The sequence below is a fragment of the Coregonus lavaretus genome (assembly GCF_964263955.1).
Source record: "Coregonus lavaretus genome assembly, chromosome: 24".
NCBI lineage: Eukaryota > Metazoa > Chordata > Actinopteri > Salmoniformes > Salmonidae > Coregonus > Coregonus lavaretus.
The window spans coordinates 44,358,271-44,429,667 of NC_140011.1; the positions used below are offsets into that span (position 1 = coordinate 44,358,271).

General features: G+C 46.4%; 2 protein-coding genes and 1 long non-coding RNA gene across 9 annotated transcripts in view; 1 reads left to right on the forward strand and 2 right to left on the reverse strand.

The window, feature by feature from the left end:
- The window catches only part of LOC311100265, a 35,507-nt gene extending 20,355 nt beyond the window's left edge, over positions 1-15,152 (forward strand). Inside the window, exon 2 of the long non-coding RNA XR_014609819.1 lies at positions 14,216-15,152. This is a non-coding gene — a long non-coding RNA (uncharacterized lncRNA). The remainder of the gene's footprint in view (positions 1-14,215) is intronic.
- An 11,115-nt stretch (positions 15,153-26,267) lies between these two features.
- On the reverse strand, positions 26,268-51,148 carry LOC311100291 (NLR family CARD domain-containing protein 3-like). 7 transcript variants are annotated; one of them, XM_084141149.1, is made up of 13 exons: positions 51,008-51,148; positions 50,736-50,870; positions 49,124-49,336; positions 48,853-48,956; positions 48,641-48,667; positions 48,235-48,489; positions 32,364-32,433; positions 31,994-32,201; positions 30,000-31,812; positions 29,619-29,792; positions 29,320-29,493; positions 28,940-28,986; positions 26,268-27,232 (listed from the first exon to the last, which is right to left on the reverse strand). In XM_084141149.1, the coding sequence occupies exons 4-13, from the start codon at positions 48,933-48,935 to the stop codon at positions 26,691-26,693; spliced, it is 3,393 nt and encodes a 1,130-aa protein (XP_083997275.1). In that variant the 5' UTR covers positions 48,936-48,956; positions 49,124-49,336; positions 50,736-50,870; positions 51,008-51,148; the 3' UTR covers positions 26,268-26,690. The 7 variants fall into 7 exon arrangements, 6 of the variants coding, with proteins under 6 accessions (XP_083997275.1, XP_083997274.1, XP_083997276.1 ...); XR_014609821.1 differs by lacking the exon at positions 49,124-49,336 and having other exon boundaries at positions 29,320-29,443; XM_084141148.1 differs by lacking the exon at positions 49,124-49,336.
- An 11,361-nt stretch (positions 51,149-62,509) lies between these two features.
- Positions 62,510-71,397, reverse strand: part of LOC311099902 (PAX3- and PAX7-binding protein 1-like) — a gene marked incomplete at its 5' end in the record, with an annotated part of 31,056 nt that continues 22,168 nt past the window's right edge. Inside the window, 5 exons of the mRNA XM_084140621.1 lie at positions 62,510-63,435; positions 66,290-66,444; positions 67,020-67,166; positions 71,015-71,081; positions 71,380-71,397. The exon at positions 71,380-71,397 is cut by the window's right edge and continues 59 nt beyond it. Coding sequence (XP_083996747.1) covers positions 63,318-63,435; positions 66,290-66,444; positions 67,020-67,166; positions 71,015-71,081; positions 71,380-71,397 — 505 coding nt within the window. The 3' untranslated portion in view covers positions 62,510-63,317. The remainder of the gene's footprint in view (positions 63,436-66,289; positions 66,445-67,019; positions 67,167-71,014; positions 71,082-71,379) is intronic.

Sequence of the window (71,397 nt, forward strand, 5' to 3'; positions counted from 1 at the left end):
ATAATCATTTAGACAGGTTACCTTGGCGTTCTTGGGCACAGGGACTATGGTGGTCTGCTTGAAACATGTAGGTATTACAGACAGGGACAGGTTGAAAATGTCAGTGAAGACACTTGCCAACTGGTTAGCGCATGCTTTCAGTATGTGTCCTGGTAATCCATCTGGCCCTGCGGCCTTGTGAATGCTAACCTATTTCAAGGTCTTACTCACAGAGTGTCATCACAGTCATCCGGAACAGATGGTGCGCTCATGTCGAAGCAAACATAAAAGGCATTTAGCTCGTCTGGTAGGCTTGTGTCACTGGGTAGCTCGCGACTGGTTTTCCCTTTGTAATCCATGATAGTTTGCAAGCCCTGCCACATCAGACGATCTTAGTTCTGTATTGACTCTTTGCCTGTTTGATACCTCGTCGGTGGTTGCAGCGGGATTTTCTTATAAGTGTCGATTAGTGTCCCGCTCCTTAAAAGCAGCAGCTTTAGCTCAGTGGGGATGTTTCCTGTAGTCCATGGCTTCTGGTTAGGATATGTACGTACGGTCACTGTGGAGACGACATCATCGATGCACTTATTAATGAAGCCGGTGACTAATGTGGTAAACTCCTCAATGCCATTGGATGAATCCCGGAACATATTCCAGTCTGTGCTAGCGAAACAGTCCTGTAGCTTAGCATTCGCTTCATCGGACCACTTCCGTATTGAGCGCGTCACTGGTACTTCCTGTTTGAGGTTTTGCTTGAAAGCAGGAAGCAGGAGGACAGAGTTCTGGTCTGATTTGCCAAAGGGAGGATGAGGGAGAGCTTTGTATGTGTTTCTGTGTGTGGAGTAAAGGTGATCTAGAGTTTTGTCTCCTCTAGTTGCACAGGAGACATGCTGGTAAAAATGAGGTAAAAACAGATTTCAGTTTCCCTACATTCAAATCACCGGCCACTAGGAGCGCCGCCTCTGGATGTTAATTTTCTTGTTTGCTTATGGCCCTTAAACAGCTCGTTGAGTGAGGTCTTAGTGCCAGCATCGGTTTGTCGTGGTAAATAGACAGCTACAAAAAATATAGATTTAAAAAACTATCTTGGTAAATAGTATGGTCTGCAGCTTTATCGTGAGCTATTCGAACTCTTGAGACTTCCTTAACATTAGAGACCAGCTGTTGTTAACAAAGAGAGACGCCCCTTCCCCTTTAGTCTTACCCGAGGCCCCTTCCCCTTTAGTCTTACCCGAGGCCCCTTCCCCTTTAGTCTTACCCGAGGCCCCTTCCCCTTTAGTCTTACCCGACGCCCCTTCCCCTTTAGTCTTACCCGACGCCCCTTCCCCTTTAGTCTTACCCGACGCCCCTTCCCCTTTAGTCTTACCCGAGGCTGCTGTCCGGTTAGTCTTACCCGAGGCCCCTTCCCCTTTAGTCTTACCCGAGGCCCCTTCCCCTTTAGTCTTACCCGACGCCCCTTCCCCTTTAGTCTTACCCGACGCCCCTTCCCCTTTAGTCTTACCCGACGCCCCTTCCCCTTTAGTCTTACCCGAGGCTGCTGTCCGGTTAGTCTTACCCGACGCCCCTTCCCCTTTAGTCTTACCCGACGCCCCTTCCCCTTTAGTCTTACCCGAGGCCCCTTCCCCTTTAGTCTTACCCGACGCCCCTTCCCCTTTAGTCTTACCCGACGCCCCTTCCCCTTTAGTCTTACCCGACGCCCCTTCCCCTTTAGTCTTACCCGAGGCTGCTGTCCGGTTAGTCTTACCCGACGCCCCTTCCCCTTTAGTCTTACCCGACGCCCCTTCCCCTTTAGTCTTACCCGACGCCCCTTCCCCTTTAGTCTTACCCGACGCCCCTTCCCCTTTAGTCTTACCCGACGCCCCTTCCCCTTTAGTCTTACCCGACGCCCCTTCCCCTTTAGTCTTACCCGACGCCCCTTCCCCTTTAGTCTTACCCGACGCCCCTTCCCCTTTAGTCTTACCCGACGCCCCTTCCCCTTTAGTCTTACCCGAGGCCCCTTCCCCTTTAGTCTTACCCGACGCCCCTTCCCCTTTAGTCTTACCCGACGCCCCTTCCCCTTTAGTCTTACCCGACGCCCCTTCCCCTTTAGTCTTACCCGACGCCCCTTCCCCTTTAGTCTTACCCGAGGCCCCTTCCCCTTTAGTCTTACCCGACGCCCCTTCCCCTTTAGTCTTACCCGACGCCCCTTCCCCTTTAGTCTTACCCGACGCCCCTTCCCCTTTAGTCTTACCCGAGGCTGCTGTCCGGTTAGTCTTACCCGACGCCCCTTCCCCTTTAGTCTTACCCGACGCCCCTTCCCCTTTAGTCTTACCCGACGCCCCTTCCCCTTTAGTCTTACCCGACGCCCCTTCCCCTTTAGTCTTACCCGACGCCCCTTCCCCTTTAGTCTTACCCGACGCCCCTTCCCCTTTAGTCTTACCCGACGCCCCTTCCCCTTTAGTCTTACCCGACGCCCCTTCCCCTTTAGTCTTACCCGAGGCCCCTTCCCCTTTAGTCTTACCCGACGCCCCTTCCCCTTTAGTCTTACCCGAGGCTGCTTCCCCTTTAGTCTTACCCGACGCCCCTTCCCCTTTAGTCTTACCCGACGCCCCTTCCCCTTTAGTCTTACCCGAGGCTGCTGTCCCGTTAGTCTTACCCGACGCCCCTTCCCCTTTAGTCTTACCCGAGGCTGCTGTCCGGTTAGTCTTACCCGACGCCCCTTCCCCTTTAGTCTTACCCGAGGCTGCTGTCCGGTTAGTCTTACCCGACGCCCCTTCCCCTTTAGTCTTACCCGAGGCTGCTGTCCGGTTAGTCTTACCCGACGCCCCTTCCCCTTTAGTCTTACCCGAGGCTGCTGTCCGTTAGTCTTACCCGACGCCCCTTCCCCGTTAGTCTTACCCGAGGCTGCTGTCCGTTAGTCTTACCCGACGCCCCTTCCCCTTTAGTCTTACCCGAGGCTGCTGTCCGTTAGTCTTACCCGACGCCCCTTCCCCTTTAGTCTTACCCGACGCCCCTTCCCCGTTAGTCTTACCCGAGGCTGCTGTCCGTTAGTCTTACCCGACGCCCCTTCCCCTTTAGTCTTACCCGAGGCTGCTGTCCGTTAGTCTTACCCGACGCCCCTTCCCCTTTAGTCTTACCCGAGGCTGCTGTCCGTTAGTCTTACCCGACGCCCCTTCCCCTTTAGTCTTACCCGACGCCCCTTCCCCTTTAGTCTTACCCGACGCCCCTTCCCCTTTAGTCTTACCCGACGCCCCTTCCCCTTTAGTCTTACCCGACGCCCCTTCCCCGTTAGTCTTACCCGACGCCCCTTCCCCGTTAGTCTTACCCGAGGCTGCTGTCCGTTAGTCTTACCCGACGCCCCTTCCCCTTTAGTCTTACCCGAGGCTGCTGTCCGTTAGTCTTACCCGACGCCCCTTCCCCTTTAGTCTTACCCGAGGCTGCTGTCCGTTAGTCTTACCCGACGCCCCTTCCCCTTTAGTCTTACCCGAGGCTGCTGTCCGTTAGTCTTACCCGACGCCCCTTCCCCTTTAGTCTTACCCGAGGCTGCTGTCCGGTTAGTCTTACCCGACGCCCCTTCCCCTTTAGTCTTACCCGAGGCTGCTGTCCCGTTAGTCTTACCCGACGCCCCTTCCCCTTTAGTCTTACCCGAGGCTGCTGTCCCGTTAGTCTTACCCGACGCCCCTTCCCCGTTAGTCTTACCCGACGCCCCTTCCCCTTTAGTCTTACCCGACGCCCCTTCCCCTTTAGTCTTACCCGACGCCCCTTCCCCGTTAGTCTTACCCGACGCCCCTTCCCCTTTAGTCTTACCCGACGCCCCTTCCCCTTTAGTCTTACCCGACGCCCCTTCCCCTTTAGTCTTACCCGACGCCCCTTCCCCGTTAGTCTTACCCGACGCCCCTTCCCCGTTAGTCTTACCCGACGCCCCTTCCCCGTTAGTCTTACCCGACGCCCCTTCCCCGTTAGTCTTACCCGACGCCCCTTCCCCTTTAGTCTTACCCGACGCCCCTTCCCCTTTAGTCTTACCCGACGCCCCTTCCCCTTTAGTCTTACCCGACGCCCCTTCCCCGTTAGTCTTACCCGACGCCCCTTCCCCGTTAGTCTTACCCGACGCCCCTTCCCCGTTAGTCTTACCCGACGCCCCTTCCCCTTTAGTCTTACCCGACGCCCCTTCCCCTTTAGTCTTACCCGACGCCCCTTCCCCTTTAGTCTTACCCGACGCCCCTTCCCCGTTAGTCTTACCCGACGCCCCTTCCCCGTTAGTCTTACCCGACGCCCCTTCCCCGTTAGTCTTACCTGACGCCCCTTCCCCTTTAGTCTTACCCGACGCCCCTTCCCCTTTAGTCTTACCCGACGCCCCTTCCCCGTTAGTCTTACCCGACGCCCCTTCCCCGTTAGTCTTACCCGACGCCCCTTCCCCGTTAGTCTTACCCGAGGCTGCTGTCCGTTAGTCTTACCCGACGCCCCTTCCCCTTTAGTCTTACCCGAGGCTGCTGTCCGTTAGTCTTACCCGACGCCCCTTCCCCTTTAGTCTTACCCGAGGCTGCTGTCCGTTAGTCTTACCCGACGCCCCTTCCCCTTTAGTCTTACCCGAGGCTGCTGTCCGTTAGTCTTACCCGACGCCCCTTCCCCTTTAGTCTTACCCGAGGCTGCTGTCCGGTTAGTCTTACCCGACGCCCCTTCCCCTTTAGTCTTACCCGAGGCTGCTGTCCCGTTAGTCTTACCCGACGCCCCTTCCCCTTTAGTCTTACCCGAGGCTGCTGTCCCGTTAGTCTTACCCGACGCCCCTTCCCCGTTAGTCTTACCCGACGCCCCTTCCCCTTTAGTCTTACCCGACGCCCCTTCCCCTTTAGTCTTACCCGACGCCCCTTCCCCGTTAGTCTTACCCGACGCCCCTTCCCCGTTAGTCTTACCCGACGCCCCTTCCCCTTTAGTCTTACCCGACGCCCCTTCCCCTTTAGTCTTACCCGACGCCCCTTCCCCTTTAGTCTTACCCGACGCCCCTTCCCCTTTAGTCTTACCCGACGCCCCTTCCCCGTTAGTCTTACCCGACGCCCCTTCCCCTTTAGTCTTACCCGACGCCCCTTCCCCTTTAGTCTTACCCGACGCCCCTTCCCCTTTAGTCTTACCCGACGCCCCTTCCCCGTTAGTCTTACCCGACGCCCCTTCCCCTTTAGTCTTACCCGACGCCCCTTCCCCTTTAGTCTTACCCGACGCCCCTTCCCCTTTAGTCTTACCCGACGCCCCTTCCCCTTTAGTCTTACCCGACGCCCCTTCCCCTTTAGTCTTACCCGACGCCCCTTCCCCTTTAGTCTTACCCGACGCCCCTTCCCCTTTAGTCTTACCCGACGCCCCTTCCCCTTTAGTCTTACCCGACGCCCCTTCCCCTTTAGTCTTACCCGACGCCCCTTCCCCTTTAGTCTTACCCGACGCCCCTTCCCCTTTAGTCTTACCCGACGCCCCTTCCCCTTTAGTCTTACCCGAGGCCGCTGTCCCGTTAGTCTTACCCGACGCCCCTTCCCCTTTAGTCTTACCCGACGCCCCTTCCCCGTTAGTCTTACCCGAGGCTGCTGTCCCGTTAGTCTTACCCGACGCCCCTTCCCCTTTAGTCTTACCCGACGCCCCTTCCCCTTTAGTCTTACCCGACGCCCCTTCCCCGTTAGTCTTACCCGAGGCTGCTGTCCCGTTAGTCTTACCCGACGCCCCTTCCCCTTTAGTCTTACCCGACGCCCCTTCCCCTTTAGTCTTACCCGACGCCCCTTCCCCGTTAGTCTTACCCGAGGCTGCTGTCCCGTTAGTCTTACCCGACGCCCCTTCCCCTTTAGTCTTACCCGACGCCCCTTCCCCTTTAGTCTTACCCGACGCCCCTTCCCCGTTAGTCTTACCCGAGGCTGCTGTCCCGTTAGTCTTACCCGACGCCCCTTCCCCTTTAGTCTTACCCGACGCCCCTTCCCCTTTAGTCTTACCCGACGCCCCTTCCCCGTTAGTCTTACCCGAGGCTGCTGTCCGTTAGTCTTACCCGACGCCCCTTCCCCGTTAGTCTTACCCGAGGCTGCTGTCCGTTAGTCTTACCCGACGCCCCTTCCCCTTTAGTCTTACCCGAGGCTGCTGTCCGTTAGTCTTACCCGACGCCCCTTCCCCTTTAGTCTTACCCGACGCCCCTTCCCCGTTAGTCTTACCCGAGGCTGCTGTCCGTTAGTCTTACCCGACGCCCCTTCCCCTTTAGTCTTACCCGAGGCTGCTGTCCGTTAGTCTTACCCGACGCCCCTTCCCCTTTAGTCTTACCCGAGGCTGCTGTCCGTTAGTCTTACCCGACGCCCCTTCCCCTTTAGTCTTACCCGACGCCCCTTCCCCTTTAGTCTTACCCGACGCCCCTTCCCCTTTAGTCTTACCCGACGCCCCTTCCCCTTTAGTCTTACCCGACGCCCCTTCCCCGTTAGTCTTACCCGACGCCCCTTCCCCGTTAGTCTTACCCGAGGCTGCTGTCCGTTAGTCTTACCCGACGCCCCTTCCCCTTTAGTCTTACCCGAGGCTGCTGTCCGTTAGTCTTACCCGACGCCCCTTCCCCTTTAGTCTTACCCGAGGCTGCTGTCCATTAGTCTTACCCGACGCCCCTTCCCCTTTAGTCTTACCCGAGGCTGCTGTCCGTTAGTCTTACCCGACGCCCCTTCCCCTTTAGTCTTACCCGAGGCTGCTGTCCGGTTAGTCTTACCCGACGCCCCTTCCCCTTTAGTCTTACCCGAGGCTGCTGTCCCGTTAGTCTTACCCGACGCCCCTTCCCCTTTAGTCTTACCCGAGGCTGCTGTCCCGTTAGTCTTACCCGACGCCCCTTCCCCGTTAGTCTTACCCGACGCCCCTTCCCCTTTAGTCTTACCCGACGCCCCTTCCCCTTTAGTCTTACCCGACGCCCCTTCCCCGTTAGTCTTACCCGACGCCCCTTCCCCGTTAGTCTTACCCGACGCCCCTTCCCCTTTAGTCTTACCCGACGCCCCTTCCCCTTTAGTCTTACCCGACGCCCCTTCCCCTTTAGTCTTACCCGACGCCCCTTCCCCGTTAGTCTTACCCGACGCCCCTTCCCCGTTAGTCTTACCCGACGCCCCTTCCCCGTTAGTCTTACCCGACGCCCCTTCCCCGTTAGTCTTACCCGACGCCCCTTCCCCTTTAGTCTTACCCGACGCCCCTTCCCCTTTAGTCTTACCCGACGCCCCTTCCCCGTTAGTCTTACCCGACGCCCCTTCCCCGTTAGTCTTACCCGAGGCTGCTGTCCGTTAGTCTTACCCGACGCCCCTTCCCCTTTAGTCTTACCCGAGGCTGCTGTCCGTTAGTCTTACCCGACGCCCCTTCCCCTTTAGTCTTACCCGAGGCTGCTGTCCGTTAGTCTTACCCGACGCCCCTTCCCCTTTAGTCTTACCCGAGGCTGCTGTCCGTTAGTCTTACCCGACGCCCCTTCCCCTTTAGTCTTACCCGAGGCTGCTGTCCGGTTAGTCTTACCCGACGCCCCTTCCCCTTTAGTCTTACCCGAGGCTGCTGTCCCGTTAGTCTTACCCGACGCCCCTTCCCCTTTAGTCTTACCCGAGGCTGCTGTCCCGTTAGTCTTACCCGATGCCCCTTCCCCGTTAGTCTTACCCGACGCCCCTTCCCCTTTAGTCTTACCCGACGCCCCTTCCCCTTTAGTCTTACCCGACGCCCCTTCCCCGTTAGTCTTACCCGACGCCCCTTCCCCGTTAGTCTTACCCGACGCCCCTTCCCCTTTAGTCTTACCCGACGCCCCTTCCCCTTTAGTCTTACCCGAGGCTGCTGTCCGTTAGTCTTACCCGACGCCCCTTCCCCTTTAGTCTTACCCGACGCCCCTTCCCCGTTAGTCTTACCCGACGCCCCTTCCCCTTTAGTCTTACCCGACGCCCCTTCCCCTTTAGTCTTACCCGACGCCCCTTCCCCTTTAGTCTTACCCGACGCCCCTTCCCCTTTAGTCTTACCCGACGCCCCTTCCCCGTTAGTCTTACCCGACGCCCCTTCCCCTTTAGTCTTACCCGACGCCCCTTCCCCTTTAGTCTTACCCGACGCCCCTTCCCCTTTAGTCTTACCCGACGCCCCTTCCCCTTTAGTCTTACCCGACGCCCCTTCCCCTTTAGTCTTACCCGACGCCCCTTCCCCTTTAGTCTTACCCGACGCCCCTTCCCCTTTAGTCTTACCCGACCCCCCTTCCCCTTTAGTCTTACCCGACGCCCCTTCCCCTTTAGTCTTACCCGACGCCCCTTCCCCTTTAGTCTTACCCGACGCCCCTTCCCCTTTAGTCTTACCCGACGCCCCTTCCCCTTTAGTCTTACCCGACGCCCCTTCCCCTTTAGTCTTACCCGACGCCCCTTCCCCTTTAGTCTTACCCGACGCCCCTTCCCCTTTAGTCTTACCCGACGCCCCTTCCCCTTTAGTCTTACCCGAGGCCGCTGTCCCGTTAGTCTTACCCGACGCCCCTTCCCCTTTAGTCTTACCCGACGCCCCTTCCCCGTTAGTCTTACCCGAGGCTGCTGTCCCGTTAGTCTTACCCGACGCCCCTTCCCCTTTAGTCTTACCCGACGCCCCTTCCCCTTTAGTCTTACCCGACGCCCCTTCCCCGTTAGTCTTACCCGAGGCTGCTGTCCCGTTAGTCTTACCCGACGCCCCTTCCCCTTTAGTCTTACCCGACGCCCCTTCCCCTTTAGTCTTACCCGACGCCCCTTCCCCGTTAGTCTTACCCGAGGCTGCTGTCCCGTTAGTCTTACCCGACGCCCCTTCCCCTTTAGTCTTACCCGACGCCCCTTCCCCTTTAGTCTTACCCGACGCCCCTTCCCCGTTAGTCTTACCCGAGGCTGCTGTCCCGTTAGTCTTACCCGACGCCCCTTCCCCGTTAGTCTTACCCGACGCCCCTTCCCCTTTAGTCTTACCCGACGCCCCTTCCCCGTTAGTCTTACCCGACGCCCCTTCCCCGTTAGTCTTACCCGACGCCCCTTCCCCTTTAGTCTTACCCGACGCCCCTTCCCCGTTAGTCTTACCCGAGGCTGCTGTCCCGTTAGTCTTACCCGACGCCCCTTCCCCTTTAGTCTTACCCGACGCCCCTTCCCCTTTAGTCTTACCCGACGCCCCTTCCCCGTTAGTCTTACCCGAGGCTGCTGTCCCGTTAGTCTTACCCGACGCCCCTTCCCCTTTAGTCTTACCCGACGCCCCTTCCCCTTTAGTCTTACCCGACGCCCCTTCCCCGTTAGTCTTACCCGAGGCTGCTGTCCCGTTAGTCTTACCCGACGCCCCTTCCCCTTTAGTCTTACCCGACGCCCCTTCCCCTTTAGTCTTACCCGACGCCCCTTCCCCGTTAGTCTTACCCGAGGCTGCTGTCCCGTTAGTCTTACCCGACGCCCCTTCCCCTTTAGTCTTACCCGACGCCCCTTCCCCTTTAGTCTTACCCGACGCCCCTTCCCCTTTAGTCTTACCCGACGCCCCTTCCCCTTTAGTCTTACCCGAGGCCCCTTCCCCTTTAGTCTTACCCGACGCCCCTTCCCCTTTAGTCTTACCCGACGCCCCTTCCCCTTTAGTCTTACCCGACGCCCCTTCCCCTTTAGTCTTACCCGACGCCCCTTCCCCGTTAGTCTTACCCGAGGCTGCTGTCCCGTTAGTCTTACCCGACGCCCCTTCCCCGTTAGTCTTACCCGACGCCCCTTCCCCTTTAGTCTTACCCGACGCCCCTTCCCCGTTAGTCTTACCCGACGCCCCTTCCCCTTTAGTCTTACCCGAGGCCCCTTCCCCTTTAGTCTTACCCGACGCCCCTTCCCCTTTAGTCTTACCCGACGCCCCTTCCCCTTTAGTCTTACCCGACGCCCCTTCCCCTTTAGTCTTACCCGACGCCCCTTCCCCGTTAGTCTTACCCGAGGCTGCTGTCCCGTTAGTCTTACCCGACGCCCCTTCCCCGTTAGTCTTACCCGACGCCCCTTCCCCTTTAGTCTTACCCGACGCCCCTTCCCCGTTAGTCTTACCCGACGCCCCTTCCCCGTTAGTCTTACCCGACGCCCCTTCCCCTTTAGTCTTACCCGACGCCCCTTCCCCATTAGTCTTACCCGAGGCTGCTGTCCCGTTAGTCTTACCCGACGCCCCTTCCCCTTTAGTCTTACCCGACGCCCCTTCCCCTTTAGTCTTACCCGACGCCCCTTCCCCGTTAGTCTTACCCGAGGCTGCTGTCCCGTTAGTCTTACCCGACGCCCCTTCCCCTTTAGTCTTACCCGACGCCCCTTCCCCTTTAGTCTTACCCGACGCCCCTTCCCCGTTAGTCTTACCCGAGGCTGCTGTCCCGTTAGTCTTACCCGACGCCCCTTCCCCTTTAGTCTTACCCGACGCCCCTTCCCCTTTAGTCTTACCCGACGCCCCTTCCCCGTTAGTCTTACCCGACGCCCCTTCCCCTTTAGTCTTACCCGACGCCCCTTCCCCGTTAGTCTTACCCGATGCCCCTTCCCCGTTAGTCTTACCCGACGCCCCTTCCCCGTTAGTCTTACCCGACGCCCCTTCCCCTTTAGTCTTACCCGACGCCCCTTCCCCGTTAGTCTTACCCGACGCCCCTTCCCCGTTAGTCTTACCCGACGCCCCTTCCCCTTTAGTCTTACCCGACGCCCCCTCCCCTTTAGTCTTACCCGACGCCCCTTCCCCGTTAGTCTTACCCGACGCCCCTTCCCCTTTAGTCTTACCCGACGCCCCTTCCCCTTTAGTCTTACCCGACGCCCCTTCCCCGTTAGTCTTACCCGACGCCCCTTCCCCTTTAGTCTTACCCGACGCCCCTTCCCCTTTAGTCTTACCCGACGCCCCTTCCCCTTTAGTCTTACCCGAGGCTGCTGTCCGGTCTTGACGATGGAAAAGCCAGCGAGATGTATTTTATTAATGTCCTTGTTCAGCCATGACTCTGAGAAACATAGTATATTACAGTTCTTCAGGTCCCGTTGATAGGATAGTCTGGAACGGAGCTCGTCCAGTTTGTTCTCTTTTGACTGTATACATGCCGGAGGGTGGAGGCGGCGTTGCCACGGTGCCGGAGGGTGGAGGCGGCGTTGCCAAGGTGCCGGAGGGTGGGAGGCGGCGTTGCCAAGGTGCCGGAGGGTGGGAGGCGGCGTTGCCAAGGTGCCGGCTCGCCTCTTTTGCTTCCTCTTTCAGTCCTGGTGATTAGGGCGTGGTCCGGAGTAAGCGGAACGTGTAGAGCTGCCGACTCGTTGAAGTAGAAACATCCAAATGGAGGTTGGTGATCGCTGTTCTCATGTCCAGATGCAGTTTTAGGAAACGATGGCGGAAACATTATGTACAAAAATAGTTAAGATCAGCGAAAAAATAAAAAAGAATTGTCAGGAGCCGTAAAACAGCTGCTATCCACTGCACTGTACTGCACTGTACTCACTCCACCGTACTCACTCCACTGTACTCACTCCACTGTACTCACTCCACTGTACTCACTCCACTGTACTCACTGCACTGTACTCACTGCACTGTACTCACTGCACTGTACTCACTCCACCGTACTCACTCCACTGTACTCACTCCACCGTACTCACTCCACCGTACTCACTCCACTGTACTCACTCCACTCACTCCACTGTACTCACTCCACTGTACTCACTCCACTGTACTCACTCCACCATACTCACTCCACTGTACTCACTCCACCGTACTCACTCCACTGTACTCACTCCACCGTACTCACTCCACTGTACTCACTCCACTGTACTCACTCCACTGTACTCACTCCACTGTACTCACTGCACTGTACTCACTGCACTGTACTCACTCCACTGCACTCACTCCACTGCACTCACTCCACTGTACTCACTCCACTGTACTCACTCCACTGCACTCACTCCACTGCACTCACTCCACTGTACTCACTCCACTGTACTCACTCCACTGCACTCACTCCACTGTACTCACTCCACTGCACTGTACTCACTCCACTGTACTCACTCCACTGTACTCACTGCACTGTACTCACTCCACTGCACTCACTCCACTGCACTCACTCCACTGTACTCACTCCACTGTACTCACTCCACTGTACTCACTCCACTGTACTCACTGCACTGTACTCACTCCACTGTACTCACTCCACTGTACTCACTGCACTGCACTCACTCCACTGCACTCACTCCACTGTACTCACTGCACTGTACTCACTCCACTGTACTCACTCCACTGTACTCACTGCACTGTACTCACTCCACTGTACCCACTCCACTGTACTCACTCCACTGTACTCACTCCACTGTACTCACTGCACTGTACTCACTCCACCGTACTCACTCCACTGCACTGTACTCCACTGTACCCTCCTCTAGAGTTAGTCCTCTATTGACGCTTTGCCTGTTTGATGGCTCGTGTGTGTGTGGCAGGCAGGCAGACAGAGAGACACAGGTGTGCCTTGCCAACGGCATCATTCCAGCAGTCTTACTAAATCATGATGAGGTTAGGGGTTAGGGTTGGGGTTAGGGGTTGGGGGTTGGGGGTTAGGGGTTAGCGCTCTCCTCTCCTTTATCATTTTAATCTCTCCCTCCTTCCCTCCCTCCCTCCCTCCTTCCCTCCCTCCCTCCTTCCCTCCTTCCCTGGCAGGCGTAAAGGATCAACTTTCATTTAGGTTGTGAAAAGTATCTCTGTGTAGTTCTGTAGAGGTTGAATCATGTTGGGTTAGAGGACAGTAGTCTCTAAACCCTTAGGGGTGGTTTTAGCTAATCCTAACCCCTTAGAGACGCTTTACCAGACACAGGTTAGACATAGTGCTGGACTAAAAAGCATTTTGAATGGAGATTATTAACCTGTGTCCGGGAAACCTTTAGAGCGTTTAGCTTAACCCTAAACCTTAAACCCTAAACCCTGAGGAACAGACACAGGCTGATGCATTTACAGGCTCCCAGTGAAGAGATGAGATGTTTGGCAGGAACATGATGGAGGAAGGGAAAGAAAGCGAAAGATGGAAGAAATGTAGGAGTTTGAAAGGGACATGTACTAAAGAGAATGTGAAGATTTGAGAAAAACGTAGAATGAGAGAGAAAGAGAAGTTAGATAAAACTCTGATTAAGATAGAAAGTGACAGATTTTATCTTTGACTAGAGAGAGGGGTGAAAGGAGAGGGGTGAAAGGTGAGGGGTGAAAGGAGAGGGGTGAAAGGTGAGGGGTGAGGGATGTGGATAAGAGAGTAGAGAACAGGGGATGAGGAGAAAGAAGGGAGGGGGAGGGTGGTGATGAGGAGAGGGGGATGAGGAGGTCTAGTCCCAGTCGGAGAGGGAAGTGTTCAGTCCCAGTTGGAGAGGGAGGTGTTCAGTCCCAGTTGTAGAGGGGGGTGTTCAGTCCCAGTTGGAGAGGGAGGTGTTCAGTTGGAGAGGGAAGTGTTCAGTCCCAGTTGGAGAGGGAGGTGTTCAGTCCCAGTTGGAGAGGGAGGTGTTCAGTCCCAGTTGGAGAGGGAGGTGTTCAGTTGGAGAGGGAGGTGTTCAGTCCCAGTTGTAGAGGGAGGTGTTCAGTCCCAGTTGTAGAGGGAGGTGTTCAGTCCCAGTTGGAGAGGGAGGTGTTCAGTCCCAGTTGGAGAGGGAGGTGTTCAGTCGGAGAGGGAAGTGTTCAGTCCCAGTTGTAGAGGGAGGTGTTCAGTCCCAGTTGTAAAGTGGTTATCCCACTGGCTATAGGGTGAACGCACCAATTTGTGAGTCGCTCTGGCTAAGAGCGTCTGCTAAATGACGTTAATGTGCCCTTGAGCAAGGCACTTAACCCTAATTGCTCCTGTAAGTCGCTCTGGATAAGAGCGTCTGCTAAATGACTAAAATGTAATGTAAATGTAAATGTAGAGGGAGGTGTTCAGTCCCAGTTGGAGAGGGAGGTGTTCAGTTGGAGAGGGAGGTGTTCAGTTGGAGAGGGAGGTGTTCAGTTGGAGAGGGAGGTGTTCAGTCCCAGTTGGAGAGGGAGGTGTTCAGTCCCAGTTGGAGAGGGAGGTGTTCAGTCCCAGTTGGAGAGGGAGGTGTTCAGTCCCAGTTGGAGAGGGGGGTGTTCAGTCCCAGACAGTGGGCTATTCCCCTTCCCTGCATGGAATTGTGTGCGTGTGTGTGTGCGCGTGCGCGTGCGCGCGTGTGAGTGAGTGAATTGGTTGTTTAATGGCTGGAGTAGCTAGGCCTTTAGCCTCTGGTGATCCCCAGGAACGGGACACACACACACACTCTGTGGAATCTTGGATTAGTGATCAACAATCTGTCGCTCTCTCTCCCTCTCTCTCTCTCTCTCCCAGGTCTACATTCCCTGCCGGACAGCGCTGGTTCTGGCCAATGAGGAGCTAGATTACTGTTACTAAGGAAGTGGGCTGGGGGTTACTAAGGAAGTGGGCTGAGGGCTCCTGGTGGCTGGATGTTGGATGTGCCCCACAATAACCCGCTCTTCTTTCCTGTAAACGATGATGCCACCAGAGGGGAGAGGATGTATCCCAGTCGATCGGAAAGACTCCCGTACCTACTGCACCCCACCATTTAAACTGATCTGTATCACACACACATAAACACGCACGCACACACACACACACACACGCACAGACACGCTAAAACATTGTGTTGCATGTTCAGCCGTAGCCCCAACTGGTCTAGAACGGAGTAGTTTTGCAGTGGTACCGGCTGACTTTTCATTAGTTACTACAGTCTAAAAAACCTTGTCTTACACCTACAGAAAGGGGACATGTTCAAGGCCATTTTTAGTCATATTTCAGTACATTTCTGATATTAATTTGACACATACACAAGGGGACTTCAGTCTTATAAGTGAAGGAACGGGACACGGTGTTAATCAGATTGATTGTTACAGGCTTCCATGCTTTGGTTAATAATAAGTGCCTTTTTTAAATGTGTGTTTGATCTACCAACCCCAGAACACTGTGTGTGCAGTAGAAAGACTAGGGCTCTGTCTCAATGGCACCCTTCTAATAGGGCTCTGGTCAATGTAGAGCACTATATAGGGAATAGGGTGTTATTTGGACCCTTTACTGTGTGTTGGAGGACACAGAAACGCAGGTTACAAAACAGATGACATTGTCGAACAGTGTTAAGGGTAATCATCTGTTACTGAGTTGTGAATGTCTGCCATAATGTATTTTTTAGACATTCAGATTGGGAACTTAAAATAAAATACAACTTATACTCTGATGTCAGATGGATAAATAAAATTAATAAGGACACTCATTCTCTCTTTGTGATTCTTTTTCACGCTTCAATACTGGTGATAATATCAGAACAGATGAAGGGTACCGTGAAGTACACTCTTGATTTAAACTGGTGATATTATCAGAACAGGTGAAGAGTACCGTGAAATACACTATTCATTTAAACTGGTGATTAATATCAGAACAGGTGAAGGGTACCGTGAAGTACACTATTGATTTAAACTGGTGATTTAATATCAGAACTGAGGTATACTACAAAGCAAGCTAGATCTACTCAGGATTTTTCTAAAGCTAACCAGCTTTCGTGGTTTCATCCGTACTACGACGGTGGATATTGCTCCTCCGCCTGACGCTAACTCTAGCAGGCTTGTAACTGTGCAATGTCGCACGTGGCTAGTCGAACTCCTAACGCTTCATTTAAGACAAAGCTGAAACGTCAATCCGTGAGTGAGTCAGGGCGACATTTTCATGTGTGCCGCAATCAAAATGAAAGAAAAGTTATCTTACAAATTCAGCTTGTGGTGTGAAATGTGTTTTGTTTTTTTTAGAAGTGCCGTCGTAATTTTATTACTTGTCGTTAATGCCGACTTTTGGTGCTTATCAATGCACAACCACAACCACCTTTGTTCCCACACCTATCAATAAAATAATTGTATTCAGTCATAAAAAAAAGTGTTACTGTGTGTGAAGTTTCAAATGCATTCTGTCATTTTCTAAATGTGTAATATGATATATTTTTAACATTACACTGCCGGTCAAAAGTTTTAGAACACCTACTCATTCAAGGGTTTTTCTTTATTTGTACTATTTTCTATATTGTAGAATAATAGTGAAGACATCAAAACGATGAAATAACACAAATGGAATCATGTTTTAACCAGGAAAGTCTTAAACAAATCAAAAAATATATTTTATATTTGAGATTATTCAAATAGCCACCCTTTGCCTTGATGACAGCATTGCACAATCTTGGCATTCTCTCTACCAGCTCCCCATTCAACCTGACAGAGCTTGAGAGGATCTGCAGAGAAGAATGGGAGAAACACCCAAATACAGGTGTGCCAAGCTTGTAGCGTCATACCCAAGAAGACACGAGGCTGTAATTGCTGCCAAAGGTGCTTCAACAAAGTACTGAGTAAAGGGTAGCACCTTTGGCAGTGATTACAGCCTCAAGTCTTCTTGGGTACAAGCTTGGCACACCTGTATTTGGGAAGTTTCTCCCATTCTTCTCTGCAGATCCTCTCAAGCTCTGTCAGGTTGAATGGGGAGCGTCGCTGCACAGCTATTTTCAGATTTTCAATCGGGTTCATGTCCAGGCTCTGGCTGGGCCACTCAAGGATATTCAGAGACTTGTCCCATAGCCACTCCTGTGTTGTCTTGGCTGTGTACTTAGGGTCGTTGTCCTGTTGGAAGGTGAACCTTCGCCCCAGTCTGAGGTCCTGAGCACTCTGGAGCAGGTTTTCATCAAGGATCTCTCTGTACTTTGCTCCGTTCATCTTTCCCTCGATCCTGATTAGTCTCCCAGTCCCTGCCGCTGAAAAACATCCACACAGCATGATGCTGCCACCACCATGCTTCACCATAGGGATGGTGCCAGGTTTCCTCCAGACGTCACGCTTGGCATTCCGGCCAAAGAGTTCAATCTTGGTTTCATCAGACTAGAGAATCTTGTTTCTCATGGTCTGAGATTCCGTTGGGTGCCTTTTGGCAAACTCCAAGAGGGCTGTCGTGCCTTTTACTGAAGAGTGGCTTCCGTCTGGCCGCTCTACCATAAAGGCCTGATTTGGTGGAGTGCTGCAGAGATGGTTCTCCTTCTGGAAGGTTCTCCCATCTCCACAGAAGAACTCTGGAGCTCTGTCAGTGACCATCGGGTTCTTGGTCACCTCCCTGACCAAGGCCCTTCTCCCCCGATTGCTCAGTTTGGCCGGGTTTTTGGTTCTACCTGGGACCAAAAAGGGTTCTCCTATGGGGACAGCTGAAGAACCCTTTTTGAACTATATTTTTCTAAGAGTGCACAAACGATACCAAGGATGAAGAAACCTGCCCTGGACCTGCTCCTCGTCATCGGAGACCTTAATGCAAAGGTTGGCTCCGACAACACCAGCTGTGAAAGAGCAATGGGGAAACACGGATGTGGAGAGATTTAGTGTTTTAGTATTTATTATTATTATTATTATTATTATTATCATTAGCTGCTGTAAAAGCGTCAGCTACTCTTCCTGGGGTCCACACAAAACATGACATAATACATAGTACAGAACATTATTAGTCAAGGACTGAAATACATACATTTAAAACGTCACACATAGCTTACATGTCAGTATATACACACAATATCTAGATCTAATACATAATACAGTGCAAATTGCAATACGATATACATAAAATGTGTGTGTCTCTTCACAGTCCCCGTCGTGCCGTAAGATGTTATTTTATCTGGTTTTTGAATCTGGTTTTATTGCTAGCTTGAGTTACCTAGGGTGGCAGAGAGTTCCATGTAGTCATGGCTCTATTAAATACTGCGTTTCCCAGCCTCTGTTCTGGACCTGGGGACTGTGAAGAGACCTCTGGTTGCATGTCTTGTGTTGTACAGTTTATTATTATATTATTATTATTGTACTGATGAGTGTCCGACTTGCTTGAACAGACAGTTCGGTATCTTCAACCCATCAACACCTCACACAAAGACCAACAGCGATGCAATCAATCTCTCCTCAACTTTGAGCCAGGATAGATTGACATGCATGTTACTGACACTTGCCCTTCGTGTACAGTGAGGGGGAAAAAGTATTTGATCCCCTGCTGATTTTGTTTGCCCACTGACAAAGACATGATCAGTCTATAATTTTAATGGTAGGTTTATTTGAACAGTGAGAGACAGAATAACAACAAAAAATCCAGAAAAACGCATGTCAAAAATGTTATAAATTGATTTGCATTTGCAAAATGCACAACAAATCACAAGGCTGAAACAAAATGTGAGGAACAGTACAGAAAGATTTATCCACAAGTCAAAAGGAGAAGGGACAAAAGGGCCTACCTGGAAAATCATCTATCAAGGAACAGTCTACAAAAGCACTAACCTAATCTGTGGCAAAAGATTCAAGGCAAACACCTTAATCAAAGACGAGCAAGGCAATCGTCTGACTACAGAAAAGGAACAGGAGGCAAGATGGACAGCACTTCAGAGAGGATCTTTCCTGCGGATCCAATCACCACACCAGAAGCTGCTCCAGAAGATCTTGACACCAACACTGACCCACCAACTAGAGAGAAGATCACTGTAATCAAGAATGGAAAAGCTTCAGGTCCTGATAACCTAAATTCAGAGCTGTTCAAAATGTATCCAGTATTGGCTGCAAACATCCTTTTTCCTTTGGAGCACCTTAAATTAAATTTTGGGGAAAAAGGCAAACTCAGCTCCATCATTCATTGAATCAGATGGATCATTCATCACAAAACCAACTGATATTGCCAATTACTTTATAGATTTTTTCATTGGCAAGATTAGCAAACTTAGGCATAACATGCCAGCAACAAACACTGACACTACACATCCAAGCATAACTGATCAAATTATGAAAGACAAGTATTGTAATTTTGAATTCCGTGAAGTGATTGTGGAAAAGGTGAAACAATTATTGTTGTCTATCAACAAAGACAAGCCACCGGTATCTGACAACTTGGAATGAAAATGACTGAGGACAATAGCGGACGATATTGCCACTCCTATTTGCCATATCTTCAATCTAAGCCTACTAGAAAGTGGGTGCCCTCAGGCCTGGAGGGAAGCAAAAATAATTCTGCTACCCAAGAATAGTAAAGCCCCCTTTACTGGCTCAAATAGCAGACCAATAAGCCTGTTACCAACCCTTTGTAAACTTTTAGAATTTTTTTTGTTTATTTTACTGTAAACAAATTGACAACAGACTTTTAGCACGCTTTTAGGGAAGGACATTCAACAAACACGGCACTTTCACAAATGACTAATGATTGGCTGAGAGAAATGTATAATAAAAAGATTGTGGGAGCTTCAGCGCGGCTTTTGACATTATCGATCATAGTCTGCTGATGGAAAAATGTGTGTTACGGCTTTACACCCCCTGCTATATTGTGGATAAAGAGTTACCTGTCTAACAGAACACAGAGGGTGTTCTTTAATGGAAGTCTCTCCAACATAATCCAGGTAGAATCAGGAATTCCCCAGGGCAGCTGTCTAGGCCCCTTACTTTTTCATTCTTTACTAATGACATGCCACTGTCTTTGAGTAAAGCCAGTGTGTCTATATATGCGGATTACTTAACACTATACACGTCAGCTACTACACCGAGCTACAGTTATTTTCATTTTCATCAGCAGACTAACAAAAAGCTACAATTGCTTTCAGAATGGGTGGCAAGGAATAAGTTAGTCCTAAATATTTGTATTTGGGACAAATCATTCACTAAACCCTAAACCTCAACTAAATATTGTAATAAATCATGTGGAGATTGAGCAAGTTGAGGTGACTAAACTGCTTGGAGTTACCTTGGATTGTAAATTGTCATGGTCAAAACATGTTGATACAACAGTAGCTAAGATGAGGAGAAGTCTGTCCATAATAAAGCACTGCTCTGCCACTATCAACAAGGCAGGTCCTACAGGCCCTAGTTTTGTCGCACCTGGACTACTGTTCAGCCGTGTGGTCAGGTGCCACAAAGGGGGACCTCGGAAAATTACAATTGGCTCAGAACAGGGCAGCACGGCTGGCCCTTAAATGTACACGTCCGTGGCCGACGTGAGTAAAACATTTAAACGTGTTAACCCTCGCAAGACTGCCGGCCCAGACGGCATCCCTAGCCGCGTCCTCAGAGCATGCGCAGACCAGCTGGCTGGAGTGTTTATGGACATATTCAATCTCTCCCTATCCCAGTCTGCTGTCCCCACATGCTTCAAGATGGCCACCATTGTTCCTGTACCCAAGAAAGCGAAGGTAACTGAACTAAATGACTATCGCCCCGTAGCACTCACCTCTGTCATCATGAAGTGCTTTGAGAGACTAGTCAAGGATCATATCACCTCAACCTTACCTGACACCCTAGACCCACTTCAATTTGCTTACCGCCCCAATAGATCCACAGACGATACAATCGCCATCACACTGCACACTGCCCTATCCCATCTGGACAAGAGGAATACCTATGTAAGAATGCTGTTCATTGACTATTGCTCAGCATTCAACACCATAGTACCCTCCAAGCTCATCATTAAGCTTGAGGCCCTGGGTCTGAACCCCGCCCTGTGCATCTGGTTCCTTGACTTCCTGACGGGCCGCCCCCAGGTTGTGAAGGTAGAAAACAACACCACCACTTCGCTGATCCTCAACACTGGGGCCCCACAAGGGTGCGTGCTCAGCCCACTCCTGTACTCCCTGTTCACCCATGACTGCGTGGCCAAGCACGCCTCCAACTCAATAATCAAGTTTGCAGACGACACAACAGTAGTAGGCTTGATTACCAACAATGACGAGACAGCCTACAGGGAGGAGGTGAGGGCTTTGGGAGTGTGGTGCCAGGAAAATAACCTCTCACTCAGCGTCAACAAAACAAAGGAGATGATCGTGGACTTCAGGAAACAGCAGAGGGTGCACCCCCCTATCCACATCGACGGGACCGCAGTGGAGAAGGTGGAAAGCTTAAAGTTCCTTGGCGTACACATCACTGACAAACTGAAATGGACCACCCACACAGACAGTGTGGTGAAGAAGGCGCAACAGAGCCTCTTCAACCTCAGGAGTCTAAAGAAATTTGGCTTGGCACCTAAAACCATCCCAAACTTTTACAGATGCACAATTGAGAGTATCCTGTCGGGCTGTATCACCGCCTGATACGGCAACTGCACCGCCCGCAACCCCAAGGCTCTCCAGAGGGTGGTGCGGTCATTACCGCCCTCCAGGACACCTACAGAACTCAATGTCACAGGAAGGCCAAAAAGATCATCAAGGACATCAACCACCCAAGCCACTGCCTGTTCACCCCACTATCATCCAGAAGGCGAGGTCAGTACAGGTGCATCAAAGCTGGGACCGAGAGACTGAAAAACAGCTTCTATCTCAAGGCCAACAGACTGTTAAATAGCCATCACTAGCACATTAGAGGCTGCTGCCTATAGACATAGACTAGAAATCACTGGCCACTTTAAGAAATGGAACAATAGCCACTTTAATAATGTTTACATATCTTGCATTACTCAACTCATATGTATATACTATATTCTATAATATTCTACTGTATCTTAGTCCATGCCGCTCTGACATCGCTCGTCCATATATGTATATATTCTTAAATTCCATTCCTTACTAGATTTGTGTGTATTGGGTATATGTTGTGAAATTGTTAGATATTACTGCACTGTCGGAGCTAGAAGCACAAGCATTTCGCTACACCCGCTATAACATCTGCTAAGCACGTGTATGTGAACAATAAAATTGATTTGATTTGAATAATATGCATGTCAATCTCTCATGGCTCAAGAGGATGAGAGATTGACTTCATCACTACTTGTTTTTGTAAGAAATGTTGACATGTTGAAAGCACCGAGCTGTCTGTTTAAACTACTATCACACAGCTCAGACACCCATGCATACCCCACAAGACATGCCACCAGAGGTCTCTTCACAGTCCCCAAGTCCAGAACAGACTATGGGAGGCGCACAGTACTACATAGAGCCATGACTACATGGAACTCTATTCCACATCAGGTAACTGATGCAAGCAGTAGAATCAGATTTTTTTTTAACAGATAAAAATACATCTTATGGAACAGCGGGGACTGTGAACAGACACACACAGGCACAGACACATACACACACATGATAACACTCTACACACACGTACACATCGATTTTGTGTTGTAGATATGTGGTAGTTGAGTAGCGGCCTGAGGGAACACACTTAATGTGTTGTGGAAAGTGTTTTGAAATGTGATGTCATGTAATATTGTAAATTGTATATAACTGCCTTAATGTTGGCATCAGCTAATGGGGATCCTTAATAAATACAAATAATGTAACACTGACATCTGGGTGAAGGGAAGATTGGACCATAGGGCTCACCATACAGGTACCTGAGAAGCAGCAACTGCAACAACTGGAGGGGCATCACACTTTTATCCGTTCCCAGCTAGATTTTTTTTTGCGAGATAATTGTACAACGAACGTCTTCTGCTGTAGACAAAATACTTAGGAACAAACAAGCAGGTTTTAGGGAAGGAAGAAGCTTCCAGATCTTTGTGAGGTAGGAAGCTAAATGAACAAAGACCAGACTGAATCAAGACGTTACAAAATGTTTAATACAATACAACAAACTCACGACATTTTTTGAAATTATGAATAGCAGTGAAATCACTTTTATATCAATTGGAAATGCTGCTAAAACACCTGTGTAGTTTAACTGATTACCTATGATTAAAGGGTTCGGTGGGCTATGTAGATAACTCTGTAAAGGTATGTGTTAGAGAATGGAGCTCTTACCTCGGTGAGTGCCGGCCTGTTGCCTCCATCAGAACAGGTAGTCCCGTGTAGCTCAGTTGGTAGAGCGTGGCGTTTGCAACGCCAGGGTTGTGGGTTCGATTCCCACAGGGGGGGGGGGCCAGTATGAAAATGTATGCACTAACTGTAAGTCGCTCTGGATAAGAGCGTCTGCTAAATGACTAAAATGTAATGTGACAGTTCATCAGCTGAGGCATGACGTGTGCGAATGAAGACTGCATCTGTAGAAGACGAGCTGTCAATCATTAGCATGAGCTGTCACTGACAGGGATTCTGAACACTCCCAGTTTTGTAACGAAGAACCAAGTCTCAGTACACAGAGATCCTACAACATTTTATCCTGTTACATTTAAAGCTAAACTTTATGCAAATGCTCAGCGCTATCGTGGCCCGATTGACCAATCGAAGCTCAGTATAGCTTCCAGACCCTGCTGGATTGGCTGTTGATACCTAGCACCACCAGATGATGTACACTGAACAAAAATATAAATGCAACACGTACTGTGCTGGTCCCATGTTTCATGAGCCACTCTAAAAATGTACAGTTTTGTAACACAACACAATGCCACAGATGTCTTATGTTTTCAGGGAGCGTGCAATTAACATGCTGACTGCAGGAACGTCCATCAGAGCTGTTGCCAGAATGTTCATTTCTCTACCATAAGCTGCCCCCAACGTCGTTTTAGAGAATTTGGCAGTACGTCCAACCGACCGGCCTCACAACCACGGACCACGTGTAACCACGCCAGCCCAAGACCTCCACATCCGGCTTCTTCACTTGTGGGATCGTCTGAGGGGAGGGGGGGGGGGGGGAGGGGAGGGGGGGGGGTTGTGCTGAGGAGTATTTCTGTCTGTAATAAAAGGCCTTTTGTAGGGAAAACCTCATTCTGATTGGCTGGGCCTGGCTCCCCAGTGGGTGGGCCTATGCCCTCCCAGGCCCAACCACGGCTGCGCCCCTGCCCAGTCATGCGAAATCCCATAGATTTATTGAATTTATTTCAATTGACTGATTTCCTTTTATGAACTGTAACTCAGCTAAATCTTTTGACCTGTATTGCTGATGCTATGTATTGGCCATTGAGAGACCTTGACGCCATATTGGCATTGCACAGTAGGAACTCATTCTACAGTATTTCAATTAAATGTTTCAAGGACAAAATTAAATGTATTTAATATTGTTGTTGTAGTGGGGACAGTAACATTAGTAGTCTGTAAAAAACGATACTTTAAGGAAAAAGTTTTTATATGTGGAAAATAAGTATTTGGTCACCTACAAACAAGCAAGATTTCTGGCTCTCACAGACCTGTAACTTCTTCTTTAAGAGGCTCCTCTGTCCTCCACTCGTTACCTGTATTAATGGCACCTGTTTGAACTTGTTATCAGTATAAAAGACACCTGTCCACAACCTCAAATAGTCACACTCCAAACTCCACTATGGCCAAGACCAAAGAGCTGTCAAAGGACACCAGAAACAAAATTGTAGACCTGCACCAGGCTGGGAAGACTGAATCTGCAATCGGTAAGCAGCTTGGTAACAGTAACATTAGTAGTCTGTAAAAAAACGATACTACATTTTTATAATGTATTTTTATGTTTAGCTCACATAATATAATTTGAAAGTGTGCATTAATGTGTAGAATAAACGTGTCAAAAACAAATGTAGACATTTAATAAATGCATTTCTATCGTTTCCAAGATGGCTTTAACACAGCGCCCCCTGTCAGTCATCCAGGGTTTATACACATAATTTGCACTACTGTCGGCTTCCTAGCAACCACATGATGAGCCACTGGCTGTATTTGCATTTATATTTATTATGGATCCCCATTGCCAAAGCAGCAGCTACTCTTCCTGCTGTCCAGCAAAATGAAGGCAGTTATACATTTTTAAAAACATTACAATACATTCAGAACAGATTTCACAACGTATTAAGTGTGTGCCCTCAGGCCTCTACTCTACTACCACATATCTATAACACTAAATCCATGTGTGTATAGTGTGTATGTTATCTCTGTAAGGTTCAATATCATCGTCGAGTCAGCAAGATATTCACAGTAAAGTTTTTTATGTTGTCACGTAAACTAAAGTACTGTACATAAGACACACCCCTAGAGTGCACAGTCTATATAAGACACACCCCTAGTCTATATAAGACACACCCCTAGAGTATATAAGACACACCCCTAGCACCTATTTAAGACACACCCCTAGAGCCTATTTAAGACACACCCCTAGAGCCTATTTAAGACACACCCCTGGAGTCTATATAAGACACACCCCTAGTCTATATAAGACACACCCCTAGAGTCGATATAAGACACACCCCTAGTCTATATAAGACACACCCCTAGAGTATATAAGACACACCCCTAGAGCCTATTTAAGACACACCCCTAGAGTCTATATAAGACACACCCCTAGAGCCTATTTAAGACACACCCCTAGTCTATATAAGACACACCCCTAGAGTATATAAGACACACCCCTAGAGTATATTTAAGACACACCCCTAGAGCCTATTTAAGACACACCCCTAGAGTCTATATAAGACACACCCCTAGAGCCTATTTAAGACACACCCCTAGAGCCTATTTAAGACACACCCCTAGAGCCTATTTAAGACACACCCCTAGAGTCTATATAAGACACACCCCTAGAGCCTATTTAAGACACACCCCTAGAGCCTATTTAAGACACACCCCTAGAGTCTATATAAGACACACCCCTAGAGCCTATTTAAGACACACCCCTAGAGCCTATTTAAGACACACCCCTAGAGTCTATATAAGACACACCCCTAGAGCCTATTTAAGACACACCCCTAGAGTCTATATAAGACACACCCCTAGAGCCTATTTAAGACACACCCCTAGAGCCTATTTAAGACACACCCCTAGAGCCTATTTAAGACACACCCCCTAGAGCCTATTTAAGACACACCCCTGGAGTGCACAGTTCTGCAGTAACAAACATTGATGGTTTTAACATTAAAAGGGGTTTTAAACCCTACCTTAGTTCGATGGAATGCGTGCCAGCTACTACGTCAGGTAATGTGCAGTTTCACTTTCCAGATGACTGTGTTTCTATGGGCGCATCATCAAGCATAAGCACTAGTGGAACAAAACATGTGGTCGGTCCTAGTGGAACAAAACATGTGGTCGGTCCTAGTGGAACAAAACATGTGGTCGGTCCTATACCCTGTGGGGTCTGAGTACATTTTGACAGTTACTTTTCTGAGTAAAAAAGGATTAACCTGGAACCAGAAAATGACTTGTTTGTTTATTAGATAGGAAACAAACCAAAACACGCTTTCATTTTCTTTGGCATATAAAATCAAAAAATAATTCAATGGAATGTAAATGTACTGTACATGTTCAATGGAAAAACGAATTCACTCGCAAACATCACTACATTACTCCCCAACCCCTCCTGCATCTCTCTTTCTCCCTGATTGAGTGAATGTGTTTTTCTTTTTTTAAGGAATCTTCCTTTGTGGTGTAGTTTTACATTGATACAACACATAACATTCATTGTATTTTAAATCCACAGCTAAATTAATTAATTGACTTTGCTGTGCAGGCAGGCAGGAATGAGCGAATCAGCAATCCAAGAATAAAACTCAGGTTTAATGTCAGAATCTTCACACACAAAATTGTTATTGTATCATCAAAGTTTGCACTACAAAACAAGGCTCTTTTAAATAACTTAAATATCTAGAACTCAAAATGTCAAATCCCAGGACAACAATTTTTACATACTCCTACAGTGCAACATATAACTGAACTCAAAATACTGATACAAAGTGATGACAGTTCGATACTTTAATAACTAATACAAATACTCCTGATAAGTGCACAACGGATACACGCAAACTACATCTAAGCTTTTAAAGTGCATTACAGTTCAATTAAACTTGTGACAGATGGAAACATTCAAAATGTTACTGGCCGGAGGCCAGAGCTCCCGCAAGATTCGGTTTGGGTTGTCAAACATACAATTAATTTGTCATTTAAATACTGGCTTTATTTTTATTCACATACCTGACACAGGGACAGAGAGGCGCCACAGTACCAGATCCTAAACGCCGGATAGAGGGGCTCAGTGAATGTGGAGTGGAATGTGTGCAGGTGGGTCATTGTGTCAGAGGAAACGCTGTAGAAGGACAGAGTGCCGGCCGGCCAGTCCAGATACACTCCTACTCTGTGGGAGCGGAAGGCGTGGTCAGGTACGGTTATGGGCTTCTTATTGTACCTGGCAGTGTAAATATCATTATTACAACTAAGAGTCCAGGACTTGTTATTGTATCCGAGCCCACAGTCATGACCCCTTCCTTCCCTTCCTATTCTGCTGTATGTTACACCAACATGGACCTCGTGCCCCGTCCACTCCACCTCCCAGTAACAGCGTCCAGTCAGACCCTCTCTACACAGCAGCTGATCCCAGTTCTCAAATCTATCTGGGTGGTCAGGATACGTCTGCTCCTCTTCCACCCGTGTCACCTTTCTGTTCTCCTCAGACAGAGAGAGGTTTTTGAATGCTGTGTTTGGATCCAGTGTCAATTCACAGGCATCTGACAGAAAAACAAAAAAAATTATCAATTCAATTTCACCTCAAATCTGGGAGAGCTATGTTAAAAGGTCAGAACAAGTAATTCTGAATCCCAGACTTTTGAGTGACTAAAACATCAGCCATAATATTTAAAAAGTACTTTTTCCCTGTCATGTCAAACTACCAGGAAGTCTGGAAAGACAGACTGAGTGGGCGGGGTTGCTCACCTTGACTGGCGGTTCTTTGTAAACGCCCGTGTCAAGCAACATGGACACAGTCAGATTATCTCAAGCCAATTTTTCCGAATACACAAATCAACTAAAAACTAAACATTACAGGGTGAGTTCTGGATACTAAGGGTGGGCCGGAGTATTCGGACAAATCAGAATCCGTAGTCAGCTAGTCATTGTTGTTCTGGCTATCAATCTAGTTAATAAAAGTCGACAGAAAATATCACTGAGGGCCATATCGCTGTTTTTTGTCGGTCTATGTCGAGCTGTAGCTAGGGCTGTCATGTCATTTTGTTGGTTATTGTCATGCAAAAAAGACTGCCGGTCTCACGGTAATTGACCGTCAATTGACATATCTCCAGGCCCCCCAGACACACAAGCCGCTGATGTCAATAAATCAATTGAATATACACCATCACAATAAGTCCATTATTTATTTTAGGCAGGTCTAAACACCAGACACAGATGAAGACCTAGCTAGCCAGCTAACACCAGACAGATGAAGACCTAGCTAGCCAGCTAACACCAGACACAGATGAAGACCTAGCTAGCCAGCTAACACCAGACACAGATGAAGACCTAGCTAGCCAGCTAACACCAGACACATATGAAGACCTAGCTAGCCAGCTAACACCAGACACATATGAAGACCTAGCTAGCCAGCTAACACCAGACACAGATGAAGACCTAGCTAGCCAGCTAACACCAGACACAGATGAAGACCTAGCTAGCCAGCTAACACCAGACACAGATGAAGACCTAGCTAGCCAGCTAACACCAGACACAGATGAAGACCTAGCTAGCCAGCTAACACCAGACACAGATGAAGACCTAGCTAGCCAGCTAACACCAGACACAGATGAAGACCTAGCTAGCCAGCTAACACCAGACACAGATGAAGACCTAGCTAGCCAGCTAACACCAGACACAGATGAAGACCTAGCTAGCCAGCTAACACCAGACACAGATGAAGACCTAGCTAGCCAGCTAACACCAGACACAGATGAAGACCTGTAAGTACTGTATCATTGCCATAGATGAATAGGGGAAACCTCTCATTATATTTGCTGACACCATACAGTCAAATTTTGGCCCTAGTAGACTAGATATTTAGGGTGTGTAAACCACGCCCCTCTGCGATGTTGGTTACCAGGCGGTACTTATTTAAATTAGGTAAGAGAATAAGACGTTACCATTGGTGTATTCAAATGAGAGGCTTTACGGTATGTCAAAAAAAAAACACCCTTAATAATCCCACCTTCTGAATCCAAGTGTTTGACACGGGGAAGGAACCAGTGACTTTATGATCAAACTTTATCAATGTAGAAGAAACAGTAATTGTTCATACTTTAGTCATCCCACTTTGATCTTGTTTTCATCCAAATATCATCCAATTGAATGAAGAACATGATTTTGACTGTTCAAGTAGGTTGAAGTAGGCATGAAGTCTTGTCATAAAGCAGTGTTCCAAACCACCTCCCATTACACCCATTACTTACATTTCTTAAGTGATGATTTTAACCAACACTCGAAATTATGATCCACACTGAGGAATCAGAAGAAGAAACACAATTTTTTGGATTTTAGAGAAGTGAAATCATAGGCCTTATTTTGACAACATTTTAAATAAACCAGACCTCATTTGATGCAAAACAATTTATATAAATAATTGTCTCCTTGTGGACATGGCGAAAAAACAAAGGTATTCAAGATACATTCTGCTGCAAGTGTAAATAATATAACGTTTTAATTTAATAATACAACTTAATAATATAAGGTTTTCTTTTTGAGCACAGAGAGGGTTGGCTGTTGCCTTATTATATCTAATGTCTAAAAAAAAAGTCAGTATATTTAGTTGTATAGGACTTCTAGTGTTTACCTGAGTTTCTCCAGTTTACATTGTGGATCTTCCACGACAGCAGAGAGCAGCTCCACTCCTGAGGCTCCTGGGTAATTGTGGGTGAGGTACAGCTCTCTCAGGTGTGAGGGGTTTGACCTCAGAGCTGAAGCCAGAGAAGCACAGCCTTCCTCTGTGACTAAACAGAATGACATCCTACAGAAAGGAAAATTTAATTCTCAAAATGACTTATTTGTGCTCACCCTTTCAAAGTATTACCTGCTATCTAAGACACTTTTTTTTTTACTCCAAGATCACTACACAAAGAGGAAAATACTGACCTCAGTGTCTCCAGTTTACAGTGTGGACTCCCCAGTCCAGCAGAGAGCAGCTCCACTCCTGAATCCTGCAGGTCGTTGTCACTCAGGTCCAGTTCTCTCAGCTTGGAGGAGTTTGAACTGAGAGCAGAGGCTAACGCTTCACAGCATCTCTCTGTGAGGTTACATCCATTCAGCCTAGATAATGGGAAAACAGTTCAACATTCTTCTTAAAAGGATATAAAACAAATCATAATCAGTAAATGTTCAATAATGGGATGTTTGTTGTTATTATCAATTATGGGTGTAACCTGAATATTGAAGTCAACTTTAGATTTTAGTATTTAAATTCCTTTATGGAAGCTGCATCTACTTCAAAATAGAATATTATTAATCTACACTTACATGGCTGTCCTGGAGGCTTTGACCACTGGCAGCAGCCTCAGAAGACATTCTTCTGATCTGGAGTATTTCTTCAGGTCAAACACATCCAGCTCCTCTTCGGAAGTCAGCAACACAAAGACCAGAGCTGACCACTGTGCAGGGGAGAGTTTGGCTTCTGAGAGACTTCCTGATCTCAGGTAGCTTTGGATCTCCTCCACAAGAGAATGGTCATTTAGCTCATTCAGACAGTGGAACAGATTGATGCACCTCTCTGGAGAAGGATTCTCCCTGATCTTCTCCTTGATGTACTTGACTGTTTCCTCATTGGTCTGTGAGCTGATTCTTGTCTGTGTCAGTAGGCCTCGTAGGAATGTCTGATTGGACTCCAGCGAGAGACCCAGAAGGAAGCGGAGAAACAGGTCCAGGTGTCCCGTCTCACTCTGTAAGGCCTTGTCCACTGCGCTCTTGTGGAGGATGGTTGTAGGTTTGTCTTCAGACATCTGAAGTTTTCTGTCGGTGGTTTCAGGTTCTGCCATTAGATTTAAACTGTCGTTGTGGAACGTGACAAACACGTACACAGCACCCAGAAACTCCTGGATAGTCAGATGAACAAAGCAGTACAGCTTCTCCTGGTACAGCCCACTCTCCTCTCTGAAGATCTGTGTGCACACTCCTGAGTACACGGAAGCTTCTGTGACATCAATGCCACACTCTCTCAGGTCTTCCTCGTAGAATATTAGATTCCCTTTTTCCAGCTGTCTGAAAGCCAGTTTTCCCAGTTTCCGGATGATCTCCTCATCTGTTTTCATCTGTGAATCTGACTCAACTTTCTCCGGTACCTTTGGATATTTTCGTTTTTTGTGCAGTGTGGTAAAGAACAGGAAGTGTTTGTACATTTGAGTCAGAGTCTTGGGCATCTCTCCACTCTGTGCGTCACCCAACAGTGTCTCTAGAACAGTGGCAGAGATCCAACAGAAGACTGGTATGTGGCACATGATGTAGAGGCTTCTTGATGTCTTTATGTGTGAGATGATTCTGCTGGCCATGTCCTCATCACTGAATCTCTTCCTAAAGAACTCCTCCTTCTGTTGGTCATTGAACCCTCGTATCTCTGTCACCTGGTCAACACACTCAGGAGGGATCTGATTGGCTGCTGCTGGTCGGGAGGTTATCCAGAGACGAGCAGAAGGAAGAAGATTCCCCTTGATGAGGTTTGTCATCAGCACATCCACTGACGTCGACTTTGTGACATCACAACAGCTCTCGTTGTTCTCGAATTCAAGAGGAAGTCGACACTCATCCAGACCATCAAACACAAACAGAACCTTGTACTTGTCAAAGTTGGAGATTCCTGATTCTTTGGTTTCCATGAAGAAGTGATGAAGAAGTTCCATCAGGCTGTATTTCTTCTCCTTCATCATATTCAGATCTCTAAAAGGAAGTGGAAATATCAATTGGATATCGTGATTTGCTTTTCCTTCAGCCCAGTCCAGAATTAACTTCTGCACAGAGATTGTTTTTCCAATGCCAGCGACACCCTTTGTCAGCACAGATCTGATTTCTTTGTCTTGTCCAGGTAAAAGTTCAAAGATGTCACTGCATTTTATTGGCGTCTCTTGTGTTGCTGGTCTCCTGGTTGCTGCCTCGATCTGTCTCACCTCATGTTCATTATTGACCTCCCCACTTCCACCCTCTGTGATGAAGAGCTCTGTGTAGATCTTATTGAGAAGGGTTGGATTTCCTTGCTTGGCTATTCCCTCAAACACATTCTTAAAGTTCCTCTTCAGATTGCATTTGAGTTTTTGTTGACATGCAACAAGGTTACCCAGAAGACCTGACAATGCAGATCATCCATGTTAACGTGTTACAACAAAGTCAAAGTTTCAATGGAGAATATATTATAACTTATTCTACTGTTTTTTTTCCTGTGGACATGTAAATTGCTTGTGAATGACAGGAAAATTGTAGAGGTCTTGGTATGTTACACCTTTGTAGACATGAATGGTCGGTCTTACTGTTCTCCAGTGTGTCAGCGAGCTCCTTCTGGTTCATTTTCCTCAGGACGTGCAGCGTGATCTTCAGAGCCCCCTCTCTGGCACTGCTCTCCTGCTTCTCATCTTCAGCATCCACCACTTTCTCATCTTCCCTCTGACCTTCATTCAGAATCCTCTTGAACTTCTTCAACTCACGTTTGACCAAAACAATGACACGACCTTGAAGCACCTGAAATGGACCAAAATAAAAAAATGGACAGCAAATACAGTATTTATATGAAGACAAAACACACAAAATACTGAGAATGAGTTCATCAAAAACTAAATGTACGCTGGTGTGTTAATTTATATGTATGTTTTTATTTTAAAAAACGGTGATTAGCCAGCCCACCCTAAATATGGAGTTCAGATCCGTTTGTTGATTCTGGGTAGACTCAACCTCTAGTTTCTCATATTGGACTCTGTGGACAAAATAAGAGGTTACTTAGGTTAATTAAGAGGTTAAGTCTTGTTTTCTTGTTATAGGGAGCCATCCATGGGCCAACCACTGATGGCCATTTAAATTATTGCCAGCTGATCTCTCGTTAAAAACATCAATACGCGCTAAAGTCACTCGCACAGCTGATCGTAAATTGCAACCGTCATCACCCTCCGGTGAGTATTATCAGCGTTGTGTTTAATCTTGCTTCTTGAGCAGACTAAGGGTGATTTATGTATTTGACGAGCATGCCGTACAACTGAAATCCTCGTTTACCACGTCAAATCTACTATAGAAATTAGTTTTCAACACACTTTTTACTAATGGAAGAAATCATGGTGTAGGATACGTTTTTATTTTACAATTTATGTAATTCATTAATGAGTTTACTTGTCCTAATAAAACATATTGGCTGTTGAGCAAGTAGAAGAGACCAGTGGCGTGTAATAATAATAATAATAATAATAATAATAATAATAATAATATGCCATTTAGCAGACGCTTTTATCCAAAGCGACTTACAGTCATGCGTGCATATGTTTTTTTATATGGTATATGGTGGTGTATTCATGGGAGCCTGGCTTCCCCAAATATTTCACCAAAATACAAATGATTAAATAATTTTTTTTATCTTTCGTCTCTCTGTGTTTTCATACTTTTCATACTTTTCTGTCTATTCTCAAGCGGCTGAATCTCACAGGAGAAATCATCAGAGCGAAGGGAAACAGCGCCCCCTCTGTCTCAGTATGTGTGTCCCATGTATCTGATTCTGTCTGGAACAAAAGAGTATGACGCGTTGCCGCCGTAGCATTTCATCGATTGGCCTCCCTTGATAAAAAATAAAAATAAAATAATTAGCCAATCAGCGTTGAGCTGAGCTCAACTGTGGGTTGTCCTGGCGCAGAAAAACGTTCCCCCCAAGGGAGGCCAGTTTGGATTTGGCTTCACACCAGTCAAATCATCATCCTAAGCAAAACGGCATCATTGTCAGAAAAACATGTCTGTTTCTGGTCTGCTTGTGTTGACGTCCTGCAGTAGCTATCTTGCTTAAATCGTCCCTTTCCTAAGATGGGGATTTGGACTTGCGGTTTTGACTTCATTCTCTGTACCTGATTATGACGGTGATTCTCATCTAACCATAAATGAATATGTTGTGCCACTGGCCTGAGACGATTGAAGTTCAATATGTAGCCTAGATGTAACTGTCGTAGAATGACAACATTATGTCAATCACATTACTTTTAAATTAGAATGTATTCCTATATTAGTACAGTCTTGTTCTTCTGAGAGGCGACATAGTAGGGTTTATATAGCTGTCACGTGTCTGTGTGGAACTGGGATGAGCCTCTGAGATTGAACTCTGACAGTCGATTTACGATGGCTTGGTGATAAGATAACATTCCATTCCATGATTAGTGTCTGTGTGCCTGTCTGTCGGTGCCAGGGAGACCCAATCTCCAGTTTATTTATCCCATATGGCAGATGAATACTGGACTCCATAATTCTGAGTAAAGGGCTTAGTGTCCTATGTTGCATTAGTATTTTTGTATAAACAAGCAGTAAATGAACTAGAGACAGATATTTGGCGGCATGTAAATCTTGATGTCTGTTGCATGAGAGCACAGTGGACCTTTTGTATAATTTCACGTATCTGTTTTTTCGTCACAAGGACTCAGGAAGACTATACAGAGTTGTAACCGAATGCTGTTTATTTGGGCTTTTAACTCGACACCATTGGGTGACCTTTAACGCTCCATTACTGCAGTAATTAATAAAGTTCAATTGTTTTGAGGAAATCTTAAAAGTCTCTCCTTCGATTAGAATAATTACCACGACATAACCTAGTAGGTTCACATTAACTAGCTTAGTGGTTCATTGTTGCCCATGCGAGGACGTCAGGCTAGCTAGCTAACTTAGTGGTTCATTCCGGTAATTTTGCCATTATTATGTGCCAAATGTTCAGACAACAAACCATTATAATTGGGTTATTTGCGGGATTTCTTTGTCATTTCAATAGAATTGGGTCTATGGTATTGACTAAAATTGGGGTTTCTGATTGTAATTCAACTATTGGTATGTTTTGCTTAGACGGATACCGCTGCCAGTGTTTGCTTTACGATGTAAACTGGACGATTTAGCAGCTTGTTTGGTTCAAATTGAAAGACTCACTTATTCAACAAGAATGGGGGACCGTACTAAGAATGGGGTCGTAATTTCAATCACTAAATTGAATAGTAATGCTACGGATATAAATTGAATATATGCTTGTCCAAAAACAACAAGTGTTTGTTTTATTGCCTGTAGCCTAATCAGAAGAGACAGTTACCTAAATCTGTAGGTGATTGATCACAAGTGTTAGACTAAACATGGGTATTCATTATTGAACAGCAATCTAGTATTGTGAAAGTTGTCAAGTTAGTTTTTTTTTTACCTATTAATTTAACCTATTAATTCTATGATTCGTAGTCTCCAGCTACGAATCATTCGTGGGTGATTTTTTAGTCTTTCTCAAACAACAGAACGTTGTTTGAGAAAGGTTATTTATTTATTTTTCCTTTGGAACGAATAGAAGAGTTTCCATGTTTTAGTCTGCGAGTGAAAGTGAGTAGTACTGAACTCAAACAGGCTGTAAGACACCAGTCTCAACGTCAACAGTGAAACAGACGCCTCACAGGTCCTCAACTGGCAGCTTCATTAAATAGTACCCGCAAAACACCAGTCTCAACGTCAACAATGAAGAGGCGACGCCGGGATGCTGACCTTCTAGGCAGAGTTGCAAAGAAAAAGTCCAGTGTCTGTGTTCTTTTCCCCATCTTAATCTTTTATTTTTATTGGCCAGTCTGAGATATGGCTTTTTCTTTGCAACTCTGCCTAGAAGGTCAGCATCCCGGCGTCGCCTCTTCACTGTTGACGTTGAGACTGGTGTTTTTTGTGGGTACTATTTAATGAAGCTGCCAGTTGAGGACCTGTGAGGCGTCTGTTTCTCAAACTAGACACTCCAATGTATTTGTCCTCTTGCTCGGTTGTGCACCGGGGCCTCCCACTCCTCTTTCTATTCTGGTTAGAGCCAGTTTGCGCTGTTCTGTGAAGGGAGTAGTACACAGCATTGTACGAGATCTTCAGTTTCTTGGCAATTTCTCGCATGGAATAGCCTTGATTTCTCCAAACAAGAATAGACTGTTTAGTTTCAGAAGAAAGTTATTTGTTTCTGCCCATTTTGAGCCTGTAATCTAACCCACAATTGCTGATGCTCCAGATACTCAACTAGTCTCAAGAAGGCCAGTTCTATTGCTTCTTTAATCAGCACAACAGTTTTCAGCTGTGCTAACATAATTGCAAAAGGGTTTTCTAATGAGCAATTAGCCTTTTAAAATGATAAACTTGGATTAGCAAACACAACGTGCCATTGGAACACAGGACTGATGGTTGCTGATAATGGGCCTCTGTACGCCTATGTAGATATTCCATAAAAAATCTGCAGTTTCCAGCTACAATAGCCATTTACAACATTAACAATGTCTACACTGTATTTCTGATCAATTTGATGTTATTTTAATGGACAAAAAAATTGCTTTTCTTTCGAAAACAAGGACATTTCTAGGTGACCCAAAACTTTTGAACGGTAGTGTATGTCGTTGGACATGGGTCCGGTAACGATACCGGGATAATTTTACATGGTTATTGAAAAGGGAGACCAGTCATATACGGGAGTGATTTGTTACTCGTAATCAAGGATACGTGAAACGATGGGGTAGTTTAAAACACACGATGTCTGATTAGAGGGAGTGCAGTGGAATGATCTTCATCATGTTTTGTTTGTAATTAAAACGTTTGGGTTTCTGATTCAGATGTAGTATAGTTAATATTGACGACATGTACACTTTCTCTTCCAGGAGAATGGGGGTTTCATTATCTCTCTTTGGAATTTTTCCCCGAGTCTGTGGTCTTGGGGAGAGCAGTTAGTGAAATTCGGTAGTTTTATAAGTGTACAAGTATCCAGATTAGTCCGTAGAAGGGGCTCCCAGATAAGTAAGGCCTGTTTATGTGTGTGTTTTTGACCTACGGTTTCCCACACACACACACCAGTGCGCGCACACACAACTACTGGGACTCTATATGTTGAGCCAGGGTGTGTTCATTCTATGTGTTCTGTTTCTATGTTGGGAGTTCTAGTTAGTTTATTTCTATGTTGGCCTGAGTGACTCCCAATCAGAGGCAACGAGTGTCAGCTGTGGCTGGTTGTCTCTGATTGGGAGCCATATTTAAACTGTCTGTTTTTCCCTTTGTGTTTGTGGGTTCTTGTTCCGTGTTGGTCTAAGTTACCTAGGACGTTACGAGTCGTTTGTTGTTTTTGTTTACTGTCCGTGTTTATCGCTAATGATAAATAAACATGTTCGTTCATCACGCTGCGCCTTGGTCTACTTCCTACGACGATCGTGACAGCCGAAGTATCTTAAAGGGGAACAACGTGGCATTTTCTGAAGTTTTTATTTTCGGAGTTATCTTAAACACGTGAAATCTTTTGATAAGAAATGTACTGAAGAAACTTACTGTAACCCTGGGATATGAAATGTGTGAAATGTTTGACTGTTTTTCAAATTCTTAGTCTAATACAGAAAGCAACACTTCTTTGAAGGGATTGAATGACCTCTGACCTCTGTCCTGACATTCTAGTGTGGTTTGATCGCCCTCACTGGAAAGCCAATAGACATTGGGTGATGATTTAAGGGTCATATGTGATACTGATTTGAGGGTCATTTGTAATACTGATAATTAGGATGAAGTTTATAGTTCATAGTCCTATTTGTGTTTCGGACCACGGGAAGAAGGAGAGGGCGATGCCTTTCATTAAGGGTAGGCTGTCTTAAGTCTATTTTCCAATGACTGTTTGGCGTTATTAAGGGTAGTGATTCTTATTCGATTTGTTTTTTAAACCAGTAGTAGTGTTGTTTTTTTCACATTACTCACATTGTGAGTTGTGTCAAAATGGGGGAATTACCAGTCCTTTTAAGTTTTTAGATTTAAGTTTACACACCTTGAGTGATAGGGGGAGTGTATCGAGTGATATAGGAAGGAGTGTATTGTTGTGTTGTTTGTTCTGTTTTGTTTCGATACAAATCTCACCAGATTGGGTCTGCTGGAAAATCAAGATGACTCCCTAAGGATTAGTGGTCTAACTTCCTGATCCTGTGACTCTGCGGTGAAGTTGACAGTGTGATAAGGGGAGTATAAGCCAATTTGAGAAAAAAAATTCAACAGAATGTGTTGTTATTTTCTTTGACATTTGTCTTAGAAATTGGTATTAAGAATATTGGTAAAAGTAATAATTTGTCATACAGTCTATGCTTGTCTATTTCTTGAATCAGAAATGAACTGAACTAAACTGTTGTTCTGATCTGTCCTCTCTCTCTCTCTCTCTCTCTCTCTCTCTCTCTCTCTCTCTCTCTCTCTCTCTCTCTCGAGGTTATGGTGAAGGTGACTAGAAATGGTGTCTTGATGCATGGCAGGGATAATTCAGCAGAGAACGGTGTGGACCTCAAAAAGAAATGGCGTTCAATACCGTCCTGTCCTGCACCACTTCTACCGAGAGACCAGCAACCTGTACACAGCATCCAATCGAAGCTATCAACTGCTTTTTCTCTATCAGGAGTATGTAATGTAACGTTGCTGGTATACTGGTTGGCAATGGACGAGACATAATAGGCATTGTGGTGAGACATTAGTCTGTCTGGGAAAAATCAAATTATTCCTGAGCCGTCCACTTTGAAGCTATCTTTTTATTTTTATTTTTTTATTTTATTATACATTTAGTAGACGCTCTTATCCAGAGCGACTTACAGGAGCAATTAGGGTTAAGTGCCTTGCTTAAGGGCACATCGACAGATTTTTCACCTAGTCGGCTCGGGGATTAGAACCAGCGACCTTTCGGTTACTGGCACAACGCTCTTACCCACTAAGCTACCTGCCGCTATCTGAAGAACACAATGAAGAGACGCCAGAAGATTGAGTGCCGGGGGAAGAAAGGGGTTGGTCAACTGTGCCCATAATTGATTTTGGATTGTAATTTGTGGTATCAGGTTGATTGAGGAGGTCAACACACTGCTACATTTATAGTAATTTAGACTAAGAATGCATTGTGATACTGATCTGAAATTATAATCGTGATGAGGGAGTTTATACTAGAATTATGGATAATTATACTGTATGTTAATATAAATGTGCATTCTGCCAGTGTCGATGTGTTGAAGGTTTTAACTTTGAGTGATAGGACCAATGTGAATCACTAAGAATTAATTAATTTGGTTTTGATTATGATTTGGAAACTGACTGATTGATTTGAGTAAGTTGTTAGTATGTTAATAACTATATGAGTGAAGCAATTAATGTATTAGGGATTGATTGTTTTGACTGTTGTTATGCTAATTGTGACATGGGTAGAGAAGTTGTGTGAACTAAAGATGTTGACACTATTCTCAGCATGCCCTGGTGAATGGAGAGGGTGATCTCTGATCCTGAGAGTGAAACTGATCCTAATCTATTTGACCTACAGTTGAAGTCGGAAGTTTACATACACTTAGGTTGGAGCCATTAAAACTCGTTTTTCAACCACTCCACAAATGTCTTGTTAACAAACTATAGTTTTGGCAAGTCGGTTAGGACATCTACTTTGTGCATGACACAAGTAATTTTTCCAACAATTGTTTACAGACAGATTATTTCACTTATAATTCACTGTATCACAATTCCAGTGGGTCAGAAGTTTACATACACTAAGTTGACTGTGCCTTTAAACTGCTTGGAAAATTCCAGAAAAGGATGTCATGGCTTTAGAAGCTTCTGATAGGCTAATTGACATAATTTGAGTCAATTGGAGGTGTACCTGTGGATGTATTTTAAGGCCTACCTTCAAACTCAGTGCCTCTTTGCTTGACATCATCGGAAAATCAAAAGAAATCAGCCAAAAAAAATTGTAGACCTCCACAAGTCTGGTTCATCCTTGGGGGCAATTTCCAAACGCCTGAAGGTACCACGTTCATCTGTACAAACAATAGTACGCAAGTATAAACACCATGGGACCATGCAGCCGTCATACCGCTCAGGAAGGAGACGCGTTCTGTCTCCTAGAGATGAACGTACTTTGGTGGGAAAAGTGCAAATCAATCCCAGAACAACAGCAAAGGACCTTGTGAAGATGCTGGAGGAAACAGGTACAAAAGTATCTCTATCTACAGTAAAACGAGTCCTATATCGACATAACCTGAAAGGCCGCTCAGCAAGGAAGAAGCCATTGCTCCAAAACTGCCATAAAAAAGCCAGACTACAGTTTGCAACTGCACATGGGGACAAAGATCGTACTTTTTGGAGAAATGTCCTCTGGTCTGATTAAACAAAAATAGAACTGTTTGGCAAAAATGACCATCGTTATGTTTGGAGGAAAAGGGGGTGGCTTGCAAGCTGAAGAACACCATCCCAACCGTGAAGGACGGGGGTGGCAGCATCATGCTGTGGGGGTGCTTTGCTGCAGGAGGGACTGGTGCACTTCACAAAATAGATGGCATCATGAGGAAGGAAAATTATGTGGATATATTGAAGCAACATCTCAAGACATCAGTCAGGAAGTTAAAGCTTGGTCGCAAATGGGTCTTCCAAATGGACAATGACCCCAAGCATACTTCCAAAGTTGTGGCAAAATGGCTTAAGGACAACAAAGTCTAGGTATTGGAGTGGCCATCACAAAGCCCTGACCTCAATCCTATAGAACATTTGTGGGCAGAACTGAAAAAGTGTGTGCGAGAAAGGAGGCCTACAAACCTGACTCAGTTACACCAGCTCTGTCAGGAGGAATGGGCCAAAATTCACCCAACTTATTGTGGGAAGTTTGTGGAAGGCTACCCGAAACGTTTGACCCAAGTTAAACAATTTAAAGGCAATGCTACCAAATACTAATTGAGTGTATGTAAACTTCTGACCCACTGGGAATGTGATGAAATAAATAAAAGCAGAAATAAATAATTCTCTCTACTATTATTCTGACATTTCACATTCTTAAAATAAAGTGGTGATCCTAACTGACCTAAGACAGGGAATTTTTACTAGGATTAAATGTCAGGAATTGTGAAAAACTGAGTTTAAATGTATTTGGCTAAGGTGTATGTAAACTTCAGACTTCAACTGTGTATCCATTACCAAATTAAATTTTTGATTATAGTGTTAATACTGGGTCATGTTCATTAGGCACCAAACGGAATACATTTTACTTAAACTGGGAATCACTACCTTGATTTGTCCAACAAGATATGCTAATTTTAGTTTCTACAGATGGTGTTATGGAAATAGTTATTGACCAATGGGAGGGTGCTCAGTATCAACATAATGATTTTGCTTCGTACTGATAAAATGTACTCCGACTTAGATTGCTGAGAATTTCTTAACGATATTTTAATGTGTATATCATTTACAATTAAGGATATTTTATGTTGAGGTAAACAATTCAATGACCCAACGGATGGTAATATATTAGTTTTTTCCGATATGTTTGAGTTAGACGTTTTTTTGATGTTTTATTTTTATTAATGTTTTTTTTCAAGTTGTAATTATCTTTTAAGTTGAGACTAAGTCTCAAAATGGGGGAATGTCGTAGAATTACAACATTATGTCAATCACATTACTTTTAAATTAGAATGTATTCCTATATTAGTACAGTCTTGTTCTTCTGAGAGGCGACATAGTAGGGTTTATATACAGTGGGGGAAAAAAGTATTTAGTCAGCCACCAATTGTGCAAGTTCTCCCACTTAAAAAGATGAGAGAGGCCTGTAATTTTCATCATAGGTACACGTCAACTATGACAGACAAAATGAGAAAAAAAAATCCAGTAAATCACATTCTAGGATTTTTAATGAATTTATTTGCAAATTATGGTGGAAAATAAGTATTTGGTCACCTACAAACAAGCAAGATTTCTGGCTCTCACAGACCTGTAACTTCTTCTTTAAGAGGCTCCTCTGTCCTCCACTCGTTACCTGTATTAATGGCACCTGTTTGAACTTGTTATCAGTATAAAAGACACCTGTCCACAACCTCAAAGAGTCACACTCCAAACTCCACTATGGCCAAGACCAAAGAGCTGTCAAAGGACACCAGAAACAAAATTGTAGACCTGCACCAGGCTGGGAAGACTGAATCTGCAATAGGTAAGCAGCTTGGTTTGAAGAAATCAACTGTGGGAGCAATTATTAGGAAATGGAAGACATACAAGACCACTGATAATCTCCCTCGATCTGGGGCTCCACGCAAGATCTCACCCCGTGGGGTCAAAATGATCACAAGAACAGTGAGCAAAAATCCCAGAACCACACGGGGGGACCTAGTGAATGACCTGCAGAGAGCTGGGACCAAAGTAACAAAGCCTACCATCAGTAACATACTACGCCGCCAGGGACTCAAATCCTGCAGTGCCAGACGTGTCCCCCTGCTTAAGCCAGTACATGTCCAGGCCCATCTGAAGTTTGCTAGAGTGCATTTGGATGATCCAGAAGAGGATTGGGAGAATGTCATATGGTCAGATGAAACCAAAATAGAACTTTTTGGTAAAAACTCAACTCGTCGTGTTTGGAGGACAAAGAATGCTGAGTTGCATCCAAAGAACACCATACCTACTGTGAAGCATGGGGGTGGAAACATCATGCTTTGGGGCTGTTTTTCTGCAAAGGGACCAGGACGACTGATCCGTGTAAAGGAAAGAATGAATGGGGCCATGTATCGTGAGATTTTGAGTGAAAACCTCCTTCCATCAGCAAGGGCATTGAAGATGAAACGTGGCTGGGTCTTTCAGCATGACAATGATCCCAAATACACCGCCTGGGCAAAGAAGGAGTGGCTTCGTAAGAAGCATTTCAAGGTCCTGGAGTGGCCTAGCCAGTCTCCAGATCTCAACCCCATAGAAAATCTTTGGAGGGAGTTGAAAGTCCGTGTTGCCCAGCGACAGCCCCAAAACATCACTGCTCTAGAGGAGATCTGCATGGAGGAATGGGCCAAAATACCAGCAACAGTGTGTGAAAACCTTGTGAAGACTTACAGAAAACGTTTGACCTGTGTCATTGCCAACAAAGGGTATACAACAAAGTATTGAGAAACTTTTGTTATTGACCAAATACTTATTTTCCACCATAATTTGCAAATAAATTCATTAAAAATCCTACAATGTGATTTTCTGGATTTTTTTCCCTCATTTTGTCTGTCATAGTTGACGTGTACCTATGATGAAAATTACAGGCCTCTCTCATCTTTTTAAGTGGGAGAACTTGCACAATTGGTGGCTGACTAAATACTTTTTTTCCCCACTGTAGCTGTCACGTGTCTGTGTGGAACTGGGATGAGCCTCTGAGATTGAACTCTAACAGTCGATTTACGATGGCTTGGTGATAAGATAACATTCCATTCCATGATTAGTGTCTGTGTGCCGGTCTGTCGGTGCCAGGGAGACCCAATCTCCAGTTGATTTATCCCATATGGCAGATGAATACTGGACTCCATAATTCTGAGAAAAGGGCTTAGTGTCCTATGTTGCATTAGTATTTTTGTATAAACAAGCAGTAAATGAACTAGAGACAGATATTTGGCTCCATGTAAATCTTGATGTCTGTTGCATGAGAGCACAGTGGACCTTTTGTATAATTTCACGTATCTGTTTTTTCGTCACAAGGACTCAGGAAGACTATACAGAGTTGTAACCGAATGCTGTTTATTTGGGCTTTTAACTCGACACCATTGGGTGACCTTTAACGCTCCATTACTGCAGTAATTAATAAAGTTCAATTGTTTTGAGGAAATCTAAAAGTCTCTCCTTCGATTAGAATAATTACCACGACATAACCTAGTAGGTTCACATTAACTAGCTTAGTGGTTCATTGTTGCCCATGCGAGGACGTCAGGCTAGCTAGCTAACTTAGTGGTTCATTCCGGTAATTGTGCCATTATTATGTGCCAAATGTTCAGACAACAAATGTATTTATTTTTGTGGGATTTCTTGGTCATTTGTGTCCGGCACGAAGCTCGCGTTAGCAAACTTGCAACGTTGTATAAAATATTCTTGGCCCTCAGAGTTTCCCAGTGAGCTCGGGACAGACACAGCTGTAGGCTATTTGCGCAAGGGATAAGAAATAATCAGGTATTTTATGACGTTTCCACTGGATCAGAGCATTACATTTTTCCCTTTCATGCCAAGTGGTTATCGAAAGGGAGAGCGCTGGAAATATGTTTCAATTACGTTGAGGAACTATTGTCATTCTCAATAGATTCTAAAAAAAAAAACAGACTTTGTTTACTTGCTGTTTGAGGTGAAGAAAAAATGACTTTGAGAAGCTCCACAGCTCATTAGTGGTGATGAGTTAAGGCCTACATTTGCGTGGGTAGGTAACCTAGGCCTACTTCTACATGCATAATCAGGTGCGCGTCCTTACTCAACATTGACAGAAGCACTCCACACAAAATACAATTAATAAATGGACAAAACTCGTAAAACGGAATGAAATAAATCAAAACTTGTTTCTCACAAGTGTAGCATAGGTTGTAAGCTTTGAAAACAACGTGTCCACTCCGACAACGAGAAACGGTAAACGTAATAATAATATATTGAATGCATTAACAGAAAATGACCTTAACCAAACAAACATTGTAGATTAGAAATGATGCGAATTAAAGGAAATGTAGGCTACTACTGGTGATATATGTAATGGGGAATTGATGGACCCCAACAATCAAAAGGGCAAACAATTCACACAATGAAGTTATAAAACAACGTAGGCGCACGAGAGCGTATTCTGGAGAGAGCCTTGTGCATTTTAGCCATTACTCCTCTTCTTGGACTGTGGCATCCCCGCGGCCTCCTCGGTGGATTAGTAACACTGAGTCAGGCGTGCAATAGACAGGTGTCTTGTGTGCCATGAAATAAATTTGCGGCTAAATAATCTCGGCCGACCAAGAACCTATCAACCAAACAATCATCCAACAACCAAATGACTAAATGGGGTCAGGCCTAATTTAGACAACTATTTAAAAAAGCTTGATGTTTCAGCCTTCCTCAATGGCCTTTATGACAATGAAGAGTTAACACACAAATAAGGTGCCTTCAGAAAGTATTTATACCCCTTGACTTATTCCACATTCTGTTGTGTTACAGCCTGGATTCAACATTTATTAAATTTATATTTTTTCTCACCCATCTACACACAATACCCCATAATGACAAAGTGAAAACATGTTTTTAGAAATGTTTGCAAATGTATTGAAAATGAAATACAGAAATCTCTAATTTACCTAAGTATTCACACCCCTGAGTCAATACATGTTACAATCACCTTTGGCAGTGATTACAGCTGTGAGTCTTTCTGGGTAAGTCTCTAAGAGTTTTCCACACCTGGATTGTACAATATTTGCCCATTATTATTTTCAAAATTCTTCAAGCTCTGTCAAATTGGTTGTTGATCAGTGCTAGACAACCAGTTTAAAGTCTTGCCATAGATTTTCAAGCAGATTTAAGTCAAAACTGTAATTTGTCCACTCAGGAACATTCACTGTCTTCTTGGTAAGCAACCCCAGTGTATATTTGGCCTTGAGTTTTAGGTTATTGTCCTGCTGAAAGGTGAATTCATTTCTCGGTGTCTGGTGGAAAGCAGACTGAACCAGGTTTTCCTCAAGGATTTTGCCTGTGCTTAGCTACATTCAGTACATTTTTTATCCTGAAAAACTCCCCAGTCCTTAACGATTACAAGCATATCCATAACATGTTGCAGCTACCACTATGCTTGAAAATAATGGAGAGTGGTACTTAGTAATGTGTTGTATAGGATTTGCCCCAAACATAACACTTTGTATTCAGGACAAAAAGTTAGTTGTTTTGCCACATTTTTTGCAGTATTACTTTAGTGCCTTGTTGCAAACAAAATGCGTGTTTTGGAATATTTCACTCTGTCAATTAGGTTAGTATTGTGGAGTAACTACAATGTTGTTGATCCATCCTAGTGGTTAAGAGCGTTGTGCCAGTAACCGAAAGGTCGCTGGTTCTAATCTCCGAGCCGACTAGGTGAAAAATCTGTCGATATGCCCTTGAGCAAGGCACTTAACCCTAATTGCTCCTGTAAGTCGCTCTGGATAAGAGCGTCTGCTAAATGATTAATTAATAATAATTAATAATAATCCTCAGTTTCAGCCATTAAACTCTAACTGTTTTAAAGTAACCATTGGCCTCATGGTGAAATCCCTGAGTGGTTTCCTTCCTCTCCGGCAACTGAGTTTGGAATCTTTGTAGTGATTGGGTGTATTGATACACCATCCAACTTGTGATTAATAACTTCAACATGCTCAAAGAGATTTTCAATTTTTTTACCCATCTACCAATAGGGGCCCTTCTTTGAGAGGCATTGGAAAACCTCCCTGGTCTTTGTGGTTGAATTTTTGTTTGAAATTCTCTGCTCGACTGAGGGACCTTACAAAGATCTGTATGTGTGGGGTACATGTTAAATACTATTATTGCACACAGATGCAATAATATGCAACTTATGTGACTTGTTAAGCACATTTTTACTCCTGAACTTATTTAGGCTTGTCATAACAAAGGGGTTGAATACTTATTGACTCAAAACATTACAGCTTTTCATTTTTAATTAATCTGTACAGATTTCAAAAAACATAATTACACTTTGACATTATGGGGTATTGTGTGTAGGTCAGCGACCAAAAATCTTAATTTTAATCAATTTTAAAATTCAGTCTAACACAACAAAATGTGGAAAAAGTCAACTGGTGTGAATACTTTTCTGAAGGCACCGAAAAGCACGGCCAGTCACACACAGCAAAAGAATAAAGCATCTCATTCACTCTGACTTAATAAGGCACCAGGCCCCAATCATGACAACAGAAATCATGATTGGATCTTTTTTTATCTTCAACGTTAACCCTTTCCTTTCCAACAAACTGAAGACATTAAATCTGAATATCATTCAAAATAATAAAATAATCAGAATACCATTGAAATGTAATTGAAAAGATTTACATTAAATAGAAATTAAAAACTAAGTGTATATTTTAAAAATACTACAATTATTTGATCAATTTTTAGGCCTTCTCTTACGGTTCCCCACTGATATAGTCAAGTTATCGTCGTGTATTTATTCCTTGTGTTATCATTTTTCAGTTTTTCTCTCTGCATTGTTTGGAAGGGCCCATAAGGAAGCATTTCACCGTTAGTCTACACCTGTTGTTTACAAAGCATGTGACAAATAAGATTTGATTGATTGATTGATAGATTTATTGATTGATTATAGGCAGCATGCATGTTTAGCTTGAAAAAGCCAATACAAAATATCAAAACATTCTGCCCACTCCTCTGTAGAAATGTGATCAGATTTGCCATTGCTGATCTTTATAGAAACTGCCACGGTGTAATTCCAATAGTTCCTAATCATACAGCAAATAAAGGGTCTTATTGTCACCGCCAAGTTGATAAATATCCATATTTTTTTAATGTACGTATTCTTTTCAGAAATAGCGCACGCAGATATTTAGTGTGAAATTTACGCAACAGTTATAAATGAGGCCCTTGGAGTTTACTAAACAGCCCTTGGATTGGAACCGGTGCTATGGAGTTGACTAAACAGCCCTTGGATTGGAACCGGTGCTATGGAGTTGACTAAACAGCCCTTGGATTGGAACCGGTGCTATGGAGTTTACTAAACAGCCCTTGGATTGGAACCGGTGCTATGGAGTTGACTAAACAGCCCTTGGATTGGAACCGGTGCTATGGAGTTGACTAAACAGCCCTTGGATTGGAACCGGTGCTATGGAGTTGACTAAACAGCCCTTGGATTGGAACCGGTGCTATGGAGTTTACTAAACAGCCCTTGGATTGGAACCGGTGCTATGGAGTTTACTAAACAGCCCTTGGATTGGAACCGGTGCTATGGAGTTGACTAAACAGCCCTTGGATTGGAACCGGTGCTATGGAGTTGACTAAACAGCCCTTGGATTGGAACCGGTGCTATGGAGTTGACTAAACAGCCCTTGGATTGGAACCGGTGCTATGGAGTTTACTAAACAGCCCTTGGATTGGAACCGGTGCTATGGAGTTGACTAAACAGCCCTTGGATTGGAACCGGTGCTATGGTCAGATTACATAAAAATAGAGCTCTTTGGCCATCCACACCAGTGGTGGGTTTGGCCTCAAAAGAAGTATGTGATAAAACATCTCATAAAACATTTTAGAAAAAGGTTCAGGGCCATTATCCTCGCAACGGGAGGGTGCCGGAGTATTCAAAACCGTGGTGCCAATAACTTTGACCCCTATATTTTTTAGAGAAAAAATATTACTTGTTAAAGAAAATCTCTTTCTCTGAACAATTGTATTAGTATAAAATAATATAATTTTCCAATGTTTTTTTTGTATACAATGCAGCTCAGTATTTGTATAATCTATTTTATACACTCTTTATCAAGGTTGCCAATCATTTCTGTCATGACTCTTGTTGGAGCAGGGGGCTGCTACACTGGGCGCCCCTGGAAGCAGTTGTAAAGTGCCTTGCTCAAGGACACAATGGCAGGCAATGTGGCATCTAGGATTTGATACCAGCAACCCTCCAGTTTCCAGCTCACTTCCCGCCAGATTTTTACCGTCACACCCAGGATTCAAACTGGCAATCGTCCAGTTGCTGGCTCGCCTCTCTAACCGTTAGGCCACCTGCCAACCCCGCTAACATTGTTGCCGCCCTGGAAACATTTATACAGCTTACTTTGGTTCTGTTATTACAGGTGCATCCATAGACCAGTCACTCTTCATGGACAGACACCTGGGGACAGGGGAGACTGGTCTCTCTGGCCGGAACAAGAGAGGATCATCCATAGACCAGTCACTCTTCATGGACAGACAGCTGGGGACAGGGGAGACTGGTCTCTCTGGCCGGAACAAGAGAGGATCATCCATAGACCAGTCACTCTTCATGGACACACAGCTGGGGACAGGGGAGACTGGTCTCTCCTGATGGGCCCTGTAAGATAAACACATACCAGAACACTCAGGCCAACAGGGGTGTAGAATACCGAGTCTGTGCTTCTATAGCTGAACTATCAATGGAGGAACTAGTTCAGTGGGAAAGTCTAAGGAGGAGTATCAATTAACCAGTCAATTCATGTTCTGACCTGTGTTCAGTAGAAATGTCTTGGTCTCTGAAGTTGTAAGGTGGATCCATAGACATGGCACAACAGAGACTTTAATTTAATGATTATAATATGAATATAAACAAGTTATTAAAGAATAGCGTCATTCAATAAAGTTAGACACATTAACAATGTAACTTGTTGCAGCGAGGCATTTTGGGAAAGTAGCATTTTAAAGTCTCTTTTGCACTCACCTTTCAGCTTCGCTTACAGCGCCATTGTCCTCAAAGATACACCTTTTTGCGTCAGCGCCCTCATTCACCCCTGAGAGACTCATTTTAGAGGCAGTGCTGTTTTACTGTGGAAAAGTAAAAGTACAGATTCCAAAACAGAAATAACATCTATTTAAAGTCAGATATCTGAACGTCACCTCTAGCACAATGCTGTTTTCTTCTTTTTTTTAAACTTAATATTGAAGTAAAATAAGTTTTGTTGTAAGTGTAAGGTCATAAATACTTGATTAACCTTAAACACACCATCCACAACCTGGTTTCCAAACCAGGGAGGAAGTTCCTCAAAAGGAAAGTGTCACCAGGGAGGAAGTTCCTCAAAAGGAAAGTGTCACCAGGGAGGAAGTTCCTCAAAAGGAAAGTGTCACTTTGATATCTCTCAAGCCATATCAGAGAAAGTTGAAGGTAACGGGAATGTGACTGGAGTGGTGGAAGCTAGGCACAACACCTAAACCGGTTACAAACACTTCGGATTATTTACAACAACAAATATTAAAGAATTATTATTATTCACACAAACAAAGTGAATTCACATCAGTTGTTTAAAAATCTATTTAAATATGTGTAAAATTTGCCTCAGTGCCTGTAAATATAATGATATTTCTGTGGCTACACTGTTAACATGTATAAATATACTATACTGCACCTACTGTCTACCTTCATCCTGAAATTCACCTAAAAGCTGACAGACTATATTTGCCCGGATAAAAATAAAGTCTAGAGAGGGTCATGAAGAATAAACTAGGAAACACATATCCACAGAACGATTGGGAGCTGTAGAATAGTGAACTGGTCCATATCTGTGATTTACTGAAATGGCACAGCACAGGCTCAAATACATCATCATAATAATAATTTTGTCATGTAATAATGTATATATCCAATGGAGGGCAATATATAATGCTTTTCAACCCTTCTAATCCTTTACAAATATTCTTTCAAACAGAGGGTTCATGATTTTATATCAAGGATTATTTGTCTTATACTGTTCAAATGTATTATGAAGTTACGAGTAATTATTCAATTCAAATGTCACATTTTGAGGCACTAGTTCCATGAATTTCACTGTAGTGTCAGCCCTCTCTGCCGACACGGTCACAACACTCACAGGTCCCAGACACTTCGTTTGGTACAGCTTGTGTCCATATAAGACAAACACACGCACATTTATTGATAACGTTTTTTTGTATTTGACCTTTTAATAGGTCTGGGAGGCTGATGTCCTAGAAAAGAAATAATAATAATAATAATAATAATAATAATAATAATAATAATAATAATAATATGCCATTTAGCAGACGCTTTTATCCAAAGCGACTTACAGTCATGCGTGCATACATTTTTGTGTATGGGTGGTACCGGGGATCGAACCCACTACCTTGGCGTTACAAGCGCTGTGCTCTACCAGCTGAGCTACAGAGGACCACATACATATTTTTGGATTCTCCCCGGGAACAGATGAGTTAAACGGTATCTTCCAGTTCACTCTACCTCACACGGAACTCCGTGTATAGCGGTTGACATGACAACACCCTCTCTGAGCCAATAAATACTTAGCATGGACTGTTATCACACTGTCATGTAATACTGTATATATCCACTGGAGGGCAATATCGCGATCATCGTACAGTAGTATAAACGCACAGCATTTGAATCACAGCAACCAGTCATACTTGTAGTTTTTGTTTTATTCGAGAGGTTTAAACAGCCTCTAGCCTGCCGATTCATTTTTTTTGTCAGCTCAAGAGTTTTTAAAGGTAAAGTGTTACATTCAATAGATTTGTCATAACAGTTGTTCCAACGGATATCACAATAGTTGAGCGGTAAGTACATATTTTGGTACAAACCTGTGTCGTGAAGCCTACACCCTCATTGAATGTGATTGGGCAACTATTTACATCACATGACAGGTGATCTTCTAAGGCCACAAGTCAACCTTATCCATGAAAACGTTTGACTTTGATGAGCACAAGTTGGTTCTGCTGTAAATGAAACTGAAAAAATGTTAATTGTCGTCCGTTGTTCAACCTGAGTGTATATTTCAATAACCAGGTTATTATTGAAAAAATATATCATAATAATAAAATATTACTTGTTAAATTATTATTGAATGACTTACCTGACTAAATACAACGTAGATTGCTGAAAAGGGACAAGACGGAATCAGTTTCCTACTAACTTGCACAATAAGAGAACAGAGCATACTTCCTGAGCGCCGTCTAACCAGTACAAGCAGTTGTGTTGTGACTTACAGTCATGTGGTGTCATGCCCATTGAACTGGGGAAGGGGGAGGGGCAGGGGGAGGGGCAGGGGGAGGGGCAGGGGGAGCCAAGAGCTGTCAATCATTAGCATGTTCGGTCACAGACAGGGATTCTGAACACTCCAGCACAGAGATCCTATTCAATTATTTACAATGTGTAATTCTATGCCTTTCAGTTTAATAAAAACCCTGCAGTGTTACTATGGTAGAATTAGAGTAATTATATTCATTATATTTCTATGGTTACTATTATGACTGAGGCATCAGATAAAAACTCAGTGGAGTCAGAATCCTGAAAAAGCTTGTTTTATTTACAGCAGCAGATACTGTACACGACTACAGCACTTATCATGACAGACAGGATATAGAATTAACCTTTACAGAGGGACCACACACACACACACACACACACACACACACACACACACGGAAATGGCACAAGATAACGGAGGAATAGGGGCAGGACCTGGTTGGGGCAGCATGGGGGCAGGACCTGGTTGGGGCAGCATGGGGACAGGCCCTGTTTGGGGCAGCATGGGGACAGGCCCTGTTTGGGGCAGCATGGGGGCAGGACCTGGTTGGGGCAGCATGGGGACAGGCCCTGTTTGGGGCAGCATGGGGACAGGCCCTGGTTGGGGCAGCATGGGGACAGGCCCTGTTTGGGGCAGCATGGGGACAGGTCCTGGTTGGGGCAGCATGGGGACAGGTCCTGGTTGGGGCAGCATGGGGACAGGCCCTGGTTGGGGCAGCATGGGGACAGGCCCTGGTTGGGGCAGCATGGGGACAGGTCCTGGTTGGGGCAGCATGGGGACAGGTCCTGGTTGGGGCAGCATGGGGACAGGTCCTGGTTGGGGCAGCATGGGGACAGGCCCTGTTTGGGGCAGCATGGGGACAGGCCCTGGTTGGGGCAGCATGGGGACAGGCCCTGGTTGGGGCAGCATGGGGACAGGCTCTGGTTGGGGCAGCATGGGGACAGGTCCTGGTTGGGGCAGCATGGGGACAGGTCCTGGTTGGGGCAGCATGGGGACAGGCCCTGTTTGGGGCAGCATGGGGACAGGCCCTGTTTGGGGCAGCATGGGGACAGGTCCTGGTTGGGGCAGCATGGGGACAGGTCCTGGTTGGGGCAGCATGGGGACAGGTCCTGTTTGGGGCAGCATGGGGACAGGCCCTGGTTGGGGCAGCATGGGGACAGGTCCTGTTTGGGGCAGCATGGGGACAGGTCCTGTTTGGGGCAGCATGGGGACAGGCCCTGTTTGGGGCAGCATGGGGACAGGCCCTGTTTGGGGCAGCATGGGGACAGGCCCTGGTTGGGGCAGCATGGGGACAGGCCCTGTTTGGGGCAGCATGGGGACAGGCCCTGTTTGGGGCAGCATGGGGACAGGCCCTGTTTGGGGCAGCATGGGGACAGGCCCTGGTTGGGGCAGCATGGGGAAACGTCACCTCTTCCACTCTGAATTAGGGTAACATTTATTAACATTTATTTAACAATCCCTTGAAAACGGCACACAGTTGTCAATGGTTTTAGCGGAGCGGTGGGTCTTCTTGCCCGAACGCTCTACACCTTAGTCACAATCTATTTAAAACAACCAAGACACTGAGTGCACAAAACATTAGGAACACCTTCCTAATATCGAGTTGCACCTCCCCTTGTGCCCTCACAACAGCCTCAATTCGTCAGGGGCATGGACTGTACAAGGTGTCAAAAGCGTTCCACAGGGATGCTGGCCCATGTTGACTACAATGCTTCCCACTGATGTGTGAAGTTGGTTGGATGTCCTTTGGGTGGGTGGGACCATTCTTGATAAACACGGGAAACTGTTGAGCGTGAAAAACCCAGCAGCGTTGCAGTTCTTGACACACTCAAACCGGTGCGCCTGGCACCTACTGCCACACCCCGTTCAAAGACACGTACATCTTTTGTCTTGCCCATTCACCCTCTGAATGGCACACATACACTCCTTATCTGAATTGTCTCAAGACTTAAAAATCCTTAATCTACACTGATTGAAGTGGATTTAACAGGTGACATCAATAAGGGATCATAGCTTTCACCTGGATTTACCTGGTCAGCCTATGTCATGGAAAGAGCATGGTTTGTACATTCCTAATGTTTTGTACACTCAGTGTAATGCACTGTATAATTCAATGGCATGAGTCTGTTTGTTTGGTTACCAAGGCAGCTACCTGTAGCTATCTAGTAAACTTGCTAGCTACTTCAGTGGATGTTGAACACATTTCTAGCAGCAAATGTGTTACTTCCCCTCGTTGATTAGCCCTTCCATAGTATTAGCCCCTCGTTGATTAGTCCTTACATATTGCAACAGGTATTAATTAGCCCCTCGTTGATTAGCCCTTACATATTGCAACAGGTATTCATATATTAAAGTCTCAATGCTATTCATATTCTCGCCTCTACAAAACATACATTATTGTTTTTAAACAGAATTCCATTTCCGATTCTAAATGAATGCTTGAAAATACTTCAAAAACGCTTACAAAATATGTCTATTTCTCTTTAATAGATTATTCAAATGTAACTGGGCCAATATCAGTAATAAATAAATAAACTTGATTTTGAAATAAATAAGAATTTCCAAGAAAAGTTATTCTTGTTAATATTATCAGAATATCATGAACTTTTTATTTTAACTTTGCATAACCTAGTTACTGTCACATATTTCGTCAAACACCCATCATCCGTCCAGCTACCTCCAGGGCTACAAAGACACAAATTGATTTTGAGAACATCTCTTTTTTTTAGAAGTAAAATATATTTTTAAATGGACAGAAAATAAAATGTGGTCTACTAATGTATATATTTGGCCAGGAACATTCATCCTGTAAATAATAATGTACTAATCTAGAAAGCACTAACACAACCCACACCTCCTTCGTTAAAAAATATACTCTGAAAACTTCTGTGTGTTTCTATGATCTCTGGTGAAGTGACTCCTACGTGTCGCGGTAGCATTAAGGAGACTTTACATTAGATGCAGTGCTACACTCTGGTAGGAGACTTTACATTAGAGGCAGTTATACAGTCTGGTAGGAGACTTTACATTAGATCAGTTATACAGTCTGGTAGGAGACTTTACATTAGATCAGTTCTACAGTCTTTACATTAGATGCAGTTATACATAGCAGCCAGTACTGTGACAATTAATCACCTGTCAACATTCACCAAGCAGACATTATGTATTGATTGCATTTTGTATTTCATGTGTGCATTTGATGTGTGTATTTTTGCATTGCAGGTCTCGTTCTCTCATTATAACTCCCTGATAAAATAAAGGTTATTTTTTTTTAAATCACTTTTCAGGTATCGCTATTCATCTATCAGTTAATAATCAATATTGACCAATTATCTGTTAATATCCACCCATTAGCTATCAATATATTCACTGATCAGCTGTTAATAATCACTGGTCTGATATCAATATTCTCCGGGTCTCACCAGGTTTCAAGAGAATAGGATGACATCACCTCTAGCCATTGATCTAAGAGGTCTACTGCTCTTGTGTGCTGCCCCCTCTAGTGGTGAGCTACGGGTACTACATCACAATGAGAAGTGCCTCGACACAATCCTGTCTCGGAGCTCCACGGACAATTCCTTCGACCTCATGGCTTGGTTTTTGCTCTGACATGCACTGTCAACTGTGGGACCTTATATAGACAGGTGTGTGACTTTCCAAATCATGTCCAATCAATTTAATTTACCACAGGTGGACTCCAATCAAGTTGTAGAAACATCTCAAGGATGATCAATGGAAACAGGATGCAACTGAGCTCAATTTCAAGTCTCATAGCAAAGGGTCTGAATACTTATGTAAATAAGGCATGTCTGTTCTTTATCTTTATAAATGTGCAAAAATGTCTAAAAACCTGTTTTCGCCTTGTCATTATGGGGTATTGTCATTATGGGGTATTGTCATTATGGGGTATTGTCATTATGGGGTATTGTGTGTAGATTGATGAGAAAAAATAAACATTCAATCAATTTTAGAATAAGGCTGTAACGTAACAAAATGTGGAAAAAGTCAAGGGGTCTGAATACTTTCCGAATGCACTGTATGTGAGAATACTGTTAATTGACTACAGCTCAGCGTTCAACACCAATGTCCCCTCCAAGCTCATCACCAAGCTTAGGACCCTGGGACTGAATACCTCCCTCTGCAACTGGATCTCGGACTTCCTGACGGGCCGCCCCCAGGTGGTGGGAGTAGGCAACATCACCTCCGCCACGCTGAACCTCAACGCGGGGGCCCCTCAGGGGTCTGTTCTTAGTCCCCTCCTGTACTCCCTGTTCACCCATGACTGCGTGTCCATGCACGACTCCAACACCCTTCATCAAGTTTGCTGATGACAAGACGGTGGTAGGCCTGCTCACCGGCGATGATGAGACAGGGAGGAGGTCAGTGACCTGGCAATTTCGTGCCGGAACAACAACCTCTCCCTCAACGTCGGTAAGACCAAGGTGCTGATCGTGGACTACAGGAAACTGGGTGGGCAAGCAGTGTTTTTGCTCTACTTGACTTTTCTATTTTTTTTTATAGTACTACTGATATTGATTACTACTGATATTGATTACTACTGATATTGATTACTGTATTGTTGGGAAAGAGCAAGCAAGAGATACATTTCACTGTACTTGTGTACGTGACGACAACAAATATAAACTATTGTAAACACACCTTAAAGGACAGCTTGGTCTTGGTGTTAGGGCATTGGTGGGGTTGAGATATTCATAGTTGAGATATTTAGTAATAATGTGTATCTGAGTGCTGATAGGTCAGTCATATTTAGTAATAATGTGTATCTGAGTGCTGATAGGTCAGTCATATTTAGTAATAATGTGTATCTGAGTGCTGATAGGTCAGTCATATTTAGTAATAATGTGTATCTGAGTGCTGATAGGTCAGTCATATTTAGTAATAATGTGTATCTGAGTGCTGATAGGTCAGTCATTTAGTAATAATGTGTATCTGAGTGCTGATAGGTCAGTCATATTTAGCAATAATGTGTATCTGAGTGCTGATAGGTCAGTCATATTTAGTAATAATATGTATCTGAGTGCTGATAGGTCAGTCATATTTAGTAATAATGTGTATCTGAGTGCTGATAGGTCAGTCATATTTAGTAATAATGTGTATCTGAGTGCTGATAGGTCAGTCATTTAGTAATAATGTGTATCTGAGTGCTGATAGGTCAGTCATATTTAGCAATGTGTATCTGAGTGCTGATAGGTCAGTCATATTTAGTAATAATATGTATCTGAGTGCTGATAGGTCAGTCATATTTAGTAATAATGTGTATCTGAGTGCTGATAGGTCAGTCATACTGTCAGATGAATGGGACAGTATGACCTGTCAGATCTATCTCTACTGATATTCATCAGGAGGATCAGATACCCTGGTGGTTAAATATACACTCACATAGAGATATACACTGTACACACACACATACAGTGGGGGAAAAAAGTATTTAGTCAGCCACCAATTGTGCAAGTTCTCCCACTTAAAAAGATGAGAGAGGCCTGTAATTTTCATCATAGGTACACGTCAACTATGACAGACAAAATGAGCATTTTTTTTCCAGAAAATCACATTTTTAATTAATTTATTTGCAAATTATGGTGGAAAATAAGTATTTGGTCTATAACAAAAGTTTCTCAATACTTTGTTATATACCTTTTGTTGGCAATGACACAGGTCAAACGTTTTCTGTAAGTCTTCACAAGGTTTTCACACACTGTTGCTGGTATTTTGGCCCATTCCTCCATGCAGATCTCCTCTAGAGCAGTGATGTTTTGGGGCTGTCGCTGGGCAACACAGACTTTCAACTCCCTCCAAAGATTTTCTATGGGGTTGAGATCTGGAGACTGGCTAGGCCACTCCAGGACCTTGAAATGCTTCTTACGAAGCCACTCCTTCGTTGCCCGGGCGGTGTGTTTGGGATCATTGTCATGCTGAAAGACCCAGCCACGTTTCATCTTCAATGCCCTTGCTGATGGAAGGAGGTTTTCACTCAAAATCTCACGATACATGGCCCCATTCAATCATTCAATCTTACACGGATCAGTCGTCCTGGTCCCTTTGCAGAAAAACAGCCCCAAAGCATGATGTTTCCACCCCCATGCTTCACAGTAGGTATGGTGTTCTTTGGATGCAACTCAGCATTCTTTGTCCTCCAAACACGATGAGTTGAGTTTTTACCAAAAAGTTATATTTTGGTTTCATCTGACCATATGACATTCTCCCAATCCTCTTCTGGATCATCCAAATGCACTCTAGCAAACTTCAGACGGGCCTGGACATGTACTGGCTTAAGCAGGGGGACACGTCTTGCACTGCAGGATTTGAGTCCCTGGCGGCGTAGTGTGTTACTGATGGTAGGCTTTGTTACTTTGGTCCCAGCTCTCTGCAGGTCATTCACTAGGTCCCCCCGTGTGGTTCTGGGATTTTTGCTCACCGTTCTTGTGATAATTTTGACCCCACGGGGTGAGATCTTGCGTGGAGCCCCAGATCGAGGGAGATTATCAGTGGTCTTGTAGGTCTTCCATTTCCTAATAATTGCTCCCACAGTTGATTTCTTCAAACCAAGCTGCTTACCTATTGCAGATTCAGTCTTCCCAGCCTGGTGCAGGTCTACAATTTTGTTTCTGGTGTCCTTTGACAGCTCTTTGGTCTTGGCCATAGTGGAGTTTGGAGTGTGACTGTTTGAGGTTGTGGACAGGTGTCTTTTATACTGATAACAAGTTCAAACAGGTGCCATTAATACAGGTAATGAGTGGAGGACAGAGGAGCCTCTTAAAGAAGAAGTTACAGGTCTGTGAGAGCCAGAAATCTTGCTTGTTTGTAGGTGACCAAATACTTATTTTCCACCATAATTTGCAAATAAATTCATAAAAAATCCTACAATGTGATTTTCTGGATTTTTTTTATCAATTTGTCGGTCATAGTTGATGTGTACCTATGATGAAAATTACAGGCCTCTCTCATCTTTTTAAGTGGGAGAACATGCACAATTGGTGGCTGACTATACTTTTTTCCCCACTGTACTATTGCAAGGCACTGTAGAGATATACACCTGCTGGTGTGAGCTAAGCTCACAGAGTTATATGCCTGGTGGTGTGAGCTAAACTGTGTCTAGGTGTTTGAGCGTGTGTGTTGAAGCACTCACTCCACGTTTGTGTATATGTACTTACCTGGTAGACAGGGAACACAGAGACCCTACAACCACAGCGAAGTTGGCCACTCCCAGCTTACATATTTAAAGGCTGCAGGCAGAGGGCTGTTGTTGTCTAGGGGGTAGTAGGGCATCATCATGTTGTCTCGGAGGTAGTAGGGCATCATCATGTTGTCTCGGAGGTAGTAGGGCATCATCATGTTGTCTAGGAGGTAGTAGGGCATCATCATGTTGTCTAGGAGGTAGTAGGGCATCATCATGTTGTCTAGGAGGTAGTAGGGCATCATCATGTTGTCTAGGAGGTAGTAGGGCATCATCATGTTGTCTCGGAGGTAGTAGGGCATCATCATGTTGTCTCGGAGGTAGTAGGGCATCATCATGTTGTCTAGGAGGTAGTAGGGCATCATCATGTTGTCTAGGAGGTAGTAGGGCATCATCATGTTGTCTAGGAGGTAGTAGGGCATCATCATGTTGTCTAGGAGGTAGTAGGGCATCATCATGTTGTCTAGGAGGTAGTAGGGCATCATCATGTTGTCTAGGAGGTAATAGGGCATCATCATGTTGTCTAGGAGGTAGTAGGGCATCATCATGTTGTCTCGGAGGTAGTAGGGCATCATCATGTTGTCTAGGAGGTAGTAGGGCATCATCATGTTGTCTAGGAGGTAGTAGGGCATCATCATGTTGTCTAGGAGGTAGTAGGGCATCATCATGTTGTCTCGGAGGTAGTAGGGCATCATCATGTTGTCTAGGAGGTAGTAGGGCATCATCATGTTGTCTCGGAGGTAGTAGGGCATCATCATGTTGTCTAGGAGGTAGTAGGGCATCATCATGTTGTCTAGGAGGTAGTAGGGCATCATCATGTTGTCTAGGAGGTAGTAGGGCATCATCATGTTGTCTAGGAGGTAGTAGGGCATCATCATGTTGTCTAGGAGGTAGTAGGGCATCATCATGTTGTCTAGGAGGTAGTAGGGCATCATCATGTTGTCTAGGAGGTAGTAGGGCATCATCATGTTGTCAAGGAGGTAGTAGGGCATCATCATGTTGTCTAGGAGGTAGTAGGGCATCATCATGTTGTCTCGGAGGTAGTAGGGCATCATCATGTTGTCTAGGAGGTAGTAGGGCATCATCATGTTGTCTAGGAGGTAGTAGGGCATCATCATGTTGTCTAGGAGGTAGTAGGGCATCATCATGTTGTCTAGGAGGTAGTAGGGCATCATCATGTTGTCTAGGAGGTAGTAGGGCATCATCATGTTGTCTAGGAGGTAGTAGGGCATCATCATGTTGTCAAGGAGGTAGTAGGGCATCATCATGTTGTCTAGGAGGTAGTAGGGCATCATCATGTTGTCTAGGAGGTAGTGGGGCATCATCATGTTGTCTAGGAGGTAGTAGGGCATCATCATGTTGTCTAGGAGGTAGTAGGGCATCATGTTGTCTCGGAAGTAGTAGGGCATCATCATGTTGTCTCGGAGGTAGTAGGGCATCATCATGTTGTCTAGGAGGTAGTAGGGCATCATCATGTTGTCTAGGAGGTAGTAGGGCATCATCATGTTGTCTCGGAGGTAGTAGGGCATCATCATGTTGTCTAGGAGGTAGTAGGGCATCATCATGTTGTCAAGGAGGTAGTAGGGCATCATCATGTTGTCAAGGAGGTAGTAGGGCATCATCATGTTGTCTAGGAGGTGGTAGGGCATCATCATGTTGTCTAGGAGGTAGTAGGGCATCATCATGTTGTCTAGGAGGTAGTAGGGCATCATCATGTTGTCTCGGAGGTAGTAGGGCATCATCATGTTGTCTCGGAGGTAGTAGGGCATCAGACACACTGAAGTAGGTCGCGAAACAGATGAGGAGAGACGACAAGATCGCTCTCGGAGGTTCTTCACCTCCTCACCTATAGGGGTTAAAGGTCATGGGGTTAACCCTTTACACTTGTGGGAATTGGCCTGAATCCAAACGTTACACTGGTGATTTTATCCGCATTTTACATTTACTGTACTTTTTCGCAAACATTTGTTGATAACGAAATCTGAAAATACATTCAGTAACAATAAGAATATTCCTGTAAAATGTGGGGTAGGCGCAACATAACACCAAAAAAATTACAATGGTTTGAGTGAGAGGTCTAACTGGTGTCTCCGAGTGGCCACACCTCTACATATCGTGCAGTTCCTAAGTCATTTTAATGCCCTTTTATGACTCAAAAAAGAGCCTTCAACTATAAAAGGTACTTTTCTGAGTTCTCCTAGCTGTGCCGTTGAGGAACTAGAGCAAGCTCACCTGTGGTTGTTTCGTTTGGAACAGAACCCTGCATCACCGCCGTCACACAGTTACTGTTGTTTACGCGATCCAAAAAACGGTCCATTATAAATCCCAATCTGGGTCAGGTGGGACTCATTTGAAAGCCCGTTCTATTGCCAACACGACTAGCTAAATTATAAAATATGATATTACAGTGTTAGGCTTTCACAATGCAATTCAGGGAAATGGATCATAATTTTGGTGCACATTGAAAGGAGTGCATTCAGGTGCGTGTTCAAGTGGCACATTTTCTTCACAATATACAAACATTGGCAGTGGGCCCCGGGAATTAACCCACAATCTTTGGCATTGCAATCACCATGCTCTACCAACTGAGATATACATAACCCACAGTTTCAGTGGGAACCATCAAAAAAACGTAACAAATCTTCTGATCAGAAACCAAACTACACACATTGTCCCCATTTTACAGCTAAGATCTTGGCAGGCCAACAAATTGATCAACTGTTCCATCTTTGTTCTATCAGTTTTTGATGAGGTGCCACTGTTTCCAGTACTCCCACAGGAATCACTCAATACCTCAATGTAAAATGATAACGCCTCAGAGAGAACCACTATAGAGTCCTGCAGTAAATCTTCTAGACAGTGAGGACTAATTGATTGTATCTGTGAGTGTAGGGTGTCCAATCAAAAAAGGCATCTTTTGACCAACGGGTAAAATAATATGTTGTGCAGATAATCCTCCAAGAAAACCAACGGTCCAAACATCGTCTCTATCATAATCTGTTCAAAAGTTATTTAGAGTGTTTAACGTTGTAGGATGGCCAGAATTAGGGTGAATAAATCAATGGAAGCCAGAGAAAGAATAACATTTGCGTCAGATAGGCTGGATTCTGTGCCAGAATGAAGGCTACCCAACTGGCTCGTTTCGCGTTCAACTCATCTTTCTTCTCCAATCAGGAGGACATAAAACAATATAGAGGTAAGATGGATATCGATTGAGACATGACATATTTTCATATTCGAGTATACACGAGTCTTTTACATTTAATTCAGCTTTTTGCGACTCGTGGAAACAACTCTGAAGACGACGACCACAAAACGTAAAATCCTCAAAAGTTGTTACATGAAACCTGCACCGCTACGTCAACAGAGCTTGGTGCTTATTACGGGATGTATTAGGTTACGAACTCCAACTTTTTGGATATAATGTTGATGTTATAGAAATACCCCACAAATGGTACAGATCATGAATAATCATATTTGTCTTGGTAAAATGTATTTAGTAACATAAGGAAAATTGCGTTTTCACCAACTCTGGGCAGAGTGAGTGAGTGCTAGAGGCAGCCCTGATGTAACATTTTATTTCCTTGCTGTTGACTAAACCAAAGTAGCTAAAAGTATTGCACAATATGGTGTTAACAGGTATTGCGCAAGAAATGTTTCCACTGTTACCACACCCTCTAGTATAGTCCCCGTGTAGCTCAGTTGGTAGAGCATGGCGCTTGCAACGCCAGGGTTGTGGGTTCGATTCCCACTGGGGGCCAGTATGGAAGAAAAAAAAAATTATGCACTCACTAAATTGTAAGTCGCTCTGGATAAGAGCGTCTGCTAAAATGACCTAAACGTAAATATGTATCTCACGATTAATGCAGCCTACGAGCTACTGTAGGCTATATGGCAGACCCAATTGTGTGTGAGTGGAACAGTATAGACATTGAACAGTAAGACATTTTGCTCCAATGAAAACCAGAGGCTGTATGGATCAGAGCACCAGTGCTGCTCCAGGATCCGTTTTTCCCCTTATAGTGAATAAAGATACCCAATATCTGGACAGGGGGAACCTGACCCTAGATTAGCACTTCTGGTTCTGAGACACTTGGTACCCACAGCTACAGAAATACAAGGGATCTTTTATTCCACAGCCACTTTTTATTCAAATCAAAAACATTTACACAAAGAAAAATCAGCCAACTTAAAATAGAAACACCCCACTTCCTCCCTCTACATCCTCATCCAATCAGAGGAGGGTCGTGATGGAGAATTGGTTTGTGTGAGAGGCCAGTCAACAGAATGAAGTTGCCTCTAGATACTGATTTAGGATCAGTTACATTCAGCCCCTGAAATGGTAAAAGTTAGGGCAGCAACCAATAAGCTGATTTAAGATCAGCAAAGCAGAAGTCATGGCACAGGGTGAAACGCAGGAGCAGGTGAGAGGAGATGAGAAAGGTGGACATCCGTCTACATTGGACAATAAAAGTAATCTTCTTCATGTGGAGTTGGCTGATCATTATGAGGAGGAGAGAGGGATCATACTATGACAGACAGACACCATGTAAGAAGGTTTCAGTTCGGGGTGGGGGGGTGGGCGAGGGAAGATGGTGGTTCATGTTGAAGTAGTTCTGGCGTAGAAAGTAGCCCTACTCCATCTCCCACTGAGGATTGTAGAGAGAAACTACATCTCCCAGAATTCCTCTGTAGAGCAGTTCCAGACGAGGAAGTGAGTGATCTGTAGACCTACTGATCCAACAGACATGCTTCTTAGTCTCCTAGTCCTCCGACACTTTTCACACATGTACAATATTCACAATATATACACACACACACACGCACTCCTCCAGCGCTCACACTCAGACACACACTAAAGTCCATTATGATAAGCCTTGCAGTTTGACCCAACAGCAGGGTTTAGATGTCCTTACACACACACACAGCGGTGCAGTGATGTCACTTGGAGCCCAGTAGAGGGGTGATGTCCTTGATGCCATGTTCCGTTGCCACGGTGATGAGGTGATCCAGAGCGTTGAGCCGAGCTAACAGCTTCACCACCTCCTTGATCTGCTCCCTAGAGAGACACACAGTTAGACCCCCTCTATTAAACATCTAGAAAACCTTTAGAACCTTGTAATCACTCTCTAGGCATGACTACCGCCTGCCAGACTGCAGTGGTGTAGGGAGCTGGCCAGTGGTGTAGGGAGCTGGCCAGTGGTGCAGGGAGCTGGCCAGTGGTGCAGGGAGCTGGCCAGTGGTGCAGGGAGCTGGCCAGTGGTGTAGGGAGCTGGCCAGTGGTGCAGGGAGCTGGCCAGTGGTGCAGGGAGCTGGCCAGTGGTGCAGGGAGCTGGCCAGTGGTGCAGGGAGCTGGCCAGTGGTGTAGAGAGCTGGCCAGTGGTGTAGGGAGCTGGCCAGTGGTGCAGGGAGCTGGCCAGTGGTGTAGGGAGCTGGCCAGTGGTGCAGGGAGCTGGCCAGTGGTGTAGGGAGCTGGCCAGTGGCGTAGGGAGCTGGCCAGTGGCGTAGGGAGCTGGCCAGTGGCGTAGGGAGCTGGCCAGTGGTGCAGGGAGCTGGCCAGTGGTGTAGGGAGCTGGCCAGTGGTGTAGGGAGCTGGCCAGTGGTGTAGGGAGCTGGCCAGTGGTGCAGGGAGCTGGCCAGTGGTGTAGGGAGCTGGCCAGTGGTGCAGGGAGCTGGCCAGTGGTGTAGGGAGCTGGCCAGTGGCGTAGGGAGCTGGCCAGTGGCGTAGGGAGCTGGCCAGTGGCGTAGGGAGCTGGCCAGTGGTGTAGGGAGCTGGCCAGTGGTGTAGGGAGCTGGCCAGTGGTGTAGGGAGCTGGAGCTGGCCAGTGGCGTAGGGAGCTGGCCAGTGGTCAGTGGTGTAGGGAGCTGGCCAGTGGTGCAGGGAGCTGGCCAGTGGCGCAGGGAGCTGGCCAGTGGCGCAGGGAGCTGGCCAGTGGTCAGTGGTGTAGGGAGCTGGCCAGTGGTCTGTGGTGTAGGGAGCTGGCCAGTGGTCTGTGGTGTAGGGAGCTGGCCAGTGGTGCAGGGAGCTGGCCAGTGGCGCAGGGAGCTGGCCAGTGGCGTAGGGAGCTGGCCAGTGGCGTAGGGAGCTGGCCAGTGGTGTAGGGAGCTGGCCAGTGGTGCAGGGAGCTGGCCAGTGGTGTAGGGAGCTGGCCAGTGGCGTAGGGAGCTGGCCAGTGGCGTAGGGAGCTGGCCAGTGGTGTAGGGAGCTGGCCAGTGGTGTAGGGAGCTGGCCAGTGGTGTAGGGAGCTGGCCAGTGGTGCAGGGAGCTGGCCAGTGGTGTAGGGAGCTGGCCAGTGGTGCAGGGAGCTGGCCAGTGGCGTAGGGAGCTGGCCAGTGGCGTAGGGAGCTGGCCAGTGGTGTAGGGAGCTGGCCAGTGGTGTAGGGAGCTGGCCAGTGGTGTAGGGAGCTGGCCAGTGGCGTAGGGAGCTGGCCAGTGGTGTAGGGAGCTGGCCAGTGGTGTAGGGAGCTGGCCAGTGGTGTAGGGAGCTGGCCAGTGGTCTGTGGTGTAGGGAGCTGGCCAGTGGCGCAGGGAGCTGGCCAGTGGCGTAGGGAGCTGGCCAGTGGTCAGTGGTGTAGGGAGCTGGCCAGTGGTCAGTGGCGTAGGGAGCTGGCCAGTGGTCTGTGGTGTAGGGAGCTGGCCAGTGGTCTGTGGTGTAGGGAGCTGGCCAGTGGCGCAGGGAGCTGGCCAGTGGCGCAGGGAGCTGGCCAGTGGCGTAGGGAGCTGGCCAGTGGCGTAGGGAGCTGGCCAGTGGCGTAGGGAGCTGGCCAGTGGCGTAGGGAGCTGGCCAGTGGCGTAGGGAGCTGGCCAGTGGCGTAGGGAGCTGGCCAGTGGCGCAGGGAGCTGGCCAGTGGTGTAGGGAGCTGGCCAGTGGTCAGTGGTGTAGGGAGCTGGCCAGTGGTCAGTGGTGTAGGGAGCTGGCCAGTGGTCAGTGGTGTAGGGAGCTGGCCAGTGGCGCAGGGAGCTGGCCAGTGGCGCAGGGAGCTGGCCAGTGGCGCAGGGAGATGGCCAGTGGCGCAGGGAGCTGGCCAGTGGCGCAGGGAGCTGGCCAGTGGCGCAGGGAGCTGGCCAGTGGCGCAGGGAGCTGGCCAGTGGCGTAGGGAGCTGGCCAGTGGTCTGTGGTGTAGGGAGCTGGCCAGTGGTCTGTGGTGTAGGGAGCTGGCCAGTGGCGCAGGGAGCTGGCCAGTGGCGCAGGGAGCTGGCCAGTGGTGTAGGGAGCTGGCCAGTGGTGCAGGGAGCTGGCCAGTGGCGTAGGGAGCTGGCCAGTGGTGTAGGGAGCTGGCCAGTGGTGTAGGGAGCTGGCCAGTGGTGCAGGGAGCTGGCCAGTGGTGTAGGGAGCTGGCCAGTGGTGTAGGGAGCTGGCCAGTGGCGTAGGGAGCTGGCCAGTGGTGTAGGGAGCTGGCCAGTGGTCAGTGGTGTAGGGAGCTGGCCAGTGGTGCAGGGAGCTGGCCAGTGGCGTAGGGAGCTGGCCAGTGGTGCAGGGAGCTGGCCAGTGGTGTAGGGAGCTGGCCAGTGGCGCAGGGAGCTGGCCAGTGGCGTAGGGAGCTGGCCAGTGGCGCAGGGAGCTGGCCAGTGGCGTAGGGAGCTGGCCAGTGGTCTGTGGTGTAGGGAGCTGGCCAGTGGTCAGTGGTGTAGGGAGCTGGCCAGTGGTGCAGGGAGCTGGCCAGTGGCGCAGGGAGCTGGCCAGTGGTGCAGGGAGCTGGCCAGTGGCGCAGGGAGCTGGCCAGTGGCGCAGGGAGCTGGCCAGTGGTGCAGGGAGCTGGCCAGTGGTGCAGGGAGCTGGCCAGTGGTCAGTGGTGTAGGGAGCTGGCCAGTGGTGTAGGGAGCTGGTCAGTTGCTTTATATAGCATCAATAATGTGTCTATAACCCCTCTATAAGCTCTTTATAAAGCCTTTATAACATGTAATAACGTACTTGGCGTTCCTCTTGTCGACGTCGGACCCCCCCAGAGAGCCTCTCAGCAGAGCAGAGGCAAGGTGGGTGAGGTAACGGCAGAATGGCTCCAGCTGAGGAAGGGTCTGCTGACCTTTCAACCCTACAAACCACTGGGCCGGGAAACACTCAACTATCTAGAGAAACAAACAGAAAAAGACAGACAAAAACACAGAAAGACAGACAGACAGGTTAAACTACAGTCAGTACAATCTTAAAACATGTACATGGTACAGGTGGGATTCCTCAGGAATGGTGTGTGTGTGTCCCCGTAGTGCTGTGTGTGTGTGTGTGCGTGCGCGTGCGTGTGTTTGTGTGTGTGTGTGTGCGTGTCCGTAGTGCTGTGTGTGTGTGTGTGTGTCCGTAGTGCTGTGTGTGTGTGTGTGTGTGTGTGTGTGTGTGTGTGTATGTGTGTGTATGTGTGTGTGTGTTGTGTCCCCGTAGTGCTGTGTGTGTGTGTGTGTGTATGTGTGTGTATGTGTGTGTGTCCCCGTAGTGCTGTGTGTGTGTGTGTGTGTGTGTGTGTGTGTGTGTGTGTGTGTGTGTGTGTGTGTGTGTGTGTCCCCGTAGTGCTGTGTGTGTGTGTGTGTGTGTGTGTGTGTGTGTGTGTGTGTGTGTGTGTGTGTCCCCCCGTAGTGCTGTGTGTGTGTGTGTGTGTGTGTGTGTGTGTGTGTGTGTGTGTGTGTGTGTGTGTGTGTGTGTGTGTCCATACCCTCTGGCTCTTCAGTACGCTGTCTGCCCCAGCCTCAGTGTTCTGTAGGGCTGACAGGATGTATCTGTTCAGGGTGGAATCTAGAGCCAGCTCTCTCACCGTTGGACCAGACAACACACCACTCCACTGGAGGATGTTACCTAGCAACTACAGGGGTTGGAGAAGAGAGTCAATATCTATAATACAACACACCACTCCACTGGAGGATGTTACCTAGCAACTACAGGGGTTGGAGAAGAGAGTCAATATCTATAATACAACACACCACTCCACTGGAGGATGTTACCTAGCAACTACAGGGGATGGAGAAGAGAGTCAATATCTATAATACAACACACCACTCCACTGGAGGATGTTACCTAGCAACTACAGGGGTTGGAGAAGAGAGTCAATATCTATAATACAACACACCACTCCACTGGAGGATGTTACCTAGCAACTACAGGGGTTGGAGAAGAGAGTCAATATCTATAATACAACACACCACTCCACTGGAGGATGTTACCTAGCAACTACAGGGGTTGGAGAAGAGAGTCAATATCTATAATACAACACACCACTCCACTGGAGGATGTTACCTAGCAACTACAGGGGTTGGAGAAGAGAGTCAATATCTATAATACAACACACCACTCCACTGGAGGATGTTACCTAGCAACTACAGGGGATGGAGAAGAGAGTCAATATCTATAATACAGTCTGTATCATAAACCAAGCTGATATTTCCTGTGAATTACAGTCTTTGACCACTATCAGGGCTCCAGACTAAAATGTCTCCCTGGTTGGTAAAGCATAGCGTCGCGTCTAACACCAGGGTAGCGGGTTCGATTCCCGGGTCCACCCATATATACGTAAGATATATGCGCGCATGACTAAGTCGCTTTGAATAAAAGCATCTGCTAAATGAACAAAAAATATAAACGCAACATGGAAAGTGTTGGTCGCATGTTTCATGAGTTGAAATAAAAAGATCCCAGACATTTTCCATAGGCACAACAAAACGTATTTCTCTCGATGTTTTGAGGGAGCGTGCAATTGGCATGCTGACTGCAGGAATGTCCACCGGAGCTGTTGCCCGAGAATTTAATGTTCCTTTCTCTCCCATAAGCTGCCTCCAACGGCGTTTTAGAGAATTTGGCAGTACGTCCAACCGGCCTCACAACCGCAGACCACGTGTAACCACGCCAGCCCAGGACCTCCACATCCAGCTTCTTCACCCGCGGGATCGTCTGAGGGGGGGGTCGGGGGCTGAGGAGTATTTCTGTCTGTAATAAAGCCCTTTTGTGGGGAAAACCTCATTCTGATTGGCTGGGCCTGGCTCCCCTGTGGGTGGGCCTATGCCACCAAAAAACATTGCAGTTAGACTATCCTACATAGCCTCTGCAATCGCAATGGCCGATGTGCATTTCACACGTTCGTATTTCAAAGCCATATCACATCTCAGTTCTAAAATAGTTGCTACTGACGTCATAATTAAGAGTTGAGTAATAAAAATTGTACCTACAGAAAGCTGAGAACCTCCTCTCTTCGAATGTGATAGCTGTGTTTTCCCCGAAATTCGATTTTAAAACGTTATACGATCAGAATGCATGTTTTTTTTTCCCTGAGCATTGTTTTCCGCCAACGCAGCAGGCCCCAGCGAAACTGTTACAGGGGCAAGCAGACACTTTCATTACAGGAATCACGAGGATAATGTATTTTAACTGTTTGACCAAATCATAGGACTCATTTAGTGAGGTGACCATGTAGAACGTGCAGCTCGCACTGATGCAACTAATACAAAATCTAACTCGCACCACGAGTCAAAAGGGTCGCATTATGCGACTAGTTAAACGGTCGCCGTCTGGAGCCCTGCTGTGGTTCTAGTACCCAGTCAGTCCCTTCCCCTTACCCAGTCAGTCCCTTCCCCTTACCCAGTCAGTCCCTTCCCTTCCCCTTCCCCAGTCAGTCCCTTTCCCTTACCCAGTCAGTCCCTTTCCCTTACCCAGTCAGTCCCTTCCCCTTACCCAGTCAGTCCCTTCCCCTTACCCAGTCATTCCCTTCCCCTTACCCAGTCATTCCCTTCCCCTTACCCAGTCAGTCCCTTCCCCTTACCCAGTCAGTCCCTTCCCCTTACCCAGTCAGTCCCTTCCCTTCCCCTTACCCAGTCATTCCCTTCCCCTTACCCAGTCAGTCCCTTCCCCTTCCCCAGTCAGTCCCTTCCCCTTCCCCAGTCAGTCCCTTCCCCTTACCCAGTCCCTTCCCTTCCCCTTACCCAGTCAGTCCCTTCCCCTTACCCAGTCAGTCCCTTTTCCCTTACCCAGTCAGTCCCTTCCCCTTACCCAGTCAGTCCCTTCCCCTTACCCAGTCAGTCCCTTCCCTTCCCCTTACCCAGTCAGTCCCTTTTCCCTTACCCAGTCAGTCCCTTTTCCCTTACCCAGTCAGTCCCTTCCCCTTACCCAGTCAGTCCCTTCCCCTTACCCAGTCAGTCCCTTTTCCCTTACCCAGTCAGTCCCTTCCCCTTACCCAGTCAGTCCCTTTCCCTTACCCAGTCAGTCCCTTTCCCTTACCCAGTCAGTCCCTTTCCCTTACCCAGTCAGTCCCTCACCCAGTCAGTCCCCAGTCAGTCCCTTCCCCTTACCCAGTCAGTCCCTTCCCCTTACCCAGTCAGTCCCCAGTCAGTCCCTTCCCCTTCCCCAGTCAGTCCCTTTCCCTTACCCAGTCAGTCCCTCACCCAGTCAGTCCCCAGTCAGTCCCTTTCCCTTACCCAGTCAGTCCCTTCCCCTTACCCAGTCAGTCCCTTCCCCTTACCCAGTCAGTCCCTTACCCAGTCAGTCCCTTCCCAGTCAGTCCCTTCCCCTTACCCAGTCAGTCCCTTCCCCTTACCCAGTCAGTCCCTTCCCCTTACCCAGTCAGTCCCTTCCCCAGTCAGTCCCTTCCCCTTACCCAGTCAGTCCCTTTCCCTTACCCAGTCAGTCCCTTTTCCCTTACCCAGTCAGTCCCTTCCCCTTACCCAGTCAGTCCCTTCCCCTTACCCAGTCAGTCCCTTCCCCTTACCCAGTCAGTCCCTTTTCCCTTACCCAGTCAGTCCCTTTTCCCTTACCCAGTCAGTCCCTTCCCCTTACCCAGTCAGTCCCTTCCCCTTACCCAGTCAGTCCCTTTTCCCTTACCCAGTCAGTCCCTTCCCTTCCCCTTACCCAGTCAGTCCCTTTTCCCTTACCCAGTCAGTCCCTTCCCCTTACCCAGTCAGTCCCTTCCCCTTACCCAGTCAGTCCCTTCCCCTTCCCCAGTCAGTCCCTTCCCCTTACCCAGTCAGTCCCTTCCCCTTACCCAGTCAGTCCCTTTCCCTTACCCAGTCAGTCCCTCACCCAGTCAGTCCCCAGTCAGTCCCTTTCCCTTACCCAGTCAGTCCCTTCCCCTTACCCAGTCAGTCCCTTCCCCTTACCCAGTCAGTCCCTTCCCCTTACCCAGTCAGTCCCTTTCCCTTACCCAGTCAGTCCCTTCCCCTTACCCAGTCAGTCCCTTCCCCTTACCCAGTCAGTCCCTTCCCCTTACACAGTCAGTCCCTTCCCTTTACCCAGTCAGTCCCTTCCCCTTCCCCAGTCAGTCCCTTTCCATTACCCAGTCAGTCCCTCACCCAGTCAGTCCCTTCCCCTTCCCCAGTCAGTCCCTTTCCCTTACCCAGTCAGTCCCTCACCCAGTCAGTCCCCAGTCAGTCCCTTCCCCTTCCCCAGTCAGTCCCTTCCCCTTACCCAGTCAGTCCCTTCCCCTTACCCAGTCAGTCCCTAGTCAGTCCCTTCCCCTTACCCAGTCAGTCCCTAGTCAGTCCCTTTCCCTTACCCAGTCAGTCCCTTTCCCTTACCCAGTCAGTCCCTTCCCCTTACCCAGTCAGTCCCTTCCCCTTACCCAGTCAGTCCCTTCCCCTTACCCAGTCAGTCCCTTCCCCTTACCCAGTCAGTCCCTTCCCCTTACCCAGTCAGTCCCTTCCCCTTACCCAGTCAGTCCCTTCCCCTTACCTTGACACAGGACCAGAACTGTCTCTGGAAGAAGAGGTAGGGACCACTGTTCTTATTCTCCAACACACTGGAAGACAACAAAACAGAGATACTTCCTCTAACCAATCTAATGGTTTCTCAGACATTGAATAGTGTGTATTTCTCTTTTTCACTGTGTCCATCACCATGTCATAGGGGCATTTCAACTAGAAGGAATGGTTTAGGCCAGGGTTTCCCAAACTTGATGGTGAGTTTGTTATTTGAATCAGCTGTGTAGGGTTCGGGGGAGAAAAAAATAAAATGTATGTGCACCCGGGGGGGGGCAGGAACGAGTTTGGGAAACCCTGGATTAGGGGACAAGTAGAGAATTGTTGTTTGTGACTCACTTCTTGGGGTAAAGAGGT

Excerpts from the sequence above, each read along its gene's own strand:
- LOC311100291 (XM_084141148.1), bottom strand. The coding sequence starts at position 48,935 with ATGAGTCTCTCAGGGGTGAATGAGGGCGCTGACGCAAAAAGGTGTATC. Across the intron at positions 48,668-48,852 it reads GCTGTAAGCGAAGCTGAAAG|AGACCAAGACATTTCTACTG; the intron begins GTGAGTGCAAAA and ends TTACAACTTCAG. Across the intron at positions 28,987-29,319 it reads TGTAAACTGGAGAAACTCAG|TGTGGATCATAATTTCGAGT; the intron begins GTAAACACTAGA and ends CTGATTCCTCAG.